At 41.6% G+C, this 72089-nt stretch overlaps 1 protein-coding gene across 1 annotated transcript; it reads right to left on the reverse strand.

Annotated features, from left to right (window-relative positions):
- Positions 1-15823: 15823 nt before the first annotated feature.
- LOC139181170 (rhox homeobox family member 2-like) lies at positions 15824-45392 on the reverse strand. The gene is made up of 4 exons (XM_070784063.1): positions 45130-45392; positions 44575-44965; positions 20940-20985; positions 15824-17697 (listed from the first exon to the last, which is right to left on the reverse strand). Exons 1-4 carry the CDS (start codon positions 45233-45235, stop codon positions 17314-17316), a joined length of 927 nt encoding a protein of 308 aa, XP_070640164.1. The 5' UTR covers positions 45236-45392; the 3' UTR covers positions 15824-17313.
- Positions 45393-72089: the final 26697 nt, after the last annotated feature.

The following is a 72089-nucleotide window of genomic DNA, read 5'->3' on the forward strand; positions in this document are numbered from 1 at the left end:
CAATTGGCTTCCTTGGTGGCACAGTGGTACAGAATCCACCTGCCAAGCAGGAGACTCAGGTTTGATCCCTGGATCAGGAAGATCACCTGGAGAAGGAATTGGCCATCTACTCCAGTATACTTGCCCAGAGAAATCCATGGACAGAGGAGCCAGGCGGGCTACAGTCCATGGGATTGCAAGGAGTGAGACACGACTGAGCGACTAAACAATACAACAAAACCCAGTTGTAGGGTTTGATGAGAGAAGCAGAGTGAAAGGCCATGAAGGATATATTATAGAGACTAGATCTCATGCACTGGTGGGAGCCGAGATGAAGTCTATGAAAGGCTATTGCCTTCACATTTGATGGTGGCCTGAAGTCACTGGAGATATTCAAGGCTAACACCTGGGCAGACAGGTGTATATGAACTGGGGAGAGCAAAGACCAAGTGGAAGCTGCAAGGATTCCCTTGAACCCACAAGGACAAGCTAAAACCCATGAAGGCATAAAATCCTGTGATCCATACATCTGCCTCTTACCGTCTCCATTCTGGAGAAGGAGCCAGCATCCTTTGACACAGAGCTGCACGTGCACACGGCCCAGGGTCTGGAGCTGTTGTAGGAGATCACCCTGTGGGTGAGTCGCTGCAGGCCCCCTGCTGGCCCACGGCAACAAGGGGTGCCAGGGGGTCAGTGCCAATGCATACAAGCGGCAATCGCACCTGCCCTTACACCCAACTTCAGAACATAATGGCCGTGGCTTCACTCCCACCTGCCAAATCTTGCCCCAGCTTTTCCAGCCAACCTCCACTCAGGACAGGGAAGGCAATCCCAGGAAAAGAAGCTCTAGCCTAGCTCAGTTGACAAAGCCATGACAACAAGCGGAGACAGACACCATAGTAGAGTGGACCTGGTCATTACTGGAGGGAAGGATGACACAGCATGGCAAATGACACACGGGGGGCATTCGGGCCTCAGTTACAGACAAGGATGTCCCAGCATTTGGTGCTCAGAGTCCACAAACATTGTGTCCACAAAGGATTCATGTAACCACCACATTTATGCCACCCATCCTGTTGAGTGTCTCTGTCCACAATGCTCGGTAGAGCAGAAGAGGAAGCTACCATAAGTAAGCATGGAGCTACTGGCAGCATTTCGGAAAACTGGTCACCATGACTTTTGGTCACTGACCACTGATTTCTGAGCTAGGCCATCGACCTCTGAATATTCCACCCAGCTTCTCAAACAGGGTGAGTGTTCCTGGGGAGATATCAAAAAAAAAAAAAGAAAGAAAGAAAGAAAACACTACTTTGAAACATACATGCACCACAGCATTCATTGCATTACTATTTATAATAACCAAGATATGGAAGGTACCCAAGTGTCCGTCAACAGAGGAATGCATAAAGAAGATGTGGTATGTGTGTGTATATATTCACACACAGTGGAATACTGCTGCTCTGCTGCTGCTAAGTTGCTTCAGTCGTGTCCGACTCTGTGCGACCCCATAGACGGCAGCCCACCAGGCTCCCCCATCCCTGGGATCCTCCAGGCAAGAATATTGGAGTGAGTTGCCATTTCTTTCTCCAGTGCATGAAAGTGAAAAGTGAAAGTGAAGTCGCTCAGTCGTGTCCGACTCTTCGCGACCCCATGGACTGCAGCCTACCAGGCTCCTCCGTCCATGGGATTTTCCAGGCAAGAGTACTGGAGCGGGGTGCCATTGCCTTCTCCGCAGTGGAATGCTACTGAGCCATAAAATGAAGGAAATTTTGTCATTTGCAACAACATGGATGGACTTGGAGAGTATTATGCTTAGTGAAATAAGTCAGAGAAACACAAACACTGTATGATATCACTTACATGTGGAACCTAAAAAATAAAACAAGCTAGTGAATATGACCAAAAAAAAAAAAACAAACTAGACTCACAGACATAGAGAATACACTAGTAGTTACCAGTGGGGAGACAAAGTGGGGAAGGACAAGATAAGAGAATGGGATTGATAGGTACAAACTACTATGTATAAAATACATAACCTACAAGGACATATTGTACAGCACAGGGAATATAGCCAGTATTTTATAATAACTATAAATGGAGTATAACCTTTAAAAATTGTGAATCACTATCTTGTACACATGAAACTTGCATAATATTGTACATCAACTATAAGTCAATTAAAAATATGTAAATACAAACAAACACGTTCAATCAGTAAAACACTCTGAGCATTTCCCTGTTTTTTGATGACCCTTAAACAAATAAGGGTGAGACTGTACAGGCTTTGGTCGGTGACTAGTTTCCAGTGACTAGTGACTAGTTTCCAAAGCTTCAGGTGGGAATATGAACCTGAAATCTGTCCCAGTGTGACTCTTGGATATCCTCCCAGATTAAAAGCAATGTTTGAGAGGCAACAACTCTGATTCTGTGCTCTCTCCCATACCTGTTAGGAATAAGAAATAGTGGGCCCAGGGATACAAGAGAAAAATTAGAGGAGAACAGCTTGAAGACACTGGGAAGCTGCGTACATGATAGCACAGATATTCTGCTGATTTCATGGGATAAGATGGGCTTTGAGCATTTTCCATAGGAGAAAGAATCGGAAGTGGCTTTATTCATCACAAAACAGTTCATTCTTACATAAGAACATCCAACGAATAGCTCTGCTTTCCTGGTTTGACTGGCAGAAAGCTATACAAGCAGAGCACGGTAAATAGCTCCACAGCCCACGCTTCATTTATACTTATTATTTATCCTCTGGATAAACAAAGTTAGAAATAGAAAATATTAATTCAGCTTCTAAAGTTGTGCACCTAAGAATTTCCTCAGGAAATTCTGATTACTCTCTTTTAAAGAGTAGTAGAAACTATGGGTGTTATTTTGAAGAACCAGTTTTCTTCAGGGGTCATGGTGGTAATGACAACAGTAACAACAATAATGACTAATACTGATTTAGGACTTGCTATGTGCTAGGCACTAACCAATTATTTTTCATGTATTATCTCATTTAGTCCTCCCCCATACCTGTAAACAATCAGTAGCCTGATTGCTTCCACTTAAAGATGAGGAAATTGGAGCCTAGAAAGGTTGTGATTTGTGTAGACACACAGTAAGCTCCAGGGCCAGATTCCAAACCCAGCTGCCCTACCTTCCTACAAAACTTCACACTGGGGACTTTCCTGGTGGTCCAGTGGCTAAGATTCCAAGTTCCCAGTGCAGGGGGCCTGGGTCAATCCCCGATGAGGGAACTAGATCCCACAGGTCACACCTAAGAGTTCACATGCAGCAACTAAGACCCAGCGCAGCGAAATAAATTAATTAAAATATTTTTTAAATTGAGATTTAAAAAAATTCACACTGATCAACAGGTAGACAATACTTTGGCAAAGATGTATAAACAGAAATGTTGAGTGTAGCATCTTTTATAAAAGTTTAACATTTGAAGAAAGCTTGTTTATCATAAGGAACTGATTAAATTAATGAAGGTCCCTCCATCCAACAGGTTTACGCATCTGGTAGGATCTGTATTGCAAAGAAGTATGGATAATATGATTCAGTTTTAGTTGAGATAGCATTTTACCAGTATTTACGTATACAAAAATGCTGGAAAATTATACAGAAGAATACAACAATCATTTTGAATTGGTAAGATCCAAGGTAAATGAACATATGAATTTCCAACTTTTCCTACAATAATTATCTAATAAACAATAGAATAAAATCTTTAAACATCACACTACTCCCTTTCCCTGAGAGATATTGCTTCCAGCTTAAGCTCCAGACTGGAAACCGACTGTCCTGGGCATATCACTTTGTTGTTCCCATCATTGCCTTCCCTACAGTCCTTGGTAAAGGGAATGTTAATGCATTTCCTGAGAAATGTGTTAAATCACTCTAGAAAAATAAGTTTTTTCCCAAAAAAACCCATATTTTAAATTAATTGTTATTGACATACAGTTGATATACAATGTTGTATAGCAAAGTGAATCAGTTAGACATACATATATCCCCTCTATTTTTTAAAATGTTCTGCAAACACTTTTAAAATACTTTATTCCAAATAACGTATTTTATAATTTTCTCTTGGCTTAAACTTTTTTTTTTATTTTGTATTGAGGTGTGGCCAATTAACAATGTTGTGATAATTTCAGGTGGACAGCCAAAGGGCCTCAGCCATACATACACATGTCCATTCTCCCCCAAATCGCCCTCCCATCCACGCTGCCACATAACATTCACCAGTCTCCACTCTTTTTTAAGATTCTTTCCTCAGTACAGAGTACTGAGTTCCCTCTGCTACACAGTAGGTCCTTCTTTGTCATCGATTATGTATATATTAGAGTGTGTAAGACAACCCCAGTCTCCCGAGAAAGACGATTTTTAACCTACACACTAACAGACAAACAAAACACACTGGACGCCGAAACAACACACCCGGCAACTGGAGCCAAAAAAGAAACAAAACCAAAACAGTATTGTAATTAGCCTCCAATTAAAATAAATAAATTTAAATTAAAAAAAAAAAAAGAAAAGCAAACTGGCTAAACACAGTCCCCGGTCCCGTTCTCAGTCCATAGATTCTTGGTTTCTTTCTTAAGATCACCTGTTACTTATTACATCAGAAAATGATAATAATAATAATAATAACTAACCTTTATTTCTCGGCTATCCATAAGGCCATTTAGGGCTGCCCTGGTAGCTCCGCGGTAAAGAATCTGCTTGCCAATGCTGGAGACAGAAGAGACATGGGTTCAATCCCTGGGCCACAAAGATCCCCTCGGGTAGGAAATGGCAACCCACTCCGGTATTCTTGCCCGGAAAATTCCGTGGCTAGAGAAGCCTGCCGGGGTACAGTCCATGGACTCGCCAAGAGTCGGACACGACTTAGCCACTGAGCACACAGGAGTAGGCGAACTCATGCGGGGCAAAGGAGAGAGTCTGTTTCTTAGAAAGGCGGGGTCTGGCGGTGGCGGCCTTGACTCTCCCGCGCCCTCTGCTGGGGAGTTGGCTCCACGCTGACTCTCCGCACTTGGCCTTCCCTAGGAGCTTCTCGCACTTCGTGCGTTGATGTGAGACCGCTAGGTGACAAGGGGGGAACTGGAGGTTACTAGGGGCTGCAGTGGGGACGTGTGGAGTCTGAGAAGTGAGGTGCAGACTGAGGGCGGTGTGGGAGTCTGTGGGGCGGAGAGCGATGTGCAGCCTGCGGGATGCAGGGTCACCAAGATCTACTTTCCGCTATGTGAGTGTGGTCCTGGCATCACCGGTGGCGTCTCCGCGCCCCGCAGCCCTTTGCTCTGCTTAGGAAAATGGTAGAAGGCGGGGGCGAGGGCCAGTTTCCCTGGAGCCTTTTAAGCCTGCCTCCTTCCCATAAACTGTAAAACCTGCCCTTACAAGGAAAGCGCTGTGTTTTCTATTAGCCTCCCCGCAGGGCCGTTTATCAGCAATCTGTATTATGAAAACGGAGGACGTTTTTCAACAATTGTAAATCCTGAAACTATGTCTTGCAGGTCCTTGGCCAGGGGCCAGTTCCCCGAGAGTCACTGCTCAGGAATCTTCCAAACTGACTTGCTCCACACCCCACTTCTCCCCCACCCCTACTTTCCATCCCCTTAGCAAATACTTTCCAAGATGCCTATTCACCTAAGAACTGTAATTCTGAGATCTCACCCATTCATGTCCACTTGCTAGTTGTGTGGCATCAGGTACGTCACTACTCAGATAACAGCATCAACCTCTACAGAATGGGTGAGTAAACCTCCTTTATTCACTCATTCCACCTGTGTCAACTGAGCACCTATTCCATTTGGGCCCTGGGCTAGGTGCTGGGAAGACCTCAGGGAGAAAGACAGATGCTTTCCTTCCTGTCATGGAATTTGCCTCCCAACCAGGGACCCAGACAGTAAACCAATAAATACACAAATGGTGATGTGTCAGTGTAAGGAACGTGGTACAAGGAGAGAGAATACATGGATTCTGACTTGGGTTGTAAGGTCAAGGAAGGCCACTCAGGAAGGGACACAAAATCGTAACCTGAAGGATACCTAAGCCGGATGAAAGTTGCTGGGCCAAAATGCTGAATCTAAGAAAGGTGCAGGAGTGGCTAGATATCAGGAGTGAGGAAGAGGGCTCCAAAGGAGTTTGCAGAAGTAACCAGGGGACCCTTGGTGTTGTACATTCTATGGATTTGGACAAATGTACTAAGGACGTCTATCCATCATTATCCTGTCAAACAGAGTATTTTCACTGCCCCGCAAACCCTCTGTGTTCTTCCTACTCCTCTCTCCTCTTGACTCCTCGCAACCACTGATCTTTTTTCTGTTTTTTATCCATCTCCATACTTCTGCCTTTTCCACAAGGGCATATAAATGGACTCATACAGCATGTAGCCTTTTGAAACTGGCTTCTTTCACTTAGTAATAATGCATTTAAGATTCTTCCATGTCTTTTAGTGGACTTTTTTCAGATATTTTAATGTATTCAAGTGTGCAGAAGTGAAAGTTACTCAGTCATGTCCAACTCTTTGCGACCCCATGGACTATACAGTCCATGGAATTATCCAGGCCAGAATACTGGAGTGGGTAGCCTTTTCCTTCTCCAGGGGATCTTTCCAACCCAGGGATCGAACCCAGGTCTCCCACACTGCAAGTGGATTCTTTACCAGCTGAGCCACAAGGGAAGCCCTGATGTATCCAAAGAGCTAAAGAAAACAATGTCTAAAATCTAAAGGAAAGATTCCACTCCAATAAGAGCTTGCAAGTCATCATTCTCACCCTCAGAAGAAAAAATATGAACAGATTAAAAATCAATGACCATTCTTGGCTACATCACAGAATTGAGGTCATGGGACAAATTGTAATCCCTGAACCGGAGAAAGAGCTGGTTCTCAAGATTACAGATTATAGTGAACACAGATCAGTACACCTGAGGCAGAAAATGCTGAAATCTAAAAACCTGGAACTTAAAAGGTAGCTTCAGTGAATTGCTGGTGACTGAGTGTGGACTAACTTGAGAATTAAAAATTCCTAGGAACCTAATCGAAGCAACCCCCACCCCCACAATCATGGTGTTTACTCCTAGGATCCTCAACAGGTTTTCTTGGTAAAGATCAGAGAAATATTGCCTCCTGTTTGACCAAGAAAGAGGGGAGAAGTAACCATCTGGAAACAAGCCAAGAGCATTCTTCGTAACAATGGCCTACCCAGCAAGGTAAAGCCTTCTTGGACTTGGGGTAAGGGAAATTACCTTACCCCAGAGCCTTCTTGGACTTGGGGTAAGGGAAATTACCAAACTTCAAACCCCCTAGACATTCACCTTCACAGAAGAGAAGAAAAAAGCTGAGGACTACTTGTGAAGATCATAGTCCAGGGGGTCAGGGACACTAAACAACTGAGCCCAAACCATAAGATTATAGAACGTGTCTCCTCAACCCAGACCTGACCAAACATCAACAAGGTCTCCTTATAATGCAGTGGGTCACAGCTGAAAGAACAGAAGGCTCAGACTCTATTTAAGAAGTGGTTTCTACATGTATAATATCATATATGAAACGAATCGCCAGTCCAGGTTCGATGCAGGATTCAGGATGCTCGGGGATGGTGCACTGGGATGACCCAGAGGGATGGTACGGGGAGGGAGGTGGGAGGGGGGTTCAGGATGGGGAACACGTGTACACCCGTGGTGGATTCATGTTGATGTATGGCAAAACCAATACAATATTGTAAAGTAATTAGCCTCCAATTAAAATAAATAAATTTATATTTAAAAAAGGATAATCCATTTTACACATATAAATTTTATGCTTCAAAAAAAAAAAAAAAGAAGAAGAAGCAGTTTCTATGGGAAACGAAAGACTCCAGCAGACAAAAACAAAACACTTGTGGAAATTTAATCCTCTGATACAAAAGATACAGAAAACTGTAAACACAGCATATCTCTTGGCCAGATAAAAATAAGATGTCATACAAAGGCCTGTGTACTTCCAAATACCTGATCATTACTGGCTTTCAGCAAAAAAAATTACATAGCCTGATAAAAGGAAAGAAGAAATAGTCTGAAGAGACAAAGCAAGTGTCAGAAGCAGATTCAGGTATATCAGAGATTATGAAACTATCAGAGTCAGAATTTAAAATAAATATGATCGATATGCTAAGGGCTCTAGTGGAAAAGCTGGACAGCTTTCAAGAACAGATGGATAATGAAAACAGAGAGATAGAAACCCTTAGAAAGAATATACAGGAAATAGTAGAATAAATACCTGTAAAGAAATAAAGAATACATTTAATGGACCCTTCACATGATTGGAAACGGCTGGGATTAGAATCAGAGAGTTTGAAGGCATATCAATAGAAACCCCCCAACTGAAATGTAAAGACAAAAAGATTAATAAAACATGGAATAGAATGTCTTCCAATCACTGTGGGACAATTACAAAAGGTATAGCTTGTATAATGGGACTACTCAAAGCAGAAGAAAGAGAAAAAGAACAGAGGAAATATTTGAAGTAATAATAGCTGGGATTTTTCTAAAATTAATGACAGGATGACATGTCTAGGAAGTTCAGAGAATACCAAGCAGTATAAATGTCAAACAACAACAACAACAAACCACACCTAGGAATATCATATTCAAATTGCAGAAAACCAGAGAAAATCTTGAAAAAAGTACAGAATTAAAACATCTTACCTAGAGAGGAACACAGGTGGTCCCTGCAGAGAGTCTTGCTCTACATGCCAGTCTGAGTCTTGCCAGAAGCCTGACCGAATGGCAAGGCCATTAGCCACATCCACGGTTCAGTGAAGATACAGCAAGCCTTCTTGTTGGAGTGACCTGGACAGACATCCACACTGCATGAGGCTCTGCCCATTGCAATGAGCATCCCTCGCCACACTCAGTAAGGGAAAGGGCGGTCTCAGATTCAATGGCAGCTGTGCCCCATTCCTGCTTGTTTGTAGTTGACCGGGAGGAGCCATCAGGTGTGCTGATCAGGCCCACTTATGGTCCAGGACAGGGGTCCCCAACCCACGGGATCTAATGCCTGATGATCTAAGTGGAACTGATGTCATGATAATAAAAACAAAGGCACAATAAATGTAATGTGCTTTAATCGTCAGGAAACCACCACGACCCCCGCCCCATCTGTGGAGAAATTGTCTTCCACGAAACTGGTTCCTGGTGCTAAAAAGGTTGGGACTGGTGATCCAGGAAGTCCCTGTACCTGGACCTTCACAGGGCCAGTGGAAGCAGTGACTCTTTGGGCAATGTGCCAGGGAGCCAAAACACCCCTGAGAACCTTTCAGGGAGTTGTGAGACCCCATCTGTTCTGCGTTTTGCTCATTCCTGTATGTACCATTTCTATGTAAGATTCCTGAGCCAATTCCACCAAGTGACTTGAGACATCTGCTTGGATCCATGCCATGATTGGGAATGTATGGTCTTAAGATTGCTTCAGGGACTTCTCTGGTGGTCAGGTGGTTAAGAATCCACTTTCCAATGCGGGGAATGCAGGTTTGATCTCTGGTCAGGGAACTAAGACCCTACATGGCTCAGAGCAACTTAGCCACTCGCACCCACAACTACAGAGCCTGTGCGCCAAAATGAAATATCCCACATGAAGCATCGGAGATACCATGTGTCACAACTAAGACCTGACATAGCCAAAGAAATTAATAAATATTTTTAAAAGGTTACTTCACAGCCATGAATCATGTGCTCAATATGCACCAAGGGCCAATAACAGGCCAATAATTGTGTCCTGAGCTGAGTAAGACACTGGGGCTGCCCGATTCATCTCCAGATTCGCCAAGAAAGGTACAGGGCCATCACCATGCAAATGCTAGTGGGACCCCCTGTCAGGTTGCTCATAATCTGATTCCTGGCCCAGATTAGAGTTCCTTAGGTGGGAAAGCCCATGAATCTCCCTTGAGGCCCCAGGATTGAGTGAGAAGACCCAGGGATGTCTTCGGGAAAACCCTTGCCCAGAAGGTCCAGAAGAGGGCACCTGAATACAATTTTTACATTATTCTTAGCCTTGGTTTGTGCTGTGCTGAGTTGCTCAGTCCGACTCTGCGAGCCCACCAGACTCTTCTGTCCATGTGGGTTCTCCAGGCTAGAATACTGGAGTGGGTTGCCATGCCCTCCTCCAGGGGATCTTCCCAACCCAGGTCTCCCACATTGCAGACGGATTCTTTACCATCTGAGCCACCAGGAAGCCCATGAATACTGGCATGGATAACCTATCCCTTCTCCAGGGCATCTTCCCAATCTAGGAATCGAACCTGAGTCTCCTGCATTGCAGGTGGATTTTTTACCAACTAAGCTACCAGGGAAGCTCCAATTTTTGCTATTTTTGCAGTAACTATTTTTTTCCTTCTTTGGCCAGGAAGAGGGGAGAATTCTGGTTTGAGGCCTGCTGTGGCACCAGAGGTTCATAGCAGTTGATCTGATGGGCTTTGTGGGATTCAAGCATGAGAAGAACTGAGGCCAGTCTCCAGCATCAGCAGTATTCATAGCTCTGGAGTGCGTGTGCTCATCAGTGAGGGGCCATGCAAAACCTCCTTCTTTCTTGGCTGCCTGGCATTGACCTTAGTGAGGGAGAGCTCAAGACACATCGGACCTTGTGGCACTGAGAAAATTCTCCCTGCCTCTGATTTTTTGTTCTGTCTGCTGTATTAGTGTCTTCATCATATTCCTGGTAGCAAATGTTTATTGAACACCTACAGCTTGCCATGTTTTCTTCTGAGTGCTCCATGTGAATCTCATCTTTTTTTCAACTCTATGAACTAACTACTATTAAGATCTGGTTGTATACAACCGGAGGCTCAGAAAGCTGAAACAGTCTGTTCAAACTCACAGAGCCAGTCCATTGCAGAGCTCTGATTTGATTCTGAGTCCAGAGTTGGTCTTCTTCCTATGAAGCCAGCTGCCTCTCACACTTCCTCCTCCCCACCCACATGCCTCTCCCTCTCCAGGTCGGCTCAGTGGCATAGTCTCTGTGTGGGTCCTGGGTTTGTGTGCTGGCCTCCAGGCAGTGAGCTCAGAGATGGCACTTAGCCAAGCACTTCCCTTTCTTTGTTGGGACGGAGACATTGTTTAACAGAAGAAATCAACCACTCCATATACAAGCACCATGGTTAAGGGCAGGGGCCCCAAACCTTGGAGATTTCATAGACTAGTAATATTAGTATTGATCATGGAATCTAGTCCCATCACCTCATGGGAAATAGATGGAGAAACAGTGGAAACAGTGTCAGACTTTATTTTGGGGGACTCCAAAATCACTGCAGATGGTGATTGCAGCGATGAAATTAAAAGACGCTTACTCTTTGGAAGGAAAGTTATGACCAACCTAGATAGCATATTCAAAAGCAGAGACATTACTTTGCCAACAAAGGTCCATCTAGTCAAGGCTATGGTTTTTGCAGTGGTTATGTATGGATGTGAGAGTTGGACTGTGAAGAAAGCTGAGCACCGAAGAATTGATGCTTTTGAACTGTGGTGTTGGAAAAGACTCTTGAGAGTCCCCTGGACTGCAAGGAGATCCAACCTGTCAATCCTAAAGGAGATCAGTCCTGGGTGTTCATTGGAAGGACTGATGCTGAAGCTGAAACTCCAATACTTTGGCCACCTCATGCGAAGAGTTGACTCATTGGAAAAGACTCTGATGCTGGGAAGGATTGGGGGCAGGAGGAGAAGGGGACGACAGAGGATGAGATGGCTGGATGGCATCACTGACTCGATGGACGTGAGTCTGAGTGAACTCCAGGAGTTGGTGGTGGACAGGGAGGCCTGGCGTGCTGCGATTCGTGGGGTCACAAAGAGTCGGACACAACTGAGCAACTCAACTGAACTGAATATTAGTAAAATAAAACTGGGTTTGGACAGAGGTCATAATCTTTTCATTTTACCAATTAAGACCTTGTCATTCTCCTCCTACTACTAATATTAATAATAGAAATAATATCTAAAGCTTATAGAGAAAGATTACCACGTACCATATACTATTCTCAGTCTTTCAATGAATTACCTGATTTAATCCTCACAAAAATCATATTTAGTAGGCATTATTGTTTTCCCCATTTTGGAGACAAGGAAATTGACAAAAGAAAGGTATTGTAAATTACTCCTGACTCTGCTGAAAACCATTATAGTATATTGTCTCTCATCTGTGTTTAATAAAAGATATTTTTTAAAGAAACCATCAAAGGACTTCCCTGGTGGCCCAATGGTTAAGACTCTGCACTTCCACTGCAGGGGGCATGGGTTCAATTCCTGGTTGGGGAGCAAAGATCCTGACTGCCACAGTGTGTGGCAAAAAAAAACAGATAAGAAAAGAAAAAAATAAACCATCAAGCACAGCCAGAGGCCCTGATCTCAGAATTTAGGAATAACCAACTAATAGCACGGACAGTTCTGGGTTTGTCTTGGGCAAAGCAAATACTGTCTCTCTCTCTCCCTTTTTGCAGTTTAATGTGAAAGTACTAATATATGCTTTGAGAAGTAAACGTCTAGATAAATACTGAGACCTTGACCCAGTGACTGGCACATAAGAATACAGTACATACCAGCTGCGACATTTATCATTGTAATTCCTTGTGGCACAACCCTGCAAACTAACCTCTTGCTGGGAGGAAACTGAGTAAGGCAACTATGGACTCTTGCTGTTACTGAGGTCAGGTAAGTTTCTGTAACTGACGACACCCTCCTTCCCTCAGCTGCCTCCAATTTCTCCTCCTTGAATGAACTGAAGCAGAGGAGTTTTACTTCCAATTGGTTGATATTGTTGTTGCCATCAGTTCTGTTCAGTTGCTCATTCGTGTCGGACTCGTTGCAATTCATGGACTGCAGTAACTGGGCTTCCCTGTCCATAAACAACTCTCGGGGCTTGCTCTAATTCATATCCATCAAGTAGGTGATGTCCCCTTCTCCTCCTGCCTTCAATCTTTCCCAGCATCAGGGTCTTTCCAATGAGTAAATTCTTTCCATCAGGTAGCCAAAGTAATTGGAGCTTCAGCTTCAGCATTAGTCCTTCCAAAGAATATTCAGGACTGATTTCCTTTAAGATTGACTGGTTTGATCTCTTTGCTGTCCAAGGGATTCTCAACAGTCTTCTCCAACACCACAGTTCAAAAGCATCAATTCTTCGGCGCTCAGCTTTCTTTATAGGCCAACTCTCACATCCACATATGACTACTGGAAAAACCAGAGCTTTGAGTAGACGGGCCTTTGCCAGTGAAGTCATGTCTCTGCTTTTCAATATGCTGTCTAGGTTGGTCACAGCTTTTCTTCCAAGGAGCAAGTGTCTTAATTTCATGGCTGCAGTCACCATCTTCAGTGATTTGGAGCCCCAAAAGATAAGTCTGTTATTGTTTCCATTGTTTCCCCATCTATTTGCCATGAAGTGATGGCATGGTGTTCCTTTTTTGAGTGTGGAGTTTTAAGCCAGCTTTTTCACTCTCCTCTTTCACTTTCATCAAGAATCTCTTTAGTTCCTCTTCACTTTCAGCCATAGGGGTGGTGTCATCTGTATATCTGAGGTTATTGATATTTCTCCTGGCAATCTTGATTCCAGCTTGTGATTCATCCAGCCTGGCATTTTGCATGATGTACTCTGCATATAAGTTAAATAAACAGGGTGACAATCTACTCGTTTCCCAATTTGGAACCAGTTCACTGTTCCATGTCTGGTTCTAACTGTTGTTTCTTGATCCGCCTTCAGATTTCTCAGGAGGCAGGTAAGGTGGCCTGATATCCCCATCTCTTGAAGAATTTCCCAGAGTTTGATGTGATCCACACAGTCAAAGGCTTTGGCATAGCCAATAAAGCAGAAGTAGATGTTTGTCTGGAATCCTCTTGCTTTTTCTATGATCCCACAGATGTCAGCAATTTGATCTCTAGTTCCTCTGCCTTTTCTAAATCCAGCGTAAACATCTGGAGGTTCTCAGTTCACATACGGTTGAAGCCTAACTTGGGGAATTTTGAGAAATACATTGCTAGCATGTGAGATGAGTGCAACCGAGTGGTAGTTGGAACATTCTTTTGCGTTGCCTTTCTTTGAGATTGGAATGAAAACTGACCTGTTCCAGTCCTGTGGCCACTGCTGAGTTTTCCAAATTTGCTGGCACATTGAGTGCAGCACTTTCACAGCATCATCTTCAGGATTTGAAATAGCTCAGCTGTTGCCATAGCAGCACTCAAACTTTCCATCTGAAAACCCTAGGGAACAGGGAGTCATAAACTTCTTCTGAGGCTTCTGCTGCAGCTGCTTGCAGGTTGGATGGCCACTCAGGTATTTATTTATTTATTTTTCACTGAAGGATAATTGCTTTACAGGATTCTGTTGGTTTCTGCCCAACATCAACATGAATCAGCCATAGGTGTACATATGTCCCCTCCCTCTTGAATCTCCCTCCCACTTCCCTCCCCATCCCACCCCTCTAGGTTGTTACAATGCCCCTGTTTGAGTTCCCTAAGTCATACAGCAAATTCCCAATGGCTATCTATTTTACATATGGTAATATATGGTTCCATGTTCCTCTCTGTATGCATCATGCCTTCACTAAGGTATTGAGGGTTAGTAAGGGAGGGCTCCTCAAAAGTCATCGGCAGTGGTTCTCCCCATTCATCACCCAGACCCCAAACTTGACCATGCTCTTGACCTCTCACACCCATTCTGCCAAATAGCCTCTCATCAGGAAGGTAAAGGGAGAAAAGGAACTAGGAAAGGACAGGGCGTGCTGCTGTGCTAAGTCGATTCAGTCGTGTCCAACTCTCTGTGACGCCATGGACTGTAGCCCAGCAGGCTCCTCTGTCCGTGGGATTCTCCAGGCAAGAACACTGGAGTGGGTTGCCATGCCTTCCTCCAGGGGATCTTCCTGAGCCAGGGATAGAACCCCAGTCTCTTATGTCTCTGGGAGTGTTCTTTACCCCTAGCACCCCCTGGGAAAGGCCCTTAGGAGAGAGGATCAAGAATGATGTCTCTCACTCATATGTGAGAATAAAATCCCATCCTTTTCCTTCTCATGTTGGAGCACAGGGCTCCATGAGGGGGTTCTAAATAGGACCTTTCCATAAATAAACACCCTGCTTCATTGGCTTGGCCTTAGACGTCTTGGATTTGGTTCCAAGTCAATTCATCAAAAGCCATCATTTTACCAAAAGTCAAGACACAATGACCAAATGAACAAGTGGGTCATTCTTTGAAGGATTAAGTTACTATATGACTAATGTGCCAGAGCTTACCAAACTTACTGACTTACCAAAAACTTTATTGTTGTTTTATGTATTTATTTCAACTTGTTACTTAACATACAATAATGCACATATTTAATGTATATAGTTTGACGAGTTTGGATATATATATAAAACCATGATACCATCACAATGTTATTTAAGAGAAGAAATAGTCTGTTTTTTTAAAATATTCTACTTATTTATTTTTCCGTGCTGGGTCTTTGCTGTGGCAGGAGAGATCTTACATTTCATTGCAGTGTGTGGGCTCTTTAGTTGCAGCATGTGAACTCTTAGTTGCTGTGTGTGGCATCCAGCTCCTTGACCAGTGTTCCAACCCGGGCCCCCAGCATTGGGAGTGCAGAGTCCCAGCCACTGAACCACCAGAGAAGTCCCAATGCTGTTATTTTTAAATCTAGAGTTTAATGTGGTTTCCTTTGGGAATTGGCATGGCCAAGTGCCGGTGCCAGCTGGCAAAGTCGATCAGGTCCCGAGAACGTGCACGGCGCGGCTGAGAAAGAAAACTACAGCAAAGGAATACTACAACAAAGATGGGGTCGAGAGGTTCAGACACATCTCCACAAAGGGAAGCGGTCTGACACCGACTTTATTCAGCATCTTATATTCATACAGGACAGCATGAGAAAGACAAGACAGTTAACTTTTTTCTTGGTTGACCTATACATCTTACAAACAGTTACAAGAAATCTTGAGAGCATGGGAATGGCACCCTGTTATTATTTCTTACACCAGATAACATTTCCCTGTGCGTGAGAAGTTTGCCCAGAACTCCAGGTGTCTGCAGTAAATAAGCACCTAATCTCTGGGGTGGTGGGACAGAGAGCTATGTTTGCAAGCAAACCCTCAAGGACTGAGGCAGCTCCCAGAGCTGTGTCCTTCAGACAAAGGACCCCGTTCTCACGGGCAGCTCCCCGCAGCCAAGGGCTGGAGAGAGCCAGTTCCATAAGGTTCTAGGCCTGGACACTCCCCCTCCCCATTCTTTAGTCCCTCCTTCCTCTGGGATAGGCAACTGGAGAAGACTCTCTTCCTCTGCCAGCAAATGATCCCCTCCTCGATCCCAACCCCCAGCTACAAGGGGAATTTGGCTGATGGCCTTCTCCTTCTTCCTCACATACCCTTTCCTGGGCGGTTTCCACCTGGGAATTCCATTTGAAGAAGAAAGGCAAGGTCTTCCTGCTTCTCTTAAATAATGTGATTATACTGCATCAGTGCTCAGGGACCACTCCTCCTGGCTTGAGGCAGCACTCAACCAAGAGCCTTCTTTGCAGTGTTAAATTAGCTGGAACCCAGGTTCTCCCCAGGATGTTGAAGGTGACAAAATATATCTGGAGGCCACATGATCAACTCTGAGCTGGGGAAGGAGGGCTAAGCTTTCCACCTCTGGGAGAAGGGAGGGAGACTGGAAAGTCTCACACTGGCCTAGACAGAGTTTCCTCTTGCATTTCCTCTACAGAGCCAGGAACTCCCCCTCCTGCTAGAGTGGTTTCTATCTGTGCCCCCACCCCACCCCACATATCCTCCGCAAAAGGGAAGGTGGTGAACAGAACTGGGAGAGAACCAGATGAACACCCAGCTCCCTCTCCTCCATAAAGCCCTATGAGCAGCCCCTGTAGAAGTGGCCCTTGGGGTCCTTGCCTCTGACCTCATCACCATGAATGTGGCTCAAGCCTGCTTTGGAACACATTCTCCTCCCTTGAAGACTCAAGCGACCCGTCTTGCACATCTAGGTGCTCCCAGTGGTGCAGGGTGGGGGAAGGACGGGTGTTGGAGATGAGGGTTGAAGAGAATGGATGGGTCTCGGTACACCCCTCCTGGGCACCTGGGAAACTTCAGAGATGTGTGTGGCTTACTGATGGTGACTGTGGAGCAGCAGTTTCCATCAGATGCACTAACCCCATGTGACACACAGAACAAATATGCAGAGAATTCACTACTTTATTGAAAACACAGAAAACGGGCCCTAAAATAGTGGGTCAGTGACTCAGCATGTGTATGTAAGACACATGGCAGGCACTTGGCGGGCCCTGTGTGCTTGATGCTGAGGTATCGGAACTTCAATCTGGCTCAAAGGCACTTTCGACAAAGCTGTCATGGAGACCATTCAAGAGGAAACGGGGCTACAGAAAGGCCACCGGTGGTAGGGGACCAGGCAAGGCCGTGAGGGCAGCCGGAGTGAATGGAGGGTGGTAGAATCCAGGGCAGAGGAGGCAGAAACAGAGGGGGTAAGGGCAGCATGGGCATCAAGGGTGGCACGGGTGGCATCAAGGGGGGCACGGGCGGCAAGGGCATCACGTCCAGGGGCATCGGCTCCAGAGGGACCCAGACCCAATCCGGCTCCTGAACGAGGACGGTGTTGCAGGGTCCACCCCTGTTGCTGACCACACGGTGGGCCGGGAGCAGGGGCGGCGCATCTCTGAACCTCAGTGCTCTCTGACATTTCCTCCACCTGGTCCTTCTGTGCTTAAACCACACCTCCAGTCAGAGAGAAAAAGGGGGCTGGGTTAGTACATGGACCAGTTAATGTCAGACAGGAAAAAACGGAGCAGGGAAATCTTGGTGACTTGAAGATGGGAAACTACACCAGGAGAAGAAGCTATTTCCTTCTGGTTAAAATTTTTTAGGACATTTACTTAAAGGCCGTCCCATCAGCCCCCCTACCCCCCACCCCCAGCAAGTGAGCACTGATGATGTGCCTGGGTCTGGACTGGCTTCTCGCCTTGTCTCTCCTCCCACCTATTACTATTCGTGCCACTAACGCCACTCACTAGGCAGGCGCACCTTCGTGGTGGGGGAAGTTGAGCACATGATAAAGTGGGTGCCTTTTAAAATCATACTGAGAGTAACGGGACCCATTTTGAATGACCCATCTTTGGTGCACAGTAAATAATCAATAGGCACGGGCTGGGTTTGTAAATAAAAGCTGTCCTCAGGGACTGCTGCGACGGTTATAGAGACAGAGCTGGTGTTGTCAGTGAGGTTTGGTCGTGGGGGCCCAGGGACTCTGTGGTTCGTCTGCTGACACCAGTGGAGTGGAAGCCCTGGACACAGCCTCAGTACCAGACTGCAGATCAGAGAGGTTTAGACTGCTGCTGCTTAGTGGCTTCAGTCCGTCCGACTCTGGGCGACCCTATGGACTGCAGCCTGCCAGGCTCCTCTGTCCGTGAAACAAAGTTGGCCCAAAGTGACTAACATTCTTAAAATCTCGGCCGGCCAAGAGATGGCGGGGAGGACGAAACCACTGTTGCCTTTCTCAGCTCTGCACTCTCCACCCTGCCCCGCCCTCCAAATTTGCCCAGGCTCAGGACCCAGTCAGCTCCTTCTGCTCTGGGTGCGGCTGCAGGACCTTGGACCAGAGTCTCTCGTGCCCAGCACAGCCCTGCTCTCTAGGCGCTGCCTCTCAACCAGGAGAGCCTCATTGTCCCCTCATGATTAAGGCAAGAGCATGCAACCTGCATATTAGGAAGAGAATTGACAAACACGTGGGTCAGGATTCACAAAATGGCTCCTTCCGAAATATGAGCCAACTTTCAACAACTGAAAGAAAAACCTGTGCTGTGGGTGCCACTGCTCCCTCAGCATCCCACTTGTTGGAATTACATCATATTTAATGTTTTTGGATGTTTTCACTCTGCAAGTTTTACATGAAACCAAAGGCCTCCTCTCTCTATTGCCTCATTTTTCCTCTCCCATCTTAGTATCTGGGCCCTTCTGATGCATGAATAGGTAGTCTTAAGGAGCCACATTAATAGAGCTCATTTTGGAGGGGGGGATAGAGTGTACCAGGGATCAAATCTGCATAAAGATAAGCAAAATGCAAAACTGGCTAACTGAAGTGCTGGTGGCTACTACTTCCATATTCCCAGTACTGCTTTCATAGAGTAACTCTTGCTGTATGTGAAAACAAGGGGAGGTGTGCATTAAATATTTCTTTGGGAAATTCGTGCCACAGAATTTGGAAATAGATGGGAACATTCTCTCTTTTCCCTTATTTGTTTCCTGTGGGTCCTTTTCCCCTTCAGAATTCCACTAAGAGACCAGTATGTAAACCCCGGAGAAGCATGTCACCAAAACTTCAGGTTTTCTTTCCCAGTGAACTTGCTTTGTCTTCATGAGAGAGCAGACGCCTGGGCCTCCCAAGCCCTGGCCAGACCTGACTGTGAGCCCAGCCCCTGGCCTCGGGCTCCCAGCCTTGCTTTGCAGACCCCCACCCGCACCCCCACCCCGACCAGGTCTGCAGCCCGCATCCTTCACTGCCCTCACACAGGGACTCTGCAGCAAAGCAAATAATAAAACCTTCCTGATTTTTCTTCCTTCCTTTCTTAATTTTATACTTTAAAAAAATATTCCCTTGATACAACTTACTCTGTTCTAAGAACAAATATTCAGTTTCTGTGCCTGGAGGTACCAAGTAGTCATTACCATCTAGGTAAATGGGCAAGTACTTCAAATTAACACAAGTAATGTTAACACAAATTAACACAAGTCCATGGTTGAGAGCCATGGACCATGGGCCATCAGAGAGAAATTCTTCAAAACCAATCCCTGAAAATAGTATGAAAAGGGCAGAAAAAAATCCTTAGACATTAGAAATTGCTCAAAATAACATTCACTCATACATCTGGTAGTTTCATAATGTTGCATATATGCAGTATCTCCAATAAATATAGTAATAGTGTCCAATTTTCTCAAACTCACCTTTCTAGGTCAGTGGAAATTTACTCAACTTTTTAAAATATATATATTTAGAGAAATTCCTAAGGGTTGCAAACCTTTCCTTCATCTCCATCATAATGCACAACCTACTTTGTTAGCAATGTTTTCAGGCTGCACTTCAAACAATGAGAAAATTAAAATTTACAGCTGAAACTCTACACTGTTGTGAGTGTGAGTATGTGTGTGCTCAGTTGTGTCTGACTCTTTGCAACCCCACAGAGCCTGCCAGGCTCCTCTGTCCACGGTATTTTCCAGGCAAGAATACTGAAGCAGGTTGCCATTTCCTACTCCAGGAGGTCTTCCTAAAATAGGGATGGACCCCACGTCTCTTGTGTCTCCTGCGTTGCTCTACCAAACACACAAAAACAACAGCAGGAGGATCCGGCACTTGGGATTTTAAATCATGCCCCTCCCCATCAGTCTCAGCTAAACTAAACGTACATTTGTTGCTCATATGTTGCTTCCTGAGGTGAATTATTCCCTTGCCCAAATGGCTGAATACTTGAAAATTCACTCCTTGCAGAAAGAGCTGATGCCTGGCTTAAATATTTTAAATAATTTACTATACTTGGACCCTTGAATGCTTAGTCGCTCAGTCGTGTCTGACGCTTTGTGACCCCATGGACTGTAGCCCACCAGGCTCCTCTGTCCATGGGGATTCTCCAGGCAAGAATATTGGAGTGAGTTGCCACTCAAGGGGTGGACCCCCTTAAAACCCAGCTATTTGGTGCATTAATTTAAATAATTCCCAAGTCAGACTCAGTCCCAACATGAGTCCACAGAGAATTGCCCCCTAAAGGAAATCAGTGTTAGAAGGAGTTTACTTTACTGAAGAGGTATCTATTCTGGCCCCAAAGTCCCAGAAGTTCCAATCTTATTTCCCAAACATAATGCAGGCTACAAACACAAACCAAAGTGAGAATGTCCAGGATAAGGTATCCAGTTCCTGAAGTGGGTTTTAGAATGGCTGTTACGCCAAAGTGCTTTTTTTGTTTACTCACCAGTATTCTATGTTCAGTCACTCCCATGCATCTTGCAAGCTCCTGTCTGAGGGGGAAGAATTACAAATATTCAGCATTTGACATTATGCATGAAATGAAATATATGTTGTACATTTCTCACTATTTAAGATATTTACTCAGAGAGTAGCCAAGATAACAGCATAAGAAAACTCTGAGCTTACTTCCTCCCTTGGGCACACCAAAATTACAACTATATACAGAGAGGCTATTGATGAGAATGACCTGAAAGATGTCCAGACAAGATCTTCCACAGCTACAGATATAAAGAAGGAGACACAATAAGATGGACAGGAAGGGTGGAGAAGGGGTATAGTCAAGACTCACACCCACAGGTCGGCAACCCATATGTCCTGGGCTTAGTCGCTCAGCTGTGTCCCACTCTTTGGGACGCCATGGACTGGATCCCACCAGGCTCCTCTGTCCATGGGGATTCTCCAGGCAAGAAAACTGGATTGGATTGCCAAGCCCTCCTCCAGGGGATCTTCCCAACCCAGGAGTCAAACCCAGGTCTCCTGCATTGCAGGTGGATTCTTAACCATCTGAGCCACCAGGCAACCAATACACAGGAGGACAATTATAATTGAAGAGATTCACCACAAGAAGCAAGGGGTCTGAGCACACTAGATTTCCTAGCCTGGGGTCCTGTGCTGGGAAGATAAGCTCTCAGAACATTTGGCTTTGAAGACCAGCAGGGCTTCCTTTCAGGAGACCTGGAGCTGTGAGAAATTGAGACTCCACTCTGAAAGGGTGAACCCAAAGTCTCACATGCTCTGGGACCCAGGGCAAAAGCAGTGATTTGAAAGGAGCCTCGGTCAGACCTACCTGTTGATCTGGTGAATCTCCTAAAGAGGCAGGAAACAACTACAGCTCACCCTGGGGACACAGATGCTGGCAGCAGCCATTTTAAGGTGCTCGTTGGACCGTGAGCACTCTGCTGCTGGCAAGGGCCAGTTTGAAATCCTCCCTCTAGATTATTAGTACTGTGACCCAGCCCTCCCCCCAGTCTATTGGCACTAATCCTGGCACACCCCAAACCAAGCCGCTAGCCAGGCAGGGTCACAGCCTCACTCAGCAACAAGTCATTTGCCATAGGAGCTTCTGAGTCCCCAGTCACCCAAGAACCACGCTTGCCCACCAGAGGTCCCAGGACACAGCCCCAAACACCGGTGGGCCAGCAGCCTATGCACTAGGCAATGCCTGGTAACCACCAGACCAGGGGTCCACCCATGGTACTCAGCCCACCACAATGGAAGGGCTCATGCAGCCCATATAGAAAGCACTCCTGGAGCATATAGCTCTGATGACCAGAGGAAGTGACAGAGTGTATTTAATGTGACCAAAGGGGGAAAATCTACAGCAAAGAATACTCTACCTGGAAAAGCTATCATTCAGAGTTGAAGAAGAGATAAAGACTTTTAGAGACAAGTAAAGCTAAGTGTTCAACACCACTAAACATGATTTACAAGAAATATTAAAGGAACTTCTCTAAGCAAAAAAGAAAAGGCTATTAACACAAATAAGAAAAGAATAAAAAGTAAAGTTATAAGCTTTTACACAGCAAAGGAAGCCATAAAGAAAACGAAAGTCCATAGGTTTATGAAACAGAAGAAAGTATTCGCGAATGATGCAATTGACAAGAGCTTAATTTTCAAAATATGCAAACAGCTCATACAACTCAATAACAATGACAAAACAACTCAATCAAAAAATGAGACGACCTAAATTGACATTTCTCCAAAGAAGACGTGTGTGTGTGTGGGCACATATGTGCTCTATCGTGTCCAACTCATTGTGAATGTATGGGACTGTAGCCTGTCAGGCTTCTCTGTGCATGGAATTTCCAAGACAAGAATTCATGGGGTCACAAAGAGTTAGACACAAAGGTGCACACACACACACGTGTCTTCTTTGGAGAAATCTCTGTTTTGGTCTTCTGCCCCTTTTTTGATTGGGTTGGGTTTTTGTTGCTGTTGTTATTAAGTTGTATGAGCTATTTCTGTATTTTTTAAATTAAGCCCAGATATTTCTTCAGAGAAGACATATAGACAGCCATCAAGCACATGAAAAGATTCTCAACACTGCTTATCAAACATCTGGGCATATATCTAGAAAAGAGCAAAATTCTAAGTAGAAAAGATACACATACACCAATGTTCATAATGGCACTGTTTACAACAGCTAAAACATGGAAGCACTCTAAGTGTTCATCAACAGATGAATGGATAAAGATGAATGGATAAAGATACAAAGATTCCATTGTATGTGTACACAATGGAATATTACTCAGCCATAAAAAGAAGGAAATTCTGCCATTTGTAACCATGTGGGTGGACCTGGATAGTATTAGGCAAAGTGAATTAATTCCAACAAAGACAAACATTATAAGATATCACTTTACATGCAGAATCACAAAACAGTACAAATGAACTTTTTTACAAAACAGAAACAGATTCACAGAGGTAGAAAACAAATTTATGGTTTCTGAGGAGGGGGAATAAGTTGGGAGTATGGGATTAACAGATGCACACTACCATATATAAAATAGATAAAAAAAAAACAAGGATTTACTGTATAGCACAGGGAAGGCTATTCATTATCATATAATAAACTATAATGGAAAGAATCTGAAAAAGAATACATATACAAACATATGTATATGTAAGCATAACCGAATACACTAGCTATATAAACCTCATGGTAACCACAAACCAAAAATCTATAATGGACACACATACAACAAAAGAGAAAGGAATCCAAACATAACAGTAAAGAAAGCCATCAAATCACAAAGGAAGAGAGCAAAGAAGAAGAAAAGAACAAAAAGAAAAGAATTAACAAAATGGCAGTAAATATGTACCTACCAATAATTACGTAAATATACATGGAATAAATGCTTCAATTAAAAAGACACAGAGTGGCTGACTGGACACAGAAACAAATCCCACATACACGCTGCCTACAGGAGTCTCCCTGCTGATCTAAATACTCAGACAAAAAGTGAGAGGATGCAAAAAGGTATCCCATGCAAAAGTAAATCAAAAGAAAGCTGGGATAGGAACACTTGTATCAGATAAACTTAGTCTTTCAAACAGAGACCGTAACAAGAGACAGACATTACATAATTAACATAGAATCAACTCAAGAAGATGTAACAACTATAAATATATAGACACCCAACATAAGAGCACCTATGTTGAGTACAGTAGGTACTAACAAACATAAAGGAGAAACTGACAGTAAACATGATATTCAGGACTGTGACACCCCACTTACATCACCAGACAGATCATCCAGACAGAAAATCAATAAGGAAACACTGATCTCAAATGACATATTAGACTTAATGGACTGATAGAGCATCCCATCCAAAAGCAGCAGAATACACATTGACATTTTAGGAATGTCGACATTTTAGGAATCAATAAACTAAGGTGGACTGGAATGGGTGAATTTAGCTTGGATGACCATTATATCTACTACTGTGGGCAGGAACCCCTTAAAAGAAATGGAGTAGCCATCATAGTCAACAAAGGAGTCCGAAAGGAAGTACGTGGATGAAATCTCAAAAACGACAGAATGATCTCCGTTTGTTTCCAAGGCAAACCATTCAATATCACAGTAATCCAAGTCTATGCCCCAACCAGTAATGCTGAAGAAGCTGAAGTTGAACAGTTCTATGAAGAACTACAAGACCTTCTACAACTAACACCCAAAAAAAGATGTCCTTTTCATTATAAGGGACTGGAATGCAAAAGTGGAAAGTCAAGAAATACCTGGAGTAACAGGCAAATTTGGCCTTGGAGTACAGAATGAAGCAGGGCAAAGGCTAACAGAGTTTTGCCAAGACAATGCACTGGTCATAGCAAACACCCTCTTCCAACAACACAAAAGAAGACTCTACACATGGACATCACCAGATGGGCAATACCGAAATCAGACTGATTATATTCTTTGCAGCAGAGGAGTTCTATACAGTCAGCAGAAACAAGACTGGGAGCTGACTGTGGCACAGACCATAAACTCCTTATTGGCACATTCAGACTTAAATTGAAGAGAGTAGGGAAAAGCACTATACCATTCAGATATGACCTAAATTAAATCCCTTACAATTATACAGTGGAAGTGACAAATAGATTCAAGGGATTAGATCTGATAGACAGAGTGCCTGAAGATCTATGGACAGAGGTTCATGATATTGTACAGGAGGGAGGGATCAAGACCATCCCCAAGGGAAAAAAAAATGAAAAAGGCAAAGTGGTTGTCTGAGGAGGCCTTAGAAACAGCTATGAAAAGAAGAGAAGGGAAAGGCAAAGGAGAAAAGGAAAGATATACCCATTTGAATGCAGAGTTCTAAAGAATAGCAAGGAGAGATAAGAAAGACTTCCTCAGCAATCAATGCAAAGAAATAGAGGAAAACAATAGAATGGGAAAAACTAGAGCTCTCTTCAAGAAAATTAGAGGGGGCGGTCCTAAGATGGTGGAGGAATAGGACTGGGAGACCACTTTCTCCCCCACAAATTCATTGAAATAACATTCGAGCGCCGAGCAAATTCCACAGAACAACTTCTGAATGCTGGCAGAGGACATCAGGCACCCAGAAAAGCAGACCATTGTCTTCAAAAGGAGGTAGGACAAAATATAAAAGATAAAAAGAGAGACAAAAGAGGTAGGGACGTAGATCCGTCAAGGGAAGGGAGTCTTAAAAAAGAGAGAAGTTTCCAAACATCAGGAAATACTCTCTCTGGTGGGTCTGTGGGGAGCCTTGGAATCTCAGAGGGCAAAATAACAGGGAGAAAAAATAAATAATTAAAACCCACAGATTACGTGCCCAACAGCAACTCCCAGTGGCGCGACAGCCCAGAGGCTCGCATCCCCCACCAGCAAGCAGCGGAGGGACAGGGAGAGGTGGATGGCATTGCTTAGGATAAGGACCAGACCTGAATGCCCTGAGGGCAATCTGAGGGAACTAGCTTGAGATAGCAACCCAGACTGTGGGATAGTTATCCTGTGATCCTGCAAAAAGCCCTAACCACCTCTAGGCAAGCTCACAGAACAAAGGACTGAGCAGAGCTAGCTGGCTGCGGACCAGTCCATACCCCACTGGAGACAGGCAGGCGAGGGCAGCCAGAGCTGGAAGGGGGCAATCGCAGCCTCAGAGAGGCATCCTATACCAAACTGCAAGCAGATTTCATTGCTAACCAAGACTTCTTGGGATTGTGGATGGTCGACATGCACCGGGAGGCTCGCAGCCAGAGATCAGCTTCCCAGAAGAGAGAAGGCACGCCCGTTGTACACCCAAAAAACCGAGCGGCTGGGACAGAGGAGGGGATAAGTCACAGCCTTCAACTGGGGGCGACTACGCACGCCAAGGACCTGGTCACCTGAGCTGCTCGGACCTGGGACGGGCGCAAAAGCAGGCCCAACCAAGTCTGCGCCTTTGCAGAGTACCCGAGAACCTGAACCTGAGCAGCTTAGACCTGGGAAGTGCATGCAAACCAGGGCCCGCATCAGACAGTTCCTGGCAAAGAAACCTAGAGTCTGAACAGTGTAGACTGGGAAAGCACACACGCCGTGAGCGGAGCAAACCCAGTGTGGCTTAATAACTGAACACACGCAGTGATATTTGTTTGCAGTGTTCCTCCCTCCCCAAAGCACGACTGAACAAGCGAGCCTAAAAAAAAAGTGACCACCACTGCACCCCTTGTATCAGGGCGGAAATTAGACACTGAAGAGACCAGCAAACAGAAGAAGCTAACATAAACAGAGGGAACCACTTTGGAAGTGGCAGGTGCAATAGATTAAAATCCTGTAGTTAGCACCGATACATAGGAAGGGGCCTATCCATAGACAGTGAGAAGTACAAGCCAGACCAAGAAACTATCTGAAAATGAACTGACCCCACACTGTCCACAACAGCTCCAGGGAAAGTCTTAGATATATTTTTACTTTTATCATTTTTAAATTAAAAAATTTTTTTTGTTTCATTTTATTTTAATTTTATTATTTTACTTTTTTTGTTATTTTTAAGTCCCCATTACTCGTTTAATTTTCATTTTTATAACCTACTATTACCTTAGGGGAAAAAAAAAAGAAAGGCCCTATTTTTAAAGCAAACTTCATATATATATATTATAATTTCTGTGACTTTGTGTTTTGCTTTTGTTTTGTTTCATTTTTGTTTTTGTTTTTTTTTAATATTGTATTTTTGAGAATATAACCACTAATCAAAATTTTTAATCTTTGCTTTTTGGTATTTGTTATCAACTTTGTAACTTTAAGAACCCAATCTTCAGTACCCATTTTTACTTGGGAGCGAAATCACTGGCCTGACTGCTCTCTCCCCCTTTGGACTCTCCTTTTTCTCCACCAGGTCGCCTCTATCTCCCCCCTCCCCCTTTCCTTCTCTACCCAACTAGGTGAATCTCTTTGTGTGTTCTGGGCTGTGGAGAACACTTAGGGAACTGATTACTGGCTGGATCTGTCTCTCTCCTTTTAATTCCCCCTTTTATCATCCTGGCCACCTCTGTCTCCTTCCCCCCTCTTCTCTTCTCTGTGTAACTCCATGAACATCTCTGAGGGGTCCAGACTGTGGACAGCACATAGGGAACTGATTACTGGCTAGCTTGCTCTCTCCCCTTTTGATTCCCCCTCTTCTCCTCCTGGTCACTTCTATCTCCCTCCTCCCTCTTCTCTTCTCCATGTAACTCTGTGTAACTCTCCAGGTGTCCCTCACTGTGGAGAAACGTTTCATCATTAACTTAGATGTTTTATCATCAGTGCTCTATAGATGGAGAAGTCTTGAGGCTACTGTAAGAATAATACTGAAAACCAGAGGCAGGAGGCTTAAGTCCAAATCCTGAGAACACCAGAAAACTCCTGAATCCAGGGAACATTAATCAATAGGAGCTTATCAAACGCCTCCACACCTACACTGAAACCAAGCACCACCCAAGGGCAGACAAGTTCCAGAGCAAGACATACCATGCAAATTCTCCAGCAACACAGGAACATAACCCTGAGCCTCAATATACAGGCTGCCCAAAGTCACACCAAACCCACTGACATCTCAAAACTCATTACTGGACACTTCACTGCACTCCAGAGAGAAGAAATCCAGCTCGACCCATCAGAACACTGACATATGCTTTCCTAACCAGGAAACCTTGACAAGCCATGCGTCCAGCCCCACCCACAGTCAGGAACCTCCACAATAAAGAGGAACCACCAACTGCCACAAAAGCCACCCCAAACACAGCAATATAAACAAGATGAAAAGACAGAGAAATACCCAGCAGGTAAAGGAACAGGATAAATGCCCATCAAATCAAACAAAAGAGGAAGAGATAGGGAATCTACCTGATGAAGAATTCCAAATAATGATAGCAAAAATGATCCAAAATATTGAAAACAAATTGGAGTTACAGATAAATAGCCTGGAGACAAGGATTGAGAAGATGCAAGAAAGGTTTAACAAGGACCTAGAAGAAATAAAAAAGAGTCAATATATAATGAATAATGCAATAAATTAGATCAAAACACTCTGGAGGGAACCAACAGTAGAATAACAGAGGCATAAAATACAATAAGTGAGGTAGAAGATACAATGGTAGAAATAAATGAATCAGAGGAAAAAAGAAAAACGAATTAAAAGAAATGAAGACAACCTCAGAGACCTCTGGGACAATGTTAAACGCCCCAATATTCGAGTCATAGGAGTCACAGAAGAAGAAGACAAAAAGAAAGACCATGAGAAAATACTTGAGGAGATAATAGCTGAAAACTTCCCTAAAATGGGGAAGGAAATAATCACTCAAGTCCAAGAAACCCAGAGAGTCCCAAACAGGATAAACCCAAGGCAAAACACCCCAAGACACATATTAATCAAATTAACAAAGATCAAACACAAAGAACAAATATTAAAAGCAGCAAGGGAACAACAACAAACAACACACAAGGGGATCCCCATAAGGATAACAGCTGATCGTTCAATAGAAACTCTTCAGGCAGGAGGGAATGTCAGGGAATACTTAAAGTGATGAAAGAAAATAACCTACAGCCCACATCACTGTACCCAGCAAGGATCTCATTCAAATATGAAGGAGAAATCAAAAGCTTTACAGACATGCAAAAGCTGAGAGAATTCAGCACCACCAAACCAGCTCTCCAACAAATGCTAAAGGATCTTCTCTAGGCAGGAAACACAAAAAGGGTGTATAAACTTGAACCCAAAACAATAAAGTAAATGGCAATGGGATCATATTTATCAGTAATTACCTTAAATGTAAATGGGTTGAATGCCCCAACCAAAAGACAAAGACTGGCTTAATGGATACAAAAACAAGATCCCTATATATGTTGTCTACAAGAGACCCACTTCAAGACAAGGGACACATACAGACTGAAAGTGAAGGGTTGGAAAAAGATATTCTGTGCAAATAGAGACCAAAAGAAAGCAGGAGGAGCAATACTCATATCAGATAAAATAGACTTTAAAACAAAGGCTGTGTAAAGAGACAAAGAAAGACACTGCATAATGATCAAAGGATCAATTGAAGAAGACATAACAATCATAAATATATATGCACCCAGCATAAGAGCCGGAGAAGGCAATGGCATCACATTCCAGTACTCTTGCCTGGAAAATCCCATGGACGGAGGAGCCTGGTACACTGGGGTCCATGAGGTCGCTAAGAGTTGGACACGACTGAGAAACTCCACTTTCACTTTTCACTTTCATGCATTGGAGAAGGAAATGGCAACCCACTCCAGTGTTCTTGCCTGGAGAATCCCAGGAACAGAGGAGCCTGGTAGGAGGCCATCTATGGGGTCGCACAGAGTCGGACATGACTGAAGCGACTTAGCAGCAGCAGCAGCAGCAGCAACATAGAAGCACCACAATATGTAAGACAAATGCTAACAAGTATGAAAGGGGAAATTAACAATAACACAATAATAGTGGGAGACTTTAATACCCCACTCACACCTATGGATAGATGAACTAAATAGAAAATTAACAAAGAAACACAAACTTTAAATGATACAATAGATAGTTAGACCTAATTGATATCTATAGGACATTTCATCCCAAAACAATGAATTTCACCTTTTTCTCAAGTACACACGGAACTTTCTCCAGGATAGACCACATCTTGGGCCATAAATCTAGCCTTGGTAAATTAAAAAAAAAATTGAAATCATTCCACGCATCTTTTCTGACCACAATGCAGTAAGATTAGATCTCAATTACAGGAGAAAAAACTATTAAAAATCCCAACATATGGAGGCTGAACAACATGCTGCTGATCAACTAAAAAATCACAGAAGAAATCAAAAAAGAAATCAAAATATGCATAGAAACAAATGAAAATGAAAACACAACAACCCAAAACCTACAGGACACTGTAAAAGCAGTACTAAGGGGATGGTTCATAGCAATACAGGCTTACCTCAAGAAACAAGAAAAAAGTCAAATAAATAACCTAACTCTACACCTAAAGCAACTTGAAAAGAAAGAAATTATGAAACCCAGGGTTAGGAGAAGGAAAGAAATCTTAAAAATTAGGGCAGAAATTAATGCAAAAGAAACAAAAGACACCATAGCAAAAATCAACAAAACCAAAAGGTGGTTCTTTGAGAGGATAAATAAAATTGACAAACCATTAGCCAGACTCATCAAGAAACAAAGGGAGAAAAATCAAATCAACAAAATTAGAAATGAAAATGGAGAGATCACAACAGACAACACAGAAATACAAAGGATCATAAGAGACTATTATCAGCAACTATATGCCAATAAAATGGACAACTTGGAAGAAATGTACAAATTCTTAGAAAAGTACAACTTTCCAAAACTGAACCAGGAAGAAACAGAAAATCTTAACAGACCCATCACAAGCACAGAAATTGAAACTGTAACAAGATATCTTCCAACAAACAAACCCCAAGACCAGCCGGCTTCACAGCTGAATTCTATGAAAATTTAAAGAACTAACACCTATCCTACTCAAACTCTTCCAGAAAATTGCAGAGGAAGGTAAACTTCCAAACTCATTCTATGAGGCCACCATCACCCTAATACCAAAACCTGACAAAGATGCCACAAAAAAGAAAACTACAGGACAATATCACTGATGAACGTAGATGCAAAAATCCTTAACAAAATTCTAGCAAATAGAATCCAACAACATATTAAAAAGATCATACATCATGACTAAGTGGGCTTTATCCCAGGGATGCAAGGATTCTTCAATATCCACAAATCAGTCAATGTAATACACCACATTAACATGTTGAAAAATAAAAACCATATGATTATCTCAATAGATGCAGAGAAAGCCTTTGACAAAATTCAACATCCATTCATGATAAAAACCCTCCAGAAAGCAGCAATAGAAGGAACATACCTCAACATAATAAAAGCTATATATGACAAACCCACAGCAAACATTATCCTCAATGGTGAAACATTGAAAGGATTTCCCCTAAAGTCAGGAACAAGACAAGGGTGCCCACTCTCACCATTACTATTCAACAGTTTTGGAAGTTTTGGCCTCAGCAATCAGAGCAGAAAAAGAAATAAAATGAATCCAGATTAGAAAAGAAGAAGTAAAACTCTCACTGTTTGCAGATTATATGATCCTCTACATAGAAAACCCTAAAGACTCCACCAGAAAATTACTAGAGCTAATCAATGAATATAGTAAAGTTGCAGGATATAAAATCAACACACAGAAATCCCTTGCATTCCTATAGACTAACAATGATAAAACAGAAATTAAGGAAACAATTCCATTCACCATTTCAATGAAAAGAATAAAATACTTAGGAATATATCTACCTAAAGAAACAAAAAGACCCATACATAGAAAGCTATAAAACACTGGTGAAAGAAATCAAAGAGGACACTAATAGATGGAGAAATATACCGAGTGCTTGGATTGGAAGAATCAATATAGTGAAAATGAGTATACTACCCAAAGCAATCTATAGATTCAGTGCAATCCCTATCAAGCTACCAATGATATTTTTCAGAGAACTAGAACAAATAATTTCACAATTTGTATGGAAATACAAAAAACTTTTAATAGCCAAAGAAATCTTGAGAAAGAAGGACAGAACTGAAGGAATGAACCTGCCTGCCTTCAGGCTCTACTATGAAGCCACAGTCATCAAGACAGTATGGTACTGGTACAAAGACAGAAATATAGATTCATGGAAAAAAATAGAAAGCCCAGAGATAAATCCACGCACCTATGAACATCTTATCTTGACAAAGGAAGAAAGAATATACAATGGAGAAAAGATAATCTCTTTAACAAGTGGTGCTGGGAAAACTGGTCAACCACATGTAAAAGAATGAAACTAGAACACTTTCTAACACCATACACAAAAATAAACTCAAAATGGATTAAAGATCTAAATGTAAGACCAGAAACTATAAAACTCCTAGAGGAAAACATAGGCAAAACACTCTCTGACATAAATCACAGCAGGATCCTCTATGACCCACTTTTCAGAATATGGGAAATAAAAGCAAAAATAAACAAATGGGACCTAATTAAAATTAAAAGCTTCTGCACAACAAAGGAAACTCGAAGCAAGGTGAAAAGACAGCCTTCAGAATGGGAGAAAATAATAGCAAACAAAGCAACGGACAAAGAACTAATCTCAAAAATATACAAACAACTCCTGCAGCACATTTCCAGAAAAATAAAAGACCCAATCAAAAGTGGGCCAAATAACTAAACAGACATTTCTCCAAAGAAGACATACAGATGGCTAACAAACACATGAAAAGATGCTCAACATCACTCATTATCAGAGAAATGCAAATCAAAACCACAATGAGGTACCATTTCATGCCAGTCAGAATGGCTGCTATCCAAAAGTCTACAATCAATAAATGCTGGAGACGGTGTGGAGAAAAGGGAACCCTCTTTCACTGTTGGTGAGAATGCAAACTACTACAGCCACTAGGGATAACAGTGTGGAGATTCCTTAAAAAACTGAAAATAGAACTGCCACATGACCCAGGAAACCCACTGCTGGGCATACACACTGAGGAAACCAGAATCAAAGAGACACGTGAACCCCAATGTTCATCACAGCATTATTTATAATAGCCAGGACATGGAAGCAACCTAGATGTCCATCAGCAGATGAATGGATAAGAAAGCTGTGGTACATATACAAAATGGAATATTATTCCGTCATTAAAAAGAATATATTTGAATCACTTCTATGAGGTGGATGACTGGAGCCTATTATACAGAGTGAAGTAAGCCAGAAAGAAAAACACAAATACAGTATCAGTTCAGTTCAGTTCAGCAACTCAGTCGTGTCCGACTCTGCAACCCCATGAATTGCAGCACGCCAGGCCTCCCTGTCCATCATGAACTCCCGGAGTTCACTCAAACTCATGTCCATCAAGTTGGTGATGCCATCCAGCCATCTCATCCTCTGTCGTCCCCTTCTCCTCCTCCCCCAATCCCTCCCAGCATCAGAGTCTTTTCCAATGAGTCAACTCTTCTCAGGAGGTGGCTAAACTACTGGAGTTTCAGCTTTAGCATCATTCCTTCCAAAGAACACCCAGGACTGATCTCCTTTAGAATGGACTGGTTGGATCTCCTTGCAGTCCAAGGGAGTCTCAAGAGTCTTCTCCAACACCACAGTTCAAAAGCATCAATTCTTTGGCGCTCAGCTTTCTTCACAGTCCAACTCTCACATCCATACATGACCACAGGAAAAACCATAGCCTTGACTAGATGGACCTTTGTTGGCAAAGTAATGTCTCTGCTTTTGAATATGCTATCTAGGTTGGTCATAACTTTCCTTCCAAGGAGTAAGCGTCTTTTAATTTCATGGCTGCAATCACCATGTGTAGTGATTTTGGAGCCCAAAAAAATAAAGTCTGACACTGTATCCACTGTTTCCCCATCTATTTCCCATGAAGTGGTGGGACCAGATGCCATGATCTTTGTTTTCTGAATGTTGAGCTTTAAGCCAACTTTTTCACTCTCCTCTTTCACTTTCATCAAGAGGCTCTTTAGTTCCTCTTCACTTTCTGCCATAAGGGTGGTATCATCTGCATATCTGAGGTTATTGATATTTCTCCTGGCAATCTTGATTCCAGCTTGTGCTTCTTCCAGCCCAGCATTTCTCATGATGTACTCTGCATATAAGTTAAATAAACACAGTGACAATATACAGCCTTGACGTACTCCTTTTCCTATTTGGAACCAGTCTGTTGTTGCATGTTCAGTTCTAACTGTTGCTTCCTGACCTGCATATAAGTTTCTCAAGAGGCAGGTCAGGTGCAGTATACTAACACATATATATGGAATTTAGAAAGAAGGTAACGATAACCCTGTATGCAAGACAGCAAGAGACACAGATGTATTGAACAGTCTTTTGGACTCTGTGGGAGAGGCCGAGGGTGGTATGATACGAGATATGAGAATGGCATTGAAACATGTAAAATATCGTATGTGAAACAAATCTTCAGGCCAGGTTTGATGCATGATACAGGGTGCTCGGGGCTGTTGCACTGGGATGACCCAGAGGGATGAGATGGGGAGGGAGGTGTGAGGGAGGTTCAGGATGGGGAACACATGTACACTCACAGAGGATTCAATTCAATGTATGGCAAAAACCAATACAATATTGTAAAGAAAAATAAATTAATTAATTAAAAAAAACATGTCATGGGGATGTAATATACAGCACAGGTATTGTAGTTAATATTATTGTATTACCTTGTATGGTGGCACAGGATAACTAAACTTATTGTTGTAATCCCTGCACAATGTATACAAATGATGCATCATGAGTTGTACACCTAAAACCAGTATAATATTATACAACTATACATCAATAACATTACAAATAAAAATAACAAAATTTTAAAAAGAAAATTAGAGATACCGAGGGAACGTTTCATGCAAAGATGGGCACAATAAAGGACAGAGATGGTAATGACCTAATAGAAGCAGAAGATATTAAGAAGAGGTGGCAAGAATACACGGAAGAACTAAACAAAAACGTTCTTCATGACCCAGATGAAGATGATGGTGTGATCACTCACCTCGAGCCAGGCATCCTGGAATGTGAAGTCAAGTGGGACTTAGGAAGCATCACTACAAACAAAGCTAGTGGAGGTGATGGAATTCCAGTTGAGCTATTTCAAATCCTGAAATATGATGCTGTGAAAGTGCTGCACTTATATGCCAGCAAATTTGGAAAACTCAGCAGTGGCCACAGGACTGGAAAAGGTCAGTTTTCATTCCAATCCCAAAGAAAAGCAATGCCAAAGAACGCTCAAACTACCGCACAATTGCTCTCATCTCACACGCTAGCAAAGTAATGCTCAAAATTCTCCAAGCCAGCCTTCAACAGTGCGTGAACCATGAACTTTCAACCAGAGATCAAATAGCCAATATCCATTGGATCATCAAAAAAGCAAGGGAGTTCCAGATAAACATCTATTTCTGCTTTAATGACTATGCCAAAGCCTTTGACTGTGTGGATCACAATAACTGTGGAAGATTGTTAAAGAGATGGGAACACCAGACCACCTGACCTGCTTCCTGGGAAATCTGTATGCAGATCAGGAAGCAACAGTTAGAACTGGACACGGAACAACAGACTGGTTTCAAATCGGGAAAGGAGTTTGTCAATGCTATATATTGTCACCCTGCTTATTTAACTTATACGCAGAGTACATCATGAGAAACATCGGGCTGGATGAAGCACAAGCTGGAATCAAGATTGCCAGGAGAAATATCAATAACCTCAGATATGCAGATGACACCACCCTTATGGCAGAAAGTGAAGAAGAAATAAAGAGCCTCTTGATGAAAGTGAAACAGGAGAGTGAAAAAGTTGGCTTAAAGCTCAACATTCAGAAAACTAAGATCATGGCATCTGGTCCCATCACTTCATGGCAAATAGATGGGGAAACAGTGGAAACGGTGGCAGACTTTATTTTGGGGGGCTCCAAAATCACTGCAGATGGCGATTGCAGCCATGAAATTAAAAGGCGCTTGTTCCTTGGAAGAAAAGTTATGACCAATCTAAACAGCATATTCAAAAGCAGAGACATTACTTTGCCAACAAAGGGTTGTCTAGTCAAAACTCTGGTTTTTCCAGTAGTCATGTAAGGACCTGAGAGTTGGATTATAAAAGCTGAGTGCAGAAGAATCAATGCTTTTGAACTGTGGTGTTGGAGAAGACTCTTGAGAGTCCCTTGGACTACAAGGAGATCCAAGCAGTCCATCCTAAAGGAAATCAGTCCTGAATATTCATTGGAAGGACTGATGCTGAAGCTGAAACTCCAATACTTTGGCCACCTGATGGGAAGAACTGACTCATTGGAAAAGACCCTGATGCTCAGAAAGATTGAAGGCAGGAGGTGACGGGAATGAAAGAGGATGAAATGGTTGGATGGCATCACCAACTCAATGGACATTAGTTTGAGTAAACTCCGGGAATTGGCAATGGACAGGGAGGCCTGGCGTACTGCAGTCCATGGGATTGCAAAGTATCAAACACGACTGAGCAACTGAAGTGAACTGAACACATTCTCTTGTGCACGTGGAACATTCTCTACAAAACAAGTGTCAATAAATTTAAGAAAACTGAAATGGTATCAAGCATCTTTTCCAACTACAATGCTGTGAGACTAGAAATCAACTGCAAGGAAAAAAGCTTCAAAAAAACACAAGTACATGGAGGCTAGACAAAATGCTACCAAACAGTGAATGAGTCATTGAAGAAATCAAAGATGAAAAACAAACAAACAAACAAACAAACCCGGCAACAAACAAAAATGAAAACACAATAATCCAAAATCTATGGGATGTACTAAAAGCAGTTTTCAGAGGGAGGTTTGTAGTAATTCAAGCTTTCCTCAGGAAATAAGAAAAATCTCACATAAGCAACCTAACTGCACACCTAAAGGAACTAGAAAAAAGAGAACTAACAAAACCCAAAGTTAGTACAAGGGAGAAATCACAAAAATCAGAGAAGAAATAAATGAAATATATTTTAAAATATATAAAATAGCAATGCAAATAAGAGTTGATTCTTTGAAAAAGTAAATAAAATATATAAATCTTTAGCCAGACTCATCAAGAAAAAGAGGGTCCAAATCAATAAAATCAGAAATGAAAAAGAAGTTACAATCAACACCACAGAAATACAAAGGATCATAAGAGACTACTATGAACAATTAATTAGACATCAATAAAATGGATAACCTAGAAGAAATTAACAAATTTCTAGAAATGTACAGTCTACCAAGACTGAAGCAAGAAGAAATAGAAAATTTGAACAGATCAATTACTAGTAATGAAACTGAATGGGAAAATTAAAAAGGATGTATTTATTTTACAGCAGCAGGAATACAGCCAATATCTTATAATAACTTTAAATGAAGAATAATCTATAAAAATTTTCAGTCAGTATGTTGCACATCTGAAACTAATAGAATATTTGAAATCAACTACACCTCAATAAAACAGACATCACTAATCACAAGAGAAATGCAAACCAAAACTACAATGAGATATCACCTCACACATGTCAGAATGGCTATCATCAAAAAGACTACAAATAACAAATGATGGTAAGCTTGTGGAGAAAAGAGAACACTTGCACACTGTTGGTGGGAATGTAAGTTGGTGCAGCCACTGCAGAAAAGAGTATGGAGGTTTCTCAAAAACTTAAAAACTGAACTACCATAAGACCCCGAAATTTCAATCCCAGGTATATATTTAAAAAAAAGAAAAACTAATCCCAAAAGATACATGCACCCCAATGTTCATACCAGCATTATTCACAACAGCCAAGATATGGAAGGAACGTTAAGTGTCCATCAACATAGGCATGGATAAAGAAGATATGGTATATACATACAACAGAATACTACTCAACATTAAAAAGAATGAAATTTTGCCATCTGCAACAACATGGATGGACTTGGAGGGTATTATGTTCAGTGAAATAAATAAGTAGGACAGAGAAAGGCAGATAGTGTATGATGCCACTTATATGTGGAATCTAAAAATGAAAACAAACTATTGAATATAACCAAAAAAGAAGCCTCACAGATATAGACAATAACCTAGTGGTTATCCGTGAGGAGAGACAAGAGAGAGGGACAAGATAGGGGTAGTGGATTGATACGTACAAACTACTATGTATAAAATAAATAAGCTACAAGGATACCTTGTACAGCACAGGGAATACAGCCAATATTTCATAAGAACTATAGTGGAGTACAACCTTTAAAAATTGCGAATCACTATGTTGTACACCTAAAACATATAATATTGTGTATCAACTACTCCTCAATTTTTTAAAAAAGATAACTTTAAAGTCTCCACCAAAAATCTATTAGAACTAATAAATGAATTCAGTACAGTTTCAGGATTCAAGATTAATATATAGAAATGTCTTTCTTTTCTATACACTTAATAATAAGCTATCAGAGAAAGCAAGAAAACAATCCCATTTAAAATAGCATTAAAAAGAATAAAATTTGAAATAGCATTAAAAAGAATACCTAAGAATAATCTTAACCAAGGAGGTTTGGTTTCACCAAAGGAAGTGAAATAAGCTTTCATCAAGTGAAAGACCTATACTCTGAAAACTATAAAACACTGCTGAAGGAATTTAAAAATTATACAAAGAAATGGAAAGATAATCTATGTTCTTGGATTGGAAGAATTAATATCACTAAAATATCCATACAACCCAAAGCAATCTACAGATTTAATGCAAGCTCTATCAAAATACATGACAGGGAAAGAAATAAAAAAAAAAGAGGGGCTATGTGTATATAGCTCATTCGTTTTGCTGTACTGGAGAAACCAATACAACACTGTAAAGCAATTATACTCCAATAAAAATTAATTAAAAAAAAAAAACTAAAAGAACCTACAAAAAAGTGAAATATATGACATTGTTTACCCAACAATAAATTCACCCAAAGAATAAATAATCCTGAAATTTACGTGAAACCACAAAAGACCAAAGTAATCTTGAGGAAAAAAAAATAAAAAACAAAGCTAGAGGTTTCACACTCCCTGGCTTCAGACTATACCACAAAGCTATAGTCATCAATGCACTTCCCTGGCAGTCCAGTGGTTAAGACACCTGATACCGCCCTTTCACTACAGGGGGCTTGGGTTCGATCCCTGGTCAGAGAAGATTCTGAATGCCATCAGTTCAGTTCAGTTCTTCCAGCCCAGTGTTTCTCATGATGTACTATGCATATAGGTTAAATAAGCAGGGTGACAATATACAGCCTTGACGTACTCCTTTTCCAGCCATGGGGTGTAGCAAAAAAAAAAAAAAAAAACACAAAAAAACTCAATATGGTACTGGCATTAAGAACAGACACATGGATCACTAGAACAGACGAGAAAGTCCAGAAATAAACCCAAGTACTTATCGTCCATCTATGACAAAGCAAGTAAGAATATACAACAGAGAAAACAGTCTCTTTAATAAGTGGTACTAGGAATACTGGACAGCTGCATGTCAAAGAAATTAGAACATTTTCTCACAGAACATTAAAAAATAAGCCCAAAATGGATTAATGACCTAAATGTAAGACTGCTAAGTCACTTCAGTTGTGTCCAACTCTGGGCAACCTCATAGACGGCAGCCCACCAGGCACCCCCGTCCCTGGGATTCTCCAGGTAAGAACACTGGAGTGGGTTGCCATTTCCTTCTCCAGTGCATGAAAGTGAAAAGTGAAAGTGAAGTCGCTCAGTCATGTCCAACTCTTAGTGACCCCATGGACTGCAGCCTACTAGGCTCCTCTGTCCATGGGATCTTCCAGGCAAGAGTACTGGAGTGGGGTGCCATCGCCTTCTCCATAAGGCAATGTAAGACTAGATACTATAAAACTCCTAGAGGAAAACAGGCAGAACACTCTTTGACATGAATCACAGCAATACTTTTTGGGATCTGTCTCCTAAGACAAAAAAATAAAAGCAAAAACAAGCAAATGAGACCTAATTGAACTTAAAAGCTTTTGCACAGCAAAGGAAACCATATACAAAACAAAAGAACAACCTACTGGATCAGAGAAAATTTTTGCAAAGGATATTACTGACAAGGACTTAATATCCAATATTTATAAAAACAAGTCGGGCTTCTTTCATAGCTCAGTTGGTAAAGAATCCGCCTGCAATGCAGGCGACCCTGGTTCTACTCCTGGGTTGGGAAGATCGGCTGGAGAAGGGATAGGCTACCCACTTCAGTATTCTTGGGCTTCCCTTGTGTGGCTCAGCTGGTAAAGAATCCACCTGCAATGCAGAAGACCTGGGTTCGAGCCCTGGATTGGGAAGATCCCCTGTAGAAGGCAAAGGCTACCCACTCTAGTATTCTGGCCTGGAGAATTCCATGGACTGTATAGCCCATGGGGTCACAGAGTTGGACACGACTGAGTGACTTTCACTCCACTTCATACAACTCAGTATCAAAAAATGAAGAACCTAATGCAAAAATGGGCAGAAGACCTGAATAGACATTTTTCCAAAGAAGATACACAGATGGCCAACAGACATATGAAAAAATATGCTCAACACTGTTAATCATCAGAGAAACGCAAATCAAGACCATAATGAGATCACCTCATACCTGTCAAATGGCTATCATCAAAAGGATAACAAATGTTGGCAAGGATGTGGAGAAAAGGGAATCCTACACTGTGGGAATGTAAACTGGTGCAGCCACTATGGAAAACAGTATGGAGGTTTCTCCAAAAGACTAAAAGTAGAACTATCGTTCGATCCAGCAATTCCACTCTTGGGTAAATATCAAAGAAAACGAAAACAGTAATTCAAAATGATATTTGCACCTCAATGTTCACAGCAGCATTATTTACAACAGCCAAAATATGAAAGCAACCTAAGTGCCCAGTAACAGATACATGGATAAAGAAGATGCGGTATATATATACAATGGAATACTTCTCAGTCATACAAATGAATGAAATTATGCTATTTGTAACAATGTGGATGGACCTAGAGAGTATTATGTTTAGTGAAATAAGTCAGACACAGAAAGACACTGTATGATTTCACTTACATGTGGAATCTAATAAATGAAACAAATGAACAAATGTAACTAAACAGAGACAAAATTATACACACAGAGCAAAAAAAAAACAGGTGGTTGTCTGAAAGGAGGGGTGGGGGGAGGAGAGAAATAGGTGAAGGAGATTAAGAGGTAAAAACTTCCAGTTGAAAAATAAATGAATAACTGGTATGAAATGTACAGTGTGGGGAATATAGTCAATAATTATAGAATATATTTTATGGTGACAGACTCATGGTGACCATTTTTACATGTATAGAGATAATGAATCACTATGTTGTACAACATCAGGAAGTTCACGGTTCATATATTGCTGAAGCCTGGCTTGGAGAATTTTGAGCATTACTTTACTAGCGTGTGAGATGAGTGCAATTGTGCAGTAGTTTGGGCATTCTTTGGCATTCCCTTTCTTTGGGATTGGAATGAAAACTGACCTTTTCCAGTCCTGTGGCCACTGCTGAGTTTTCCAAATTTGCTGTCATATTGAGTGCAGCACTTTCACAGCATCATCTTTCAGGATTTGGAATAGCCAATTGCACTCATCTCACACGCTAGTAAAGTAATGCTCAAAATTCTCCAAGCCAGGCTTCAGCAACATGTGAACCGTGAACTTCTTGATGTTCAACCTGGTTTTAGAAAAGGCAGAGGAACCAGAGATCAAATTGCCAACATCCGCTGGATCGTGTAAAAAGCAAGAGAGTTCAAAAAAAACATCTATTTCTGCTTTATTGACTATGCCAAAGCCATTGACTGTGTGGATCACAATAAACCGTGGAAAATTCTGAAAGAGATGGGAATACCAGAACACCTGATCTGCCTCTTGAGAAATTTGTATGCAGGTCAGGAAGCAACAGTTAGAACTGGACATGGAACAACAGACTGGTTCCAAATAGGAAAAGGAGTACGTCGAGGCTGTATATTGTCACCCTGTTTATTTAACTTATATGCAGAGTACATCATGAGAAACGCTGGACTGGAAGAAACACAAGCTGGAATCAAGATTGCCGAGAGAAATATCAATAACCTCAGATATGCAGATGACACCACCCTTATGGCAGAAAGTGAAGAGGAACTCAAAAGCCTCTTGATGAAAGTGAAAGTGGAGAGTGAAAAAGTTGGCTTAAAGCTCAACATTCAGAAAACGAAGATCATGACATCCGGTCCCACCACTTCATGGGAAATAGATGGGGAAACAGTGGATACAGTGTCAGACTTTATTTTTCTGGGCTCCAAAATCACGACAGATGGTGACTGCAGCCATGAAATTAAAAGACACTTACTCCTTGGAAGGAAAGTTATGACCAACCTAGATAGCATATTCAAAAGCAGAGACATTACTTTGCCAACAAAGGTCCGTCTAGTCAAGGCTATGGTTTTTCCTGTGGTCATGTATGGATGTGAGAGTTGGACTGTGAAGAAGGCTGAGCACCGAAGAATTGATGCTTTTGAACTGTGGTGTTGGAGAAGACTCTTGAGACTCCCTTGGACTGCAAGGAGATCCAACCAGTCCATTCAGAAGGAGATCAGCCCTGGGATTTCTTTGGAAGGAATGATGCTAAAGCTCAAACTCCAGTACTTTGGCCACCTGATGTGAAGAGTTGACTCATTGGAAAAGACTCTGACGCTGGGAGGGATTGGGGGCAGGAGGAGAAGGGGACGACAGAGGATGAGATGGCTGGATGGCATCACTGACTTGTTGGATGTGAGTCTGAGTGAACTCTGGGAGTTGGTGATGGACAGGGAGGTCTGGCGTGCTGCGATTCATGGGGTCGCAAAGAGTCGGACACGACTGAGCGACTGATCTGATCTGATCTGATGTTGTAGAACAGGAACTAACATATTGTTGTAGGTCAATTATACTTCAAAAGGAAACAAACTAAAAAAAGAGAGATTAGATTGGTGGTTACCAGAGGGAGTCAGGTGGGGGAACTGGGTGAAGGCAGTCAAAAGGTATAAATGAGATATAGGCAGTTCTAGACACCCAAATCAAGGGGCATCTTGAGTTTGACACTTGAGAAAGGGAGAAATTGGGCTGATTCTTAGACTTATCACACAGCAAAAGCCAACCGAACTTGGAGTAATCAAACTGAACAGAAAATACTGAGCCAAAGTTGATGCTATTTACCATCCCTTCTCATTAAATCATCTACCACCATGGAGGTTTCCATGATATGGTTTGCCTACAGCCTCTCCTATCAGTCCTTCTCTGTCTCTTGCAAACTTCTGTCACTCTTTCAATATTGCCTAGCTCAGTGAGTATACCACCCGCCATTCAGTTGGGCAAATCAGAAATTCAGATCTTTTTCTTAATCATTTCCTTTTACTCCTATGTCCAAACTACCATGAATTGCCATCAATTTTACCTTCTAAATACCTCTTTAATCTCTTCACTTCTATTACCACTACCTGGACCAACACACCATCACCTCTGGCCTTGCCTATTGAACAGCCACATCCCTGCTGTGTGGATCTTGGGCAAGTCTCTTCACATCTCTGGGCTTCAGTTTTTTAACAGGTGAAGCGGGGATAAAAAACAGTAGCTACCACATTCACATAGGGTTGTGAAGATTCGATGACAATCTGTAGAAAACCCTTTAGGGCAAGTGCATAACACAGTAAGTGCAATGTAAATGATAGCTTTTAAAATTTTACCTGCATTCACAGACACTCAGCAATCCATTCATTCTCCACCCTGTAGCTTGCTTTAGGTACAATTCTACCTCAGGCACAAACTTTAAGGATAACTAAAAATTCAGTAATTAAGATAAAGGATCTTTTAATGCAGTATTCCCTGGTGGCTCAGAGGGTAAAGCGTCTGCCTGCAATGCAGGAGACCCGGGGTCGATCCCTGGGTCAGGAAGATCCCCTGGAGAAGGAAATGGCAACCCACTCCAGTACTCTTGCCTGGAAAATCCCATGGACAGAGAAGCCTAGACTACAGTCCATGGGATCGCAGAGTCGGACACGACTGAGCGACTTCACTTTCACTTTTCTTTCAATGTAGTATTTGGGCTTCCCTGGTGGCTCAGCTGGTGAAGCATCCTCTTGCAATGCGGGAGACGTGGGTTCGATCCCTGGGTTGGGAAGATTCCCTGGAGATTGGAACTGCTACCCACTCCAGTATTCTGGCCTAGAGAATTCCATGGACTATACAGTCCATGGGGTCCCAAAGAGTCTGACACGACTGAGTGACTTTCACTTTCACGTTCAATGTAGTCTTTACGTTAATGCAAATATAATCCATGAATAACTGATGACGAATATTTCAAATCAAAGTAGAATCCAACCGCGCACGTACTCCACCATGCCTCAGGCGACTCATTTGTTAACTGTGGGCCGACAGTTTCCCCACGTGACTTATTCAAACTCCCCACCGTAATACTGCCTCGATCCCCACCGGGCAGAGGAGCCCCCGCCCCCGCCCCAGGCCCCGGGGTTTTCAACTCCGGAGCTGAGGACAGGGACCCGCTCGCCTCAGCCGGCGCCCCCAGAGCTGCCCGCTTACTGCATGGCCGCATCGAGATACGGAGTGCGGTGGAAAACTCCCTCCAGCTCCCGCAGCTGCTCCAGCGTGAAGGTGTGCCGGGAGAGTCGGTGGCGCCTGTCTGCCGCCTTCCGAACCTCGACGGCGGCTCCCGGGCGCTGCTCCTCCCCGCCCTTCTCTCCGTCTTCGCCGCCGCCCGCGCCCGCCTCAGCCTCTACCTCAGCCTTGGCCTCGCGGCTTTCCCCATCCGGGGGGCCCGCATCTCCCGCGCCCACATCGCCGCCTTCCTTTTCTTCTCCTTCTTCATATCCCGCCTCTTTCCCCTCCGCGGCTGCTCCCTGCTCAGGTTCGGACTGAGCCTTCGGCTCCTCTCCCCTCTCTCCAGGAAGCGAGACCTTCGCGGGCTCGGCCTCTGCAAGACAAGAAACCCAAAGCCAAAGATCAGGCCGTCGAGCGAGCCCGCTGAGGAAGAGGCAGGAACCCGCCGCGTCTGAGGAGGAATCCTCCCGCTCGCCCCTCCCTAGGGAAATTCGTTTCCAGGAACCCTGTGAACCGAGCGCCCAGCCTGCCACTGACCGTGAGCTTCTTCCCGATTCTCCTTGACCCCCAGCCTGAGGAAGCCCGCGACGGCCGCGTCGGTGTTGGCATCGGCATTGTGGCCACGCTGCGGCTGAGGCTTCATGTTCCGACCGCTGTCCAGGAGGCTGTGCCTTCAGCGGAGGCTGTCCTGGATCTCCCGAGACCCCGGCTCTGGACTCAGGGCTAGAAGCGGCGGCCCGCGATGTGGCACCGTTAGGGCTACTCTGGCGTCGGGTCAGGACTAGAGTCCGGATACACGGTCTCTGGGGGTTTATCATCGGTTGCTGGGGGTTGGGTCAGCTGAGGTGTGCATGCGGCAGGAGCTAGGCTGTCCTGGGGGCCGGGGCGGGGTGGGCAGGAGGTGCGGGGGCGGGGGCGACTCCAGGTGCGCACCACGGGGGGCGCTGGTAGGGAGCGTGAGAGAGAGCAGAACTCAGGCAAACTTAGTTGCAACTTAGCTGACCAAGTACTGCGCACTTGGTCCGGCGTCTTCCCAGACCAAGGGCCTGTGCCTGATTTGTGGACGGGAAAAGCAGGCCCTCACCCTAGCTCCGTAGACCTTGGAGACACGTTTGGGGACTATCTCCTGGCTCAGCCCGCCATATCCAGCAGCCAGTACTAAGTAAGGAGAAGCAATCAAACTAATACGTTCACCCCTTGGTGTCGCCGGGGATTGGTTCCAGGACCCTCAGGGGATACAAAAATCTGCGAATGCTCAAGTCCCAAAGCGGGCCCTCCGCATCTGCGGATGTGAAACCCACAGATATGGAGGGCCATCTGTTTGTTTACAGGAAAATAAACCCCGTGTATAATTGGACCAGCTAGGCCTTTGCTTGCTCTGAGTTTTTGCAGTGAGGCTGAAGTCCGAGTCTGCCATACAAAACAAAACCCAGCCCACCCCCTTAAGAAAGGCCGTTAGCCTATTTTAGTAACGAATCCACATCAAATTGCAAGTGTAGAAACTTGCACAGTGTTTAGAACACTCAAGAATGCTTATGGGGTACAGAGAGAGCCCCTTCCTTTTGTTTTTGCCTTTGTTGCAACTATGTATTGAGCTACATCTTTATAAACAGTTCCTATTCCTTCTGGCTGTAAATGCTCTATAGAGGTATACATGTCTCCTGTGGTGGACCCCTGTGGACATGGCTAAATTACCTGGTTTCTTGTAGCTGCCCCCCACCCCCTTATCTCCCCTAATCATGTTTTCTAGAAACCTTCCTGAGCCCTTGCTGAAGAATAAATACATTTTATTTATTGTCAAATAAGAGAGAGCCAGGCCAGATTGCAGGCTCTATGATTTTTCCTTGAAGAAGTGTTTTATGGATGCCCCAAGACTTGTTGCCTGGAGAATCCCAGGGACGGTGGAGCCTGATTGGGTGCCGTCTATGGGGTCGGACAGAGTCGGACACAACTGAAACGACTTAGCAGCAAATGTATCATGGGACCGGGTCATCTCACCTACAGTGCCTAAGGCATAATGCCTTCTGCTTCATGTTTCTGGAGAGTGGGTAAGAAATTAACTAAAAAAGGGTTTGGTGACCAATTCTTTTTCAAAAAGATGGTAAGAGATGGCAGTCTGATACCTCTTCCTGATTTTAACCAAGACGTTTCCTCCTCATGTTGGCCCTGATTGAGTTCATCAGGCCTCTGCTTCACTTGGCTTGATAGCCTATGCACAATTTTGGCTTAATATTAGTTATCTCATGAGAGACCTATTAGAGTTTTCATCATGATTTGCATTAGACTGCCTGAGAATTCTATGACAGCTCAGGAAGTGTGTCCCTTCACAGCTCAGATTTCCACAGTGAATGTGTGTTTTCCCAACTGTAGTAACCCATGTGACCCTTGACAAACGTTGCCTTACTTTGGCATCAGGCCATGGTAGTGTTTTTCTTTAAATTTTACTTAACTTCACACTTTTAAAACCTTAAATACTGAATGGAGCCTCAAGTAATAACCACAAATCATGGTTTGATGCATTAGATTTATGGGAGTGAGGGGCCCTGGAGCCCGATTGTTGGCATCTAAATCCTGGCTGTGCTAACCATTTGCTAGCTGGCTAAACTGTTAGGTTTACTTATTCTCACTTAATCTTGGTCTCTACATCTGTGAAATGAGGACAGCAATAGGAACTACGTCACCAGGGTATTGTGAGAATTAACTGAGATGATAAAGACAAAACACTAGCAATGGCCATACTATGCTGTCCTACGTTTCTGACTTTAGTCAATTGTGTGGTTTATTTATTTATTCACAGTTCAGTTCAGTTCAGTTGCTCAGTCATGTCTGACTCTGTGACCCCATGAATCGCAGCACGCCAGACCTCCCTGTCCATCACCAACTCCTGGAGTTCCCTCAGACTCACATCCATAGAGTCAGTGATGCATCCAGCCATCTCATCCTCTGTTGTCCCCTTCTCCTCCTGCCTCCAATCCCTCCCAATATCAGAGTCTTTTCCAGTGAGTCAACTCTTCGCATCAGGTGGCCAAAGTACTGGAGTTTCAGCTTTAGCATCATTCCTTCCAGAGAACACCCAGGGCTGATCTCCTTTAGAATGGACTGGTTGGATCTCCTTGCAGTCCAAGGGACTCTCAAGAGTCTTCTCCAACACCACAGTTCAAAAGCATCAATTCTTTGGCACTCAGCTTTCTTCACAGTCCAACTCTCACATCCATACATGACCACAGGAAAAACCATAGCCTTGACTAGACAGACCTTTATAGGCAAAGTAATGTCTCTGCTTTTGAATATGCTATCTAGGTTGGTCATAACTTTTCTTCCAAGGAGTAAGCGTCTTTTAATTTCATGGCTGCAGTCACCATCTGTCGTGATTTTGGAGCCCAGAAAAATAAAGTCTGACACTGTTTCCCCATCTATTTCCCATGAATTGATAGGACCAGATGCCATGATCTTTGTTTTCTGAATGTTGAGCTTTAAGCCAACTTTTTCATTCTCCTATTTCAGTTTCATCAAGAGGCTTTTTAGTTCCTCTTCACTTTCTGCCATAAGGGTGGTGTCATCTGCATATCTGAGGTTATTGATATTTCTCCTGGCAATCTTGATTCCAGCTTGTGCTTCTTCCAGCCCAGCATTTCTCATGATGTACTCTGCATATAAGTTAAATAAGCAGGGTGACAATACACAGCCTTGACGTACTCCTTTTCCTATTTGGAACCAGTCTGTTGTCCCATGTCCAGTTCTAACTGTTGTTTCCTGACCTGCACGCAGATTTCTCAAGAGGCAGGTCAGGTGGTCTGGTATTCCCATCACTTTCAGAATATTCCACAGTTTGTTGTGATCCATACAAAGTTATTGGCATAGTCAATAAAGCTGAAGTAGATGTTTTTCTGGAACTCTCTTGCTTTTTCAATGATCCAACGGATGTTGGCAATTTGATCTCTGGTTCCTCTGCCTTTTCTACATCCATCTTGAACATCTGGCAGTTCATGGTTCACATACTGTTGAAGCCTGGCTTGGAGAATTTTGAGCATTACACTACTAGTGTGTGAGATGAGTGCAACTGTGTGGTAGTTTGAGCATTCTTTGACATTGCCTTTCTTTGTGATTGGAATTAAAACTGACCCTTTCCTATCCTGTGGCCACTGCTGAGTTTTCCAAATTTGCTGGCATATTGAGTGCAGCACTTTCACAGCATCATCTTTTAGGATTTGAAATATCTCAACTGGAATTCCATCACCTCTACTAGCTTTGTTCGTAGTGATGTTTCCTAAGGCCCACTTGACTTCACATTCCAGGATGTCTGGCTCTAGGTGACTGCACACCATCATGGTTATCTGGATCATCAACATCGTTTTTGTATAGTTCTGTGTATTCTTGCCACCTTTTCTTTGTAGGTAGTCTCATGAAAAAAAGGAGGGACTCTTCATTAAAGACATTTGCTTTGCAATTACCCTAGGAGAGCAATCTATTTCTGATAGTTTTGCTTCAGGACCCAGTATTTTCACCTATAATTTTGGTTTTGCATTTTTTTGAACAGTTGGCAATCATAGTTAAATTCATTGTGTATTTGCTAGAATTATTACCAGATACTATAAAAATATTGCACTGTTCATCCTCTCTCTCCCTCCCTCCCCTACCTATTATTTAAGATCTCACTCCAAACATAAATATACTCTAAATATTAAGGATGCTAAAATCCCACAGCCCCATCTAGTTTTCTCTATCTTGGCTAAGCCACGTATCTTGTGCTCAACCTTGTTGGCTCCATTTAATCACTTCCCTATTACTCCTCAATGCATATTGGCTTCTGCCTCCATCATGCTATTAAAAGTGTTCTTAAAATCATCAATGATTTTCAGGTCCTTAAATTCAATTGAAACTTTCTGTCCTTATTTTACACAATCTCCAACATTACTGAAGAGTCTAAATAACTCCCTCATTTTGGGATCATTGATTATTTTTTATTTACATTTGCCTCATGAAAACTCACACTCCCGACTTCCCTCATTTTACCTCTCCAGTTATGACAACACTGTCTCCTTTGTTCAGTTCAGTTCAGTGGCTCAGTCGTGTCCAACTCTTTGTGACCTCATGAACCGCAGCTCACCAGGACTCCCTGTCTATCACCAACTCCTGCAGTCCACCCAAATCATGTCCATTGAGTCGGTGACGCCCTCCAACCATCTCATCCTCTGTCGTCCCCTTCTCCTCCTGCATTCAATCTTTCCCAGCATCAGGGTCTTTTCCAGTGAGTCACTTCTTCGCATCAGGTGGCCAAAGTATTGGAGTTTGAGCTTCAGTATCAGTCCTTCCAATGAATATTCAGGGTTGATTTCATTTAGGATTGACTGGTTTGATCTTGCAGTCCAAGGGAATCTCAAGAGTCTTCTCCAACACCACAGTTCAAAAGCATCAATTCTTTGGCACTCAGCTTTCTTTATAGTCCAACTCTCACATTCATACATGACTACTGGAAAAACCATAGTTTTGAATGGATGGACATTTGTTGGCAAAGTAATGTCTCTGCTTTTTAATATGCTGTCTAGGTTGGTCATAACTTTTCTTCCAAGGAGCAAGCATCTTTTAATTTCATTGCTGCAGTCACCATCTGCAGTGATTTTGGAGCCCAAGAAAATAGTCTCTCCCTATTTCCATTGTTTCCCTATTTATTTGACATGAAGTGATGGGACTGAATGCCATGATCTTGGTTTTAAGAATGTTGAGTTTTAAGACAGCTTTTTCACTCTCTTCTTTCACTTTCATCAAGAGGCTCTTCAGTTCCTCTTCTCTTTCTGCCATAATGATGGTGTCATTTGCATAGTTGAGGTTATTTATATTTCTTCCAGCAATCTTGATTTCATCTGTGCTTCATCCAGCCCAGAATTTCACACGATGTACTCTGCATATGAGTTTAGTAAGCATGGTGACAATATACAGCCTTGATGTATTCCTTTCCCAATTTGGAACAAGTTCACTGTTCCATGTCCGGTTCTAACTGTTGCCTCTTGACCTGTGTACAGACTTCTCAGGAGGCAGGTAAGGTGGTCTGGTATTCCCATCTCTTTAAGAATGTTCCACAGTTTGTTATGATCCATACAATCAAAAGCTTTAGCATAGTCAATAAAACAGAAGTAGATGTTTTTCTGGAACTCTTTTGCTTTTTCTATGATCCAACGGATGTCTGGTTGTGCTGCCTTTTCTAAATCCAGCTTGAACATCTGGAAGTTCTTTGTTCATGTACTGTTGAAGCCTCGCTTGGAGAATTTTGAGCATCACTTTGAGATCATGGGAGATGAGTACAATTGTGTGGTAGTTTGAACATTCTTTGGCGTTGCCTTTCTTTGGGATTGGAATGAAAACTTACCTTCTCCAGTCCTGTGGCCACTGCTGAGTCACCCAAATTTGCTGACATATTGAGTGCAGCACTTTTACAACATCATCTTTTAGGATTTGAAATAGCTCAACTGGAATTCCATCACCTCCACTAGCTTTGTTCATAATGATGTTTCCTAAGGCCCATTTGACTTTGCACTCCAGGATGTCTGGCTCTAGGTGAGTGGTCATACCATCGTGGTTATCTGAGCCATTAACATTTTTTATATAGTTCTGCGTATTCTCACCAGCTCTTCTTAATATCTGCTGCTTCTTTTAGGTCCATATCAGTTCTGTCCTTTATTGTGCCCATTTTTACATGATGTATTCCCTTGGTATCTCTAATTTTCTTGAAGAGATCTCTAGTCTTTTCCATTCTATTGTTTTCCTCTATTTCTTTGCACTGATCACTTAGAAAGGCTTTCTTATCTCTCCTTGCTATTCTTTCGAATTCTGAACACAGATGGGTATATCTTTCCTTTTTTCCTTGCCTTTAGTTTCTCTTCTTTTCTCAGCTATTTGTAAGGCCTCATCAGACAACCGTTTTCCTTTTTACATTTCTTTTTCTTGGGGAGGGTCTTGATCATTGCCTCTTGTACAATGTCATGAACCTCTGTCCATAGTTCTTCAGGCACTCTGTCTGTCAGATCTGATCCCTGGAATCTATTTGTCACTTCCACTGTATAATCATAAGGGATTTGATTTAGGTAATACCTGGCTGGATGGCATCACTGACTCGATGGACATGAGTTTGGGTGAACTCCAGGAGTTGGTGATGGACAGGGAGGCCTGGCGTGCTGTGATTCATAGGGTTGCAAAGAGTCAGACACGATTGAGCAACTGAACTGAATGGTTAGTATTTTTCCCTACTTTCTTCAATTTAAGTTTGAGTTTTGCAATAAGGAGTTCATGATCTGAGCCACAGTCAACTCCTGGTCTTGTTTTTTGCTGACTATATAGAGCTTCTCCATCTTTGGCTGCAAAGAATATAATCAATCTGATTTCCATTACTGACCATCTGGTGATGTCCATGTGTAGTCATCTCTTGTGTTGTTGGAAGAGGGTGTTTGCTATGACCAGTGTGTTCTCTTGGCAAAACGCTGTTAGCCTTTGCCCTGCTTCATTCTGTACCCCAAGGCCAAATTTGCCTGTTACTCCAGGTGTCTCTTGACTTCCTACTTTTCCAGTCCAGTTCCCTATGATGAAAAGGACATCTGTTTTTGGTGTTAGTTCTAGAAGGTCTTGTAGGTCTTCATAGAACTGTTCAACTTCAGCTTCTTCAGCATTATTGGTTGGAGTATAGATTTGCATTACTGTGATATTGAAATGTTTGCCTTAGAAATGAACAGAGATCATTCTGTTGTTTTTGAGATTGCACCCAAGTACTGTATTTCAGATTCTTTTGTTGACTATGAGGGTTACTCCATTTCTTTGAAGGGATTCTTGCCCAGTAGTAGATATAATGACCATCTGAATTAAATTCACCCATTCAAGTCCATTTTAGTTCACCGATTCCTAAAATGTCGATGTTCACTCTTGCCATCTGCTGTTTGACCACTTCCAATTTACCTTGATTCATGGACCTGACATTCCAGGTTCCTATGCAGTATTGTTCTTTAAAGTATCAGACTTTACTTCCATCACCAGTCACATCCACAACTGGATGTTGTTTTTGCTTTGGGTCCATCTCTTCATTCTTTCTGGAGTTATTTCTCTACTCCTCTCCAGTAGCACATTGGGCCCCTACCAACATGGGAGGTCGCCTTTCAGTGTCATATCTTTTTGCCTTTTCATACTGTTCATGGGGTTCTCAAGGCAAGCATACTGAAGTGGTTTTCCATTCCCTTCTCCAGTGGACCACATTTTGTCAGAACTCTCCACTATGACCTGTCTGTCTTGGATGGCCCTACACGGCATGCCTCATAGTTTCATTGAGTTAGACAAGGCTGTGGTCCATGTGATCAGTTTGGTTAGTTTTCTGTGATTCTGGTTTTCATTCTGTCTACCCTCTGATGGATAAGGATAAGAGGCTTATGAGAGCTTGCTGATGGGAAAGACTGACTGTGGGGGAAACTGGGTCTTGTTCTGATGGGTATGGCATGCTCAGTAAATCTTTAATCCTGTTTTCTGATGATGGGCAGGGTTATGTTCCCTCCCTGTTGTTTGGCCTGAGGCAAAACTATGGTAGGGGTAATGAAGGTGACGGTGACCTCCTTCAAAAGGACTTGTGCTGGCACTATTGTATTCAGTGCTCCTGACCTAACATAATGGCAGAGTAGAAGGATGTGTGCTCATCTTCTCCTGAGAGAACTCCAAAATTGCAACTCACTGCTGAAAAACCATCAACAGGAGAACATTGTATCCCACCAAAATGATACCCCACATCCAAGGGCAAAGGAGAATCCCCAACAAGATGGTAGGAGGGGCAAAATCACATTTAGAATCAAACCCCATACCACCAGAGATGCTCAGAGGGCTCAAACAAAGCCTTGTGTGCACCAGGACCCAGAGACCCCACAGAGACTGAGCCAGACCTGCCTTGAGTGTCTCAAGTGTCTCAAGTGTTTGAGTGTCTCCTGTGGAGGCACGGGTCAGCAGTGACCTGCTATGGGGACTGGGGCTTTGGCTGCACCAGGTCTGGGTCACACAGCATGTGGGATAAGCCCTCTTGAAGGAGGTCACCATTAGCCCCACCATACAGAAAACTAGCAGATGACCAACAAATTGCAGAACAATTATACCAAAGAAATTATCTCACTGTTAAGAAAGTTCTAGGGACCACAACAGATTTCCCAACTTGGGGATCCAGCAAAGGGCCTGAGAACCCTCAGGGAATTTGACTTTGGAGGCCAGTGGGATTTGACTACAGAACGTCCACAGGACTGGGGAAACAGACTCTTGGAGGGTGCAGACAAAACCTCATGTGCACCAGGAGCCAGGAGAAAGGAAGAGTATCCCCACAAGAGACTGAGCCAGACTTGCCTGTGAGTGTCCAGGAGTCTCCAGCGGAGGTGTGGGTCCACAGTGCCCTGCGTATTCGAAAGCCAGTCTATTTTCATTTCCATCCTAACTCTTCTCTCTTGCATATTCCAGTTCACAGTTACTTCTCCCTTCTTTGCCCTCCTTTAATACTTTTTGTACTTAATCTCTGATACATCATCTTTCATTTTATTCACTACATCAGTCTCTTACTGTTTCCTTAGTAAGATTTTTTTTTTCTTGTACTCCACCATCACAGTAAGAATGCAGTGGATGCTCATCTGCTTGTTAACTTCATATGATCTTATAAATCTGGGCTTCCTAAATTCCACAGGCATACAAATTATGATCATGTCAAAGTTCTCCTTAACTAACCAGGAAATATTTTTTTGCTCCATTCTTGAAGAGAGAAACTCTGTTGTGCTCACATTCTGAACAGCCGCCAGCACATTGCTGAATCTCAATAAATGTTAAACAAGAAAAGCTGAGATATATTAAACATTACCCTACAGTTTATTCCATCTGCAGATGTCAGTATTTATTCTAACCAAAGCTTTCTCTGGCCTACAGTTGATTTTCATAAAGGGATTCATCTGTTCATCTGTCCCTTCATTTTAAGTCAAATGTGTTCACAGGCAGGGGTGGAGCCAGAGGCATAAATATAAATAGTTCAATATTCCTAATCCTTTTATTTTTTCATTAACAAATAGAAAGAACAAATCCTTTTATTTGTTCATTAACAAATAGAAATAGTCTTATACTAAATTTTCAACAGTTGATGAGTTTCTCAATACATTCTCATTCACTTGTGCTACTAAACTTTAAGATATATGGAGTACTTAATAAACTTAGTATAGAAGATATATTTTTTAACATCTTCCTGCAGCATTCTCCTTTCTCTACCAAAAAGAATGATCTCAGGTATGAAGTTTTCTGTTCTGAAAAATGCTTCCACATTGCTTCCTTGTTTATGCTACACTAAACTCTGTTTTATTAATATTCTTGTGATTTCCTTATTCAGATAGCTGTATAACAGAATCTCTCTGCTGCAAGTGAGGGGTAAGTATTTCCTGCCAGAAGAATTTGGTTCTGAATGTACAATCTCAACAACAATGCCAAATGTATCCATGATTCCCTCCCTGGTTATGCATATTAAAGGCTTCTGACAGGATAAACTAAAAAACTAGAAATGTAGTTTTATTCCAAACATCCTTTTTTTAAAAATGGCATAGGTAGGAGTTCTGAACAAAGATATCTCATGCAAATACAGGCAGCACAAACAGGTCTAAGGAATGGTTCAAATTTGTGATTGAACATGAAAATATAGCACCCAGATAGTTTTTGCTGAGGTGTAGACTAAAGGTCGGGCTTCCCTGGTGGCTCAGATGGTAAAGAATCTGCCTGCAATGCAGGAGACCTGGGTTCAATCCCTGGGTTGGGAAGATCCCCTGGCGGAGGGCACTGCAAGCCACTCCAGTATTCTTGCCTGGAGAATCCCCATGGACAGAGGAGCCTGGCGAGCTACAGTCCATGTGGTCACAAAGAGTCAGACATGACTGAGCGACTAAGCACAGCACACAGAGTAAAGGTTGGGCTTCCCTGGTAGCTCAGCTGGTAAAGAATCCACCTGCAATGCAGGAGACCCTGGCTTGATTCTTGGGTTGGGAAGATACCCTGGAGAAGGGATAGGCTATCCACACAAGTATTCTTGGGCTTCCCTGGTGGCTCAGACGTTAAGGAATCCACCTGCAATGTGGGAGACATGGCTTCTATCCCTGGGTTGGGAACATCCTCTAGAGGAGGGCATGGCAACCCACTCCAGTATTCTTGCCTGGAGAATCCCCATGGACAGAAGAGCCAGCGGGCTACAGCCCATGGGGTCGCAAAGAAGGCTACAGCCCATTGGGTCGCAAAGAGGGCTACAGCCCATGGGGTTGCAAAGAGTCAGGCATGGCTGAGCGACAAAGCACAGCACAGTGCAGACTAGAAGTCTTGTAAGAAAAGGATTTACCAATTGACACAAACAGGAGCCTTCATGGCCAGTTGTGTATGCACCTATATTTCTAGAAGAGAGCTTTGAAATCCTTCATACTGAAAATATATTTGCAATAAATGCCAGTGCAGGGTGATTCTTATGTTCCTCTGGCTGAGCTAAGATGTAAATTACCATAGTGAGATTTCAAACTGAGTCTTAGTATACAAAGCCCTCTAGGTCAGAGTCCCTCCAGCAAGCACCTCCAATCTTACTCTACAACTGTGAAGCATGTTAAAAACAGAACATATCATGCTCTGTGTAGTACCTGTTTCTTGCATGTTCTACAAGCACATCAGATGAGCCAGCAATATTTTCTCTGGTAGTCTTGTTGGGATTGTGAAGAGAAAATGCACCCATTGATGACATTAGAGGGATATTGTTGTTGTTGTTTAGTTGCTAAGTCATGTCTGACTCTTTGCAACTTCATGAACTGTATCCTGCCAGGCTCCTCTGTCCATGGGATTCTCCAGGCAAAAATACTCTAGTGGATAGCCATTCCCTTCTCCATGGGATCTTCCTGACCCAGGGATCGAACCTGTGTCTCCTGCATTGGCAGGCACATTCTTTAGCACTGAGCCACCCAGTAAGCCTATTTAGAGGGATATAGATCCTTTAAATTTAGATAAAACATAAAGCACATTAAAAGTCAGATAGAAGTGGATTCACCTCAATATTTTTCAGTTTTCTAAGATTTACATTTATTCTTTAAAAAAAATACAAACTGAGCGACAAAATACTTGCTCTACAAAAGGGGAGAATAAAGATGGTGACTTGTGGTTAACCATGGCACTAAGACTTCCAGATCTACTCTCCATTCCAACATAAAATGGGGAGGATTGAAACAAGAGGATTCTAGACCTGTGGATCAATAAGAATGAGAATGCCACAATTTAAGCCAGGAGATTATCTTGGAATCTACATCCTGAGTGATGGAATGCTCTCAGCTCTTTCTGTGTCTGTCAATTTCCAGAGCACTGACAACCAAGATTAAAATCCCAAGAAAGGGTTTGGAAGGTGGCTTCTGCCTGGGCTGGTTGACCCAGGAAAGATAATACACATATACACACTGCAATCAGCTGTACAGGGCCTCATTCCTAAATATTAAAACTCCTAAAATGAAAACTTCTAAAATGAGAAATAGACCAAAGCAAACAAACAAAAAAGGGAGTTAGAGGAAACAGATAATACAGGAAGCAAAACAGAACATCATCATCATCACCATCATGAACAGAACAATGAAAAACATCAATGAATGGTTGGAAGAAGTTGATGAAACTGCACAGAAAGCAGGTAAACTGTCAGGCCTTGGAAACAACAGAAAAGATGAAAAACCAGATCAGTTCTGGAGATCCTACTTCATAACAGAATTGCCACAAAAGCCTGAAAAGTAATCATGGGGCAGGAAGTTATTAATAAAACAATGAAATGGAATTTCCCATAAATGAAGGACAAGAGTTTCCAGAATGAAGGTGCCCACAAAATATAATAAATGAAAGGAAACACAGAGAAACTCAAATTACTGTGAAATTTCAGAGAACTGAGGTGCTGAGAAGATCCTAAAAGCTTCCCTAAAAGAAATAAAAAGAAAAGAAAGTAACATACAGAGGCTCTGAAACAAGAATATATTTTCTCAACAGGAACTCTGGATGATGGATGATATTGGGGAAATATTTTGAAAATCCAAAAGAAAAATAATTTTCAATCTAAGAATTACATCTCATTAAAGCCTCAAACAAGTGAAAAGCGATGCTTAAGATGATGCTTAAGAGAATTCTTCAAATCCCAACTAAGCCAAGATATAATATCTAAAACTAAAAATTAAAAACTGCAAGTATTAGCATGCTATTCAGAAATAGCAAGATAAGTGTCAAAAGAAACATCTAAAAGAGTTGAAAGCTATTAGTCTGGGGAATGGTACTTGAGGGTGGAGTTGGGGTGTGGAGGTAGACTGCTGTTTTTCTTTTTTTGACTTTTCAAGGCATGGTCATGTATTATTTATAAAAAAAATAAGAACTATATAAAAAAGAAATATGATGACTTCAAAAGGGATTTATATTTGAGCCTCAACATCAACTCATCCAAGTCTTAAGGTAACTATATGATTGATAAGAAGAACCTAGCCACCTTTTATTAATATAAACTCTTCCAGAAATAATCCAGCAGGTTTTTAATGCTTTACTCACTAAAATGAGATTTTATGCTAGTTGAATACCGGTGATATAGAAAGCTCCTAAATAATTTTAGCTGCAAAAGTAAGCACTGAACTTTTAGCTTCAGAAATGCCCTTTTGAGACATCTTTCTATTGTTCCTCCCATAAAAATTTCTGCGCTCTTGTTGGCCTAAAGTAGATGTGTGACACCTCTATCACTGAAAATTTCTCACTACTCTTCCTAAGAATGACATTATTCCAATAAAAAAGGTATTAACTATAAGCCAGCTCTGATTAAAACTTTATACAGAGAAGGGAGTTAGGGTCTCTTATGTGTGATAATTTGAGTACTCTTTGCGTATAGCCTGTGGGAAAGGATCGTATAAAAAAACAGCCTGGAGTGAAGAAACTCTGGCATCCTTTTGAGATTAATGTAGCACTCCTGTATCCATTTCAATAAACCTGCTTTTGTAGTTTCAGCAGCAAATGTAGTAGACATAGTATACTCTGGTCACTAAATAATTCTATAACTTGGATAAGATTATAGAATTAACTGAGGATGGAATATTGCCTACATTATGAAGTTAGTATAAGGATTACATGAGATAATATTTGTAAGGTGTTCAATGCACACCATGACACATTAGAGTACATTCAATGTTGTTTCTTGCTGCTGCTGCTGCGTCGCTTCAGTCATGTCCGACTCTGTGCGACCCCATAGACAGCAGCCCACTAGGCTCCTCTGTCCCTGGGATTCTCCAGGCAAGAATACTGGAGTGGGTTGCCATTTCCTTCTCCAATGCATGAAAGTGAAAAGTGAAAGTGAAGTCGCTCAGTGGTGCCCAACTCTTAGAGACCCCATGGACTGCAGCCTACCAGGCTCCTCCAACCATGGGATTGGAGTGGGGTGCCATCGCCTTCTCCGATGTTGTTTCTTAGTTCCTTCTTAAAATCCTTTCAACTTGAAATTTATTCTTATGAGTGATGTATTTTCTATAATTTATTTAGCCTGTGGTCACTATGCTATTTCCTAAATCCTTATTTCTCCCCTTAAAAATAGGAAAATGCTGCTGATACTATTTTGCATTTAAATAGCCCCTTTCCTAGAGAGTATACAGGAGGAAAATACAGTGATTGAAATTGTCATTTTTAACATTTCCAAACATCATATAGGAAAATAAAATACATAAAAACAGATGATCAGCATTTCTAGACACATATTCATTATTTATAGGAACCTACCATAATACTTTTTATATGGTTAAAAAAATAGGCTGCATACAAGCTTCTTATCTAAGTTTGGTCTTTTTTCAAAGCGAGTTTTAATATCTGAAACCCTCCAGTTGAGAGTCCCTCCTTCAAGTCTCTCCCATCTTACTCTTCAACTGTGATGTGTTTAAAAGTCATTGTGTCTAGAGTTTTTATGCTGCTTTTAAACACTTTGAAGAAAAGTGCAGCTGCAATGTAAAATCCTTACATTTGTCAAACCTTCCTTTCATCCACCTGCAATATTGCATCCTTTACCCATGTAGACAGAGTCTCTTGTGTGCTTTCTTACTTCTACTTTAGGACCTTCTCTGATGCTTTTACTGTCTTCTCTCTTCTCTTGTATATGAGGTTTTTATTTGGTAAGGTCCCTGATGATCCAATCCAATCTTTATTTATTGCTCATGTACTTGGTACCTAGACTCGTATAAGATAACAAAGCAAAGGGCTTCTTTTAAAGGACCTACACAAAAAGAAGAGCTGGCTTAGAGCCACTGCTGTCAGTTTGAATCCTTGAAAAGGCTTGTTTCGAACTATATAAGAGATTGGGAAGATAACAGTATAGCTCAGTGCCTAGCCTATAGTATGTGCTCAATAAATTTGAGCTATTATTCCTTCCCAGAATAATTAACTACATATTCTTTCATCTATTTACTGTTATCTATTATTTGTATTTAGTTTTTTTATTATTTGGATTACTGTTTGCTTCCACTACCATTTAAAAAGTTTGTTAGGACCACAACCCCTAAAAGAACTAATCCCAGTGCCACTCTGCAGAGCACTATGTACAGTACACTTCCCACACCAAGTCCTCAGGCAGTGCTGCTGTGGGTTATGGTCAAAGAATGTTTAAGAACCTCTCTGCCTATGGTATAATAACATCTGGGTTCTCTTCCTGGATTTCCAATTCATTCAACCTCACCTCTAGTAGTCCATATTTTTTTTCCATATGAGTGCTGCCAGAGCAAGCAGAGTGAATGACCATATATGTGGAATATTTGAGGATCTCAGAAAGGTGTCTGTCTCTCTTATATACCATCCTTCTTCTCTTCTGATTATTTCTTTTTAGTTCAAACAGAAGTATCATGCCCACTGATTACTTTAAAATAGATTCTCCTTTGACAAATGAGAAAATGTAGCTGCAGAAACTCAGTTAATAAATGGAGCTGGAATTAAAGCTCCAAAACCCAAGCAGGTTCCTTGCTCTTGGTATACTGTAATTTTACAAATACAGCTATCACTCAAAAGAAGAGAAAATCTATTTCCTCAACTTCCTTTTGAAATGAAAAATTATAGAGATGATAACTACATATAGGGCCTATTACTACCAAATCTTTAAAAGGCTTGAGCTTCTGTTTTTCTGAAAATTTTCCAGCTAGCTCAGGATGCTACATCCTTGATTCGTGTTAGGGATTTAAATATGGACCAGAACCTTGAGCACAAAAGTATTATGAATTTATATATAAAAGTACAGGACCCCTGTCCTATAGCACACTTCCTGACGCTAATATCAAGGTAAAGACTAGGGCCTCTAAAGTACTACATTGAGCCCTCCTCCTTCATGACTGAGAAGAGATTTTCCTTATCTATACTTCTTTTTCTGGCTATGATGCCATTTTCCCCCAACCTCTCCCAATTCCATTCTTCCTCTCATTTCTCAGGCCAACTTGCTTTGGTCAACTGCATTAAATTTCTTATTTGTTCTCAAAGGGAAAACAAATCAGGAAGGGGAACAGGGAAGAAGAAAGTGACTAGACCTAAATGGCTGAAATCTTTATACTCCATTTTCCATTTCAAACACAGAAAGGGTGAAAGCTTCTCTATTAAGGGTTATTGTTGCTGTTCACTTGCTAAGTCGTGTCCAACCATTTGTGACTCTTGGACTGCAGCATGCCAGGCTTCCCAGTCCTTCACTATCTCCTGGAGTTTGCTCAAACTCACATCCATTGAGTCGGTGATGCCATACAATTATCTCATCCTCGGTCACTCCTTTCTTCTGCCCTCAATCTTTCTTAGCATCAGGGTTTTTTCCAGTGAGTTGGCTCTTCACATCAGATGGCCAAAGATTTGGGGCTTCAACTTCAGCATCAGTACTTCCAATGAATATTCAGGACTGATTTCCTTTAGGGTTGACTGATTTGATCTCCATGCAGTCCAAGGGACTCTCAAGAATCTTCTCCAGCACCACAATTCAAAGGCATCAATTCTTCAGCTCTCAGCCTTCATTATGGTCCATCTCTAACATCCATACATAACTACTGGAAAAAACATAGCTTTGACTAGATGGACTTTCATCGGCAAAGTCATGTCTCTGCTTTTTAACACACTATGGTGGTTATAACTTTCCTTCCAGGAGCAAGTGTCTTTTAATTTCATGGCTGCAGTCACCATCTGCAGTGACTTTTGGAGCCCAAGAAAATAAAATCTGTCACTGTTTCCAATTTTTCCCCATCTATTTGCCATGAAGTGATGGGACCAGATGCCATGATCTTAGTTTTAAGAATGTTGAGTTTTAAGACAGCTTTTTCAATCTCCTCTTTCACTTTCATCAAGAGGCTCTTTAGTTCTTCTTCGCTTTCTGCCATAAGGGTGGTGTCATCTGCATATCTCAGGTTATTGATATTTCTCCTGGAAACCTTGATTCCAGCTTGTGCTTCATCTAGCCCAGCATTTCACATGATGTATCTACATATAAGTTAAATAAGCAGGGTGACAAAATAGAGCCTTGACATACTCCTTTCCCAATTTGGAACCAGTCCATTGTTCCATGTCCTGTTCTAACTGTTGCTTCTTGACCTGCATACAGGTTTCTAGGAGACAGGTCTGGTATTCCCATCTCTTTCAGAATTTTCCACAGTTTGTTGTGATCCACACAGTCAAAGGCTTTGGTGTAGTCAATAAAACAGAAGTAGATGTTTTTCTGGAATTCCCTTGCTTTCTCTATGATCTCTATGGGCAATTTGATCTCTGGTTCCTTTGCCTTTTCTAAGTTAAGCTTCTACATCTGGAATTTCTCAGTTCACATACTATTAAAAGTACAACATAGCTAACAGAAGCAGAAGATATTAAGAAAAGGTGGCAAGAATACACAGAAAAACTGTACAAAAAACAACCCAGATAATCACGATGGTGTGATCACTCACACTTAGCTAGAGCCAGACATCCTGGAATGTGAAGTCAAGTGGGCCTTAGGAAGCATGACTACAAACAAAGCTAGTGGAGATGATGGAATTCCAGTTGAGCTATTTCAAATCCTAAAAGATGATGCTGTGAAACTGTTGCACTTGATACGTCAGCAAATTTGGAAAACTCAGCAGTGGCCACAGGACTGGAAAAGGTCAGTTTTCATTCCAACCCCAAAGAAAGGCAATGCCAAAGAATGCTCAAAGTACCGCACAATTGCACTCATCTGACATGCTAGTAAAGTAATGCTCAAAATTCTCCAAGCCAGGCTTCAGCAATACATGAACCATGAACTTCCATATGTTCAAGCTGGTTTTAGAAAGGCAGAGGAACCAGAGATCAAATTGCCAACATCCGCTGGATCATGGAAAAAGCAAGAGAGTTCCAAGAAAAATATCTACTTCAGCTTTATTGACTATGCCAAAAATTTTGACTGTGTGGATCACAATAAACTGTGGAATATTCTGAAAGTGATGGGAATACCAGATGTGCCTCTTGAGAAATCTGTATGCAGGTCAGGAAACAACAGTTAGAACTGGGCATGGAACAACAGACTGGTTCCAAATAGGAAAAGGAGTACGTCAAGGCTGTATATTGTCACCCTGCTTATTTAACTAATATGCAGAGTACATCATGAGAAATGCTGGGCTGGAGGAAGCAAAAGCTGGAATCAAGATTGCTGGGAGAAATATCAATAACCTCAGATATGCAGATGACACCACCCTTATGGCAGAAAGTGAAGAAGAACTAAAGAGCCTCTTGGTGAAAGTGAAAGAGGAGAGTGAAAAAGTTGGCTTAAAGCTCAGAAAACTAAGATCATGGCATCCGGTCCTATCACTTCATGGCAAATAGATGGGAAAACAGTGGCTGACTTTATTTTTCTGGACTCCAAAATCACTGCGGATGGTGATTTCAGCCATGAAATTAAAAGATGCTTGCTTCTTGGAAGGAAAGTTATGACCAACCTAGAAAGCATATTTAAAAGCAGAGACATTACTTTGCCAACAAGGGTCCGTCTAGCCAAGGCTACGGTTTTTCCAGTGGTCATGTATAGATGTCAGAGTTGGACCATAAAGAAAGCTGAGCACGGAAGAATTGATGCTTTTGAACTGTGGTGTTGGAGAAGACTCTTGAGAGTCCCTTGGACTGCAAAGAGATCCAACCAGTCCATCCTAAAGGAGATCAGTTCTGGGTGTTCATTGGAGGGACTGATGTTGAAGCTGAAACTCCAATACTTTGGCTACCTGATGCAGAGAGCTGACTCATTTGAAAAGACCCTGACGCTGGGAAAGACTGAGGGCAGGAGGAGAAGGGGACAACAGAGGATGAGATGGTTGAATGGCATCGCCGACACAATGGACATGGGTTTGGGTGGACTCTGGGAGTTAGTGATGGACAGGGAGGCCTGGCGTGCTGCAGTCCAGGGTCACAAAGAGTTGGACAGGACTGAGTGACTGAACTGAACTGAACTGAAGCAATGTCCTGGGTGATTTACATGCTCTGCTTCATTTAATTTTAAAAAATCAACTAGGAAAGTGTTATCAACATTCCCGTTTTATAGATGAGGAAACTGAGTCAAAGGGGCATTAGTGAAGTTACTAGTAAGTGAAAGAGATGCTATTTGGTGAGCAGTTTTATGGACATTCAGTATAATTTTCACAAAAGGTCATTGACTATCTAGATTGTGGAGAAAAACACAATTTCAATTTTATCTAAAAAAAAAAAAAAAGTATGTTACTTATATTTACTATGCACTGTCCTTGGTGCTTTACATGAATGGGGTCCATTTAATTAAAAACAAAATCTCCTAGGAATGTGTTATAAACATTCCCATTTTGTAGATGAGGAAACTGAGGCACAGAGGGATTAAAAAGTTAATAATAAATGAAAGACACTCTCGTTGGTCAGCGAATTTATGTATACTTAGTAAAGTTTGGGAAAAGGGCATTGTCTATCTAGCATGCTGGGGGGAAAATTTGATTTCTAGTCAATTTTTAAAAAACAGAATTAAATATGTTACTGTGATGTATGAAGCAATGTCCAGGGTGTTTTACATGCTTTGCTTAATTTAGTTTAAAAGAAACTATGAGGAATGTGTTATCAACATTCCCATTTTATAGATGAGGAAACTGAGGCATAAATGCTTGAATGAAGTTACTAACAAGTGAAAGAGATACGGTTTGGTGAGCATATTCATATATACAACTAAACATTGTGGGGAAAGCATTATCTGTCTAGATAGATAGATAGTTCGGGGTGGGGCGGAATAGACTTCTCTACTCTCTATTAAAAGAAAAAGAAAATTAAGCATGTTACTTTGTTCTACTAATCAATATCCTGGGTGTTTTACAGGTTCTGCTTCACTTAATGAAAAAGAAAATCTAAGAGAAAGGTGTTATCAAGTTTCCCATTTTGTAGATGAGGAAACTCAGGCTAGAAGCATTAATGAAGTTACTAGTAAGTGAAAGAGATGCTTTTTGGTGAGCGTGTTCATCGACACTTGTTAAAACTCGTGGGAAAGGGCATTGACTATCTAGATAGTGAGCAAAATAAGTCTTGATTTCAATTTTCTCTATGAAAATAAATTATGTATGTTAGTCAGACTCACTAAGCTATGTCCTTGGTGTTTCACATGCTTTGCTTCATTTAATCGAACAGAAAATAAAGGAAGAATACATTATCAACATTCCCATTGTAAAGTTCAGAAAAATGGAGGCAAATAGGCATTAATCAATGTACGTAATTGAAAGACATGCGTTTTGGTGAGCATATTTATCTATAGTTAGTAAACTTTTGGGGAAAGGGCACTGTGCATCTTTCGTTGGAGAAAAATACTCAATTTCAGTTATATATTTTAAAAAAATCAAAACTAAGTATGTTACTTAGATTGACTAAACTTGTCCCACGTTTTTATATGCTCTGCTTCGTTTAATATTAAAAAATCTACTTGAAGGTGTTATGAACATTCTGATTTTATAGATGAGGAAACTGAGGCACTGAGGCATTAATGAATTTTGGTAAGTGACAGACATGCTTCTTTGTGAGTGCATTTATCTATACTTAGTAAACTTTGTAGGAAAGAGTACAGTTCATCTAGATTGTTGGGGGGAAAAACAATTTCAATTCTATATAATATAAAAAATTGAAAAGAAAGCAATTCAGTTAGATCTAGTAAGTAGTGTCCTGGATGTTTTACATGCTTTGCTGTATTTAATTTTTAAAAATCTATGCAGAATGTGTTATCAACATTTCCATTTTATAGATGAGAAAACTGAGGCACAGAGGCATTCATGAATTGACTAATAAGTGACAGAGATGCTTCTTCGTGAGTGCATTTATCTATATACTTAATAAATTTTGTTTTAAAGAGCATTGTCTAACTAGATGTGGGAAAATATACTTGATTTCAATTCTATATTTAAAAAAAAAATTCAGATGGTAATTAGATCTAGGAATCAGTGTCCTGTGTGTTTTACATAATCTGGTTCACTTAATTAAATAAATATCAATGAGGACGGTTCTATCAACTTTCCCATTTCATAGAAAAGTAAACTGAAGCACAGTCATTAATGAAGTTACCAAAGTGAATGAGAAGCTTTAAGGTGAGTGTATTTATTGAAACTTTGTAAACTTTGTGGTAAAGGGTACTGGCTATCTAGTTTGTGGATGATATAAAACTGGATTTCAATTTTCTCTATTAATAAAATATTAAGCATGATAGTCAGATCCACTAAGCAATGTTCTTGTTGTTTTACATGCTTTGCTTCATTTAATCAAACAGAAAATAAATGAGGAAGCTTTTATCAACATTTCATTTTAAAGATGAGGAAACTGAGGCACAGAGGCATTAATGAAGTTATGAATAATTGAAAGAGATGCATTTTGGTGAGCATATTTATCTATACAAGTAAACGTTGTCGGAAGGGAACTGTCCAAAAAAACAGACTTCTATTCTCTCTATTGAAAAAAAAAAAAAAAACAAATTAAGTGTGTTGCTGCTGCAGCTAAGTTGCTTCAGTCGTGTCCGACTCTGTGTGACCCCATAGACGGCAGCCCACCAGGCTTCCCTGTCCCTGGGATTCTCCAGGCAAGAACACTGGAGTGGGTTGCCATTTCCTTCTCCAATGCACGAAAGTGAAAAGTGAAAGTGAAGTCCCTCTGTTGCAACTCTTAGCGACCCCATGGCCTGGAGCCTACCAACCTCCTCCGCCCATGGGATTTTCCAGGCAAGAGTACTGGAGTGGGTTGCCATTGCCTTCTCCGATTAAGTGTGTTACTTAGTTCTAATAAGCAATGTCCTGGGTGTTTACCGTGCTCTGCTTTAATTAATTAAACAGAAAATCTACAAGAAGGTATTATCAACATTCCCAATTTATAGATGTGGAAACTGAGGCATTGAAGCATTAACAAAGTGACCAGTAAGTGAAAGAGATGCTTTTTGGTGAGCATTTTTATCTATCCCAGTAAACTTTGTGGGAAATGGCATTATGTATCTAGATTTCTGGGGAATTTTATGCGATTTCAATTCTATATTAAAAGAAAATCAAAATTAAGTCTCATCTTTAAAATGGAATTGTTCCTGTTTTCTAGCTACAATATCCTTCTTTCAGTGACTCTAGAACCCTATGCACTTTGCTGTCTCAGGGCATTTGCATATACAGTTTACTCTGTCAGTAACACTTTTCCCGATGTGTGGACCACTGTTCTAGATCCTTCAGGACTCAACTTTATTGTCATTTTCTCACTAAGAGAACTTGTCCAAATTCCTTACCTAAATTATTCTCCTTCCACTTTCCGAACAGAAGACACAAGTTCGATCTCTGGTCTGGGAAGATTCCTCATACCAGGGAGCGACTAAGCCTGTGAGCTGCAACTCCCGAGGCCACCTGGCTAGAGCCAGTGCCCTGCATGAAGAGAAGCCACCACCACAAGAATTCTGAGCACCACAACTAGAGACACCCAGCATGTAGCAATAAGATCCAGTGCAGCCAAAAATTAATAATAAATAAAATTTAAAAAAAAGAATTATGGCATTGAAAATGCAATAACTGAATTAAAAGTTGAGTAGATGGATTCAACAGCAGATTTAAAGGAGCATAAGAAAGAATCAGTAAACTTGAGAATAGGATAATTGAAATTGTTGAGTCTGAGAACCAAAAAGAAAAAAGAAAGGGGGGAACTTGTGGGATACCATTATGTAGTACAATATACAAATAAAAAGAATCCCAGAAAAAGAAAAGAAATTATCTAAATAATGGCCAAAAGCTTGTCAAATTTGATGAAACACATGAACCCACAAATCCTGGAAGCTTAACAAATTCTAAGAAGGATAGAGCCAAAGGGACTCACACCAAGACACATTATAATCAAATTATCTAAAGCTAAAAACAAAGAGAATACTAATATTGAAGACAATAAGAAAAAAGCAACTAACCATGTAAAAGGGATGATAATAAGATTACTAGCCAATTTCTTAGCAAAAACTGCAGGGGCCAGAAGACAATGAGATGCTATATTTAAAGTACTGAACGCAAAATGGAAAAGGCATCTTGGAAGATAGCTTGGCAATTTCTCACACACACAAAACACCAAACAAACAAACAAAAAGACTGTTATCGTATGATGTAGCAATCATGCTGCAGGATATTTACCCAAAGGAGATAAAATATGTCCATGAAAAAATGTGTGCAGGGATATTTACAGCAGCTTGATTCATAACTGCCAGAATGTGGAAGCAACTGAGATGCCCTTTAGAAGGTGAATGGATAAACAAACTATGGTATATACAGACAATACAATGTTATTAAGTTCTAAAAAGAAATTAGCTCTAAATCCATGATAAGGCACGTAGTAAAGTTAAATGCATGTTACCAAGGTAAAGAAGACAATCTGTCATGGCTACAGACCTCACATTTCAACTATGTGACATTCTCAAAAAGGCAAAATTATCGAGATAGTAAAAAGATCAAAGGTTACTAGATGTTTCGAGTATACTGCTACTGCTGCTACTAAGTCACTTCAGTCATGTCCGACTCTGTGCGACCCCATAGACGGGAGCCCACCAGGCTCCCCCATCCCTGGAATTCTCCAGGCAAGAACACTGGAGTGGGTTGCCATTTCCTTCTCCAATGCATGAAAGTGAAAAGTGACCGTGAAGTAGCTCAGTTGTGTCCGACTCTGAGCGACCCCATGGACTCCTCCATCCATGGGATGAATCCCAGGCACCTCTGTCCATGGGATTCTCCAGGCAAGAGTACTGGAGTGAGTTGCAATTTCCTTCTCTGTTATGAGTATGAGAATGATGAATAAAAATTACTCAGAAACTAAAAAAAATAAAATAAAATGGGAATGTTGATGATACCTTCCTCGTTTATTTTCTGTTTGATTAAATGAAGCAAAGCATGTAAAACACCATGGATATTACTTAGTGGATATGACTAACATACTTAATATTTTTTTACTTAGTTTATTTTAATTGGAGGCTAATTACTTTACAATATTGTGGTGGTTTTTGCCATACATTGACATGAATCAGCCACAGGTGTCCATGTGTCGCCCCTTCCCAAACCCCCTCCCACCTCCCTGCCCATCCCATCTCTCTGGGTCCTCCCAGTGCACTGGGTTTGAATGCTCTGTTTCATGCATAGAACTTGGACTGGTCATCTGTTTCACATATGATAATATACATGTTTCAATGTTATTCTCTCAAATCATCCCACCCTCACCTTCTCCCACAGCATCCAAAAGTCTGTTCTTTGTATCTGTGTCTCTTTTGCTGTCTTGCACATAGGGTTGTCATTACGATCCTTCTAAATTCCATATATATGTGTTAATATACCGTATTAGTGTTTTTCTTTCTGACTTACTTCATTCTGTATAATAGGCTCCAGTTTCATCCACCTCATTAGAACTGACTCAAATATGTTCTTTTTAATAGCTGAGTAATACTCCATTGTGTATATGTACCACAGCTTTCTTATCCATTCGTCCACCGATGGACATCTAGGTTGATTCCATGTCCTAGCTATTGTGAACAGTGCTGCAATGAACATTGAGGTACACATGTCTCTTTCAATTCTTGTTTCCTTAGTGTGTATGCCCAGCAGTGGGATTGCTGGGTCATATGGCAGTTCTATTTCCAGTTTTTTAAGAAATCTCTACACTGTTCTCCGTAGTGGCTGTACTAGTCTGCATTCCCACCAACAGTGTAAGAGGGTTCCCTTTTCTCCACACCCTCTCCAGCATTTATTGTTTCTAGACTTTTTGATGGCAGCCATTCTGACCTGTGTGAGATGGTACCTCATTGTGGTTTTGATTTGCATTTCTCTGATAATGAGTGATGTTGCGAATCTTTTCATGTGCTTATTTGCCATCTGTCTTCTTTAGAGAAATGTTTGTTTAGTTCTTTGGCCCATTTTTTGGACTGGGTCATTTATTTTTCTGGTATTGAGCTGCATGAGCTGCTTGTGTATTTTGGAGATTAATTCTTTGTCAGTTGTTTAATTTGCTATTATTTTCTACCATTTGGAAGGCTGTCTTTTAACCTTGCTTAGAGTTTCCCTCATTGTGCAAAAGCTTTTAAGTTTAATTAGGTCCCATCTGTTTATTTTTGCTTTTATTTCCTTTACTCTGGGTGGTGAGTCATAGAGGATCTTGCTGTGATTGATGTCATTGAGTCTTCTGCCTATATTTTCCTCTAGGAGTTTTATAGTTTCTGGTCTTATATTTAGATCTTTAATCCATTTTGAGTTTATTTTTGTGTATGGTGTTAGAAAGTGTTCCAGTTTCATTCTTTTACAGGTGGTTGACCAGTTTTCCCAGCACCATTTGTTAAAAAGATTGTCTTTTCTACATTGTATATTTTTGCCTCCTTTGTCAAAGATAAGGTGTCTGTGGGTGTGTGGATTCATCTCTGGGCTTTCTATTTTGTTTCATTCATCTATATTTCTGTCTTTGTGCCAGTACCATACTGTCTTGAGGACTGTAGCTTTCTAGTATAGTCTGAAGTCAGGCAGGTTAATTCCTCCAGTTCTTCTTTCTCAAGATTGTTAAGACTATCTGAGGGTTTTTGTGTTTCCATACAATTTGTGAAAATATTTGTTCTAGTTCTGTGAAAAATACCATTGGTAGCTTGATAGGGATTGCACTGAATGTATAGATTGCTTTGGGTAGTATACTCATTTTCTCTATATTGATTCTTCCAATCCACGAGTATGGTATATTTCTCCATCTATTTGTGTCATCTTTGATTTCTTTCATCAGTGTTTTATAGTTTCCTATATATAAGTCTTTTGTTACTTTAGGTAAATTTATTCCTAAGTAAATACGCTCACCAAAAACCATCTCTTTCACTTACTATTAACTTCACTAATGCCTTTGTGCCTCAGTTGCCTCATCTTTAAAATGGAATGTTGAAAACACCTTACTCATAGTTTGTTTGTTTGTTTTTTTTCCAGTTAAATGAAGCAGAGCATGTAAAACAGCCAGGACATTGCTTAGTAGACCTAAGTAATATATGTAATTTAGTTTTTTTTCCATAGAGAAAGTTGAAATCAAGTTTTATATCACCAACAATCTACATAGTTTATGCCCTTTCCCACAAACTTTACGAAGTTTCGATAAATATACTCACCAAAAAGCATCTCATTCACTTTGGTAACTTCATTAATACTGCTGTGCTTCAGTTTCCTCATCTATGAAATGGGAATGGGAATGTTGATAACACCTCCCTCGTCTATTTTTTCTTTAACTGACTGAACCAGAGCATGTAAAACACACAGGTCATTGCTTAGTAGATCTAAATAGCATACTTAATTTTGATTTTTTTATATATAGAATTGAAATCGAATAACTTTCCCCCAATATTTAGATACAAAATGCCCTTTCCCACAAAGTTTACTAAGGATAGATAAACGCTCACCAAAAAGCATCTCTTTCACTTACTGGTAACTACATTAATGCCTCAGTGCCTGTTTCCTCATCTATAAACTGGGAATGTTGATAACACCTTATTCTAGATTTTTATGTAATTAATTAAAGCAGAACATGTTAAACACCCAGGGCAGTGCATATTAGAACTAGGTAACATACTCAATTTTTTTTTTTTTTAGTACAGAGAATAGACGTTGGCATATATATATATATATATATATATATATATATATATATATAGTATAGATAAATATGCTCACCAAAACGCATCTCTTTCAATTACTTTTAACTTCATTAATGCTTCTGTGCCTCTGTTTCCTCATCTTTAAAATGGGAATGTTGGTAACACCTTCCTCATTTATTTTCTGTTTGATTATATGAAGCAAAGCATGTAAAACACCAAGGGCATTCATTGCTTAGTGGATCTAACATACTTAATTTTTATTAATAGAGAAAATTCAAATCAAGACTTATTTTGCTCACTATCTAGATAATCAATGCTCTTTCACACCAATTTTAACAAGTGTCGATGAATACGCTCCCCAAAAAGCATCTCTTTCACTTCATTAATGCCTCTAGCC

This window comes from Bos indicus, chromosome X (assembly GCF_029378745.1).
Source record: "Bos indicus isolate NIAB-ARS_2022 breed Sahiwal x Tharparkar chromosome X, NIAB-ARS_B.indTharparkar_mat_pri_1.0, whole genome shotgun sequence".
NCBI classification, from domain to species: domain Eukaryota; kingdom Metazoa; phylum Chordata; class Mammalia; order Artiodactyla; family Bovidae; genus Bos; species Bos indicus.

Excerpts from the sequence above, each read along its gene's own strand:
- LOC139181170 (XM_070784063.1), bottom strand. The coding sequence starts at position 45,235 with ATGAAGCCTCAGCCGCAGCGTGGCCACAATGCCGATGCCAACACCGAC. Across the intron at positions 20,986-44,574 it reads TATCTCGATGCGGCCATGCA|ACAGGAGCTTGCAAGATGCA; the intron begins GTAAGCGGGCAG and ends CTTCCCCCTCAG. Across the intron at positions 17,698-20,939 it reads TGACTGAACATAGAATACTG|GTGTGGTTTAAGCACAGAAG; the intron begins GTGAGTAAACAA and ends CTCTGACTGGAG.